Raw genomic sequence first — 72,089 nt, forward strand, 5'->3', positions numbered from 1 at the left:
GGAGAGGTTTTTCACCGAGGACTTCGGTTTCCTCTTCGATAACACATCGCGTGTTGTCTTTGTGTTTGCATCTTCCTTCCTCTCTATCTTTGCCTTTACATTATCTGCTGTGGTTTTATTTTGTTATGGTTTAGATAGTTTATAACCAATTTCATATTATAGCATGTGTTAAGTTTCCGCACACTAGTTGTTTGACATATTGCTTGAGTTGGTTAAGTTGTATTTTGGGGGTCTAAACGTTCAAAGGTGTTTTGTACACGTTTTTGAACTTTCAAAATCGATCTGGCTCTGTTTCTCCAAGCAAAGATGGACACAATCCAAAGCTCTAGGATGAACAACCATCACCTAAACCCATCCCATCCCTTGGTAGTCTGTATCTTTACTCGCAACAAATCACAAATCCGCCGAAAATGATGACGACGACGCTGATCTCAAAAGTGTTTCATCGAGAGGATAGAGCTTGTTAATTAATCTAGCATGAGTCTACGAGGAAATCAAAACATACAAATCAAGAAATAATGACACAGGGATAACATTTCTCTACTTCTTTACCTAAAAAATTCTTAATTTAATTCAAACCCAAAAAAGAGAGAAGAAAAAAAAATGGGTAACCACAGGGAAAACATTTCTTGTCAAAGATGAAAATGAAATTCTATTTGTCTGTCTCTGTTACTGTCTCGAGTTACCCTCTCCTAATGCACGGGAAGTTGGTCACGAGTCACGACCAATTGGTCTTTCTCTTTAATGCTTGACCAAGCCTCCTTCACCCAAATAACTACACACACACCAAAAAAAAAAAAAAAAAAGTCATCACATTTTTTCTATCAAACCACTAGTTTTTGTGAAAAAGGTGACATTTTTCAGGTTTATCAAAAGTAAAGTTGAGAGATACAATTTATGGGTCTGTTTGGATACTGTTTATTGTTGAAAACTGAAAACTTATTACTGAAAATATTGTAGTAAAATAATTTTTAAATGATGAATAATTTGTGTTTTTCCGTATAGCTAGATCCCATGAACAGTGCACTGGACTCAACTGCTGAATGCAAACACTAGACGTGATGAGTTTGGAACGCAATTCAAACTCTGAGTTTGGAACGCAATTCAAACTCACACTATTACAGGTTGCTTATTGTGGAGTAGGAAAATTTTAGCTCATTACTAATGTTGCTATTGTTCACTACTGACCTCTAGGCCTAATACCACTTTGGTCTATAAATACGGAGTAGTGGGTGAAACCATAGTTTCAAATCCCCTTTAATGCATGCATGAATTAATTACCAAGCCCATAAAAAGAAGCAAGAAGATATTATTTTATGTAAAGACAAGGAATTTCTTAGACCTATATTTGGGACCACCTTTAAGGGATTACTTTCTATAATAATCTGGTGTATGTGGGACAGACTACATATACCCACAGGAATATCAAATGCTAGTAGATGTCTAGACACCCTTATTAGTTCCAAAAAAAAAAGTCTTTTGTAGTTATGAAATGTTATGAAGATCAACAACACAAACTACCTTAGAAATTTCTCCAAATTTCTTTTATACAGAACCTTATGGAGAATAAGCACTCAATTATGAATATAAAGGATATAAACCCTAATAAGGATTTTCATGAATAATTAAAGAATAGATGGATTTTCATGAATAATTAAGGAATGGATTAAGACTTAAGAGCCCTAGTTTACAACTATGATGGGCAAGCTAATCTAACCTAGCCTATATACACAGACATAGGATGTCTTTAAAATATATTCTATGATTGAGTATATGTTGATTTTGTCAATAACAAGGTATTGTGAAAACTTTTTGATACAGTTGATTAATTAATGATTATGGTTGTTCAATAGACATTCTTGGTGAAATCACAAACAAAATAATTTTTAATATTTTCATGCTTGTCGTCGTTCGTGCATTAAGCAACATTTTAAAAATAAAACTACCTCCTACTTGTATTACGACAATTTTTTCCCAAATTCTTCTTTGTCAACTTTAATTTTTGAATTTAAAATTTTCATATTTTTGTTTATTGTGGTTTCATGTTCAATAAAAACTAAAAAGAATCTCAAAGTCAATGCAAGAGCTAAACTTGCTTATGAAATTTTTTGAAGTGTAAGTCATAGGAGTAAAAAGCCTAATGACTTCAAAGTTTATGGTGAGCAACTCAGCATCCCCTCCACTTATAGACGTTTTCAATCACACGGTTGTTGGGCTTAGTGGTGATGTTGCTATGTCCATAGATGCAAGTGCATTGGATACGCATTTACGTAAAACTAAGCTTGCAGATATTAATTCAATAATTGTACTTAAGCTTATAAAATATGAAGATTTTAAATTATATGTTTATAAACATATAAATAAATAAATACATACATAATTATTTACAAACAAACACACACACAGCAAAAAAAAAAAAAAAAAAAAAAAAAAAAAAATACAAACACAGACAGCCACTATAAGCCGAGTAGAAGACTGTTTAAACTGTTGAGTATAATAATTGAGTTGAATAACGCTCAATTTTAGGCAAATTGGGGATCCTGTTAATTAACCTTATTTTAAGTAAATTAAATGTTATCAATTTTAATAAAATAATGCCACATGGTAACGATGAACCCTTAGTTTCTCCAAAATCTTCATTCTCAAAAAAAAAAAAAAAAAAGTTTCTCCAAAATCTTTGACAAGTTGATGTAACCAAACAAGCTAACAAATTGATTGATATCAAAAATTAGATAGGATTTGGACCCAAACAATGCCACGTTAAGTTAGTAATCAAGGTTTAACTAGCCAAACCAATTGAAAGCCTAATTGATTTTCTGCCACTTGCGAGTGTGTGAAAAGAAGAAAAGTTGACATTAATCAGATAGCCCAAAACACTATTCTTTAGTGAAAAAACATGAATTATTTTACAATTTTTTTGCCAAAACTGTAACGTGGTAGAGTATAAGTAGTAGAGAAAAAAATGGTAAGTCTATATATAAATGATAGAAAAACTCCTATAATTTGCCACGTTAGAATTGTGGGAAAAAAAAAATGTAAAATAGTTTTTAGTCTTAAAACCACTCTTGCAAACAACCTATTCTTACCTACCTATCCCCTCTTTTTTTTAGAAACAAACATACAAATAAGAGAGAGGAAAAAAGATTCTAATATAAAGGTATATCTTAACTCTACTTAAAAGCCTTACAAACCTGCCCCTTGTCCTGTTATCACCGCTATGCTATTATAAATACATTTTCCACATAAAAGAAGAAAAATTGTGTGAAAAGAAGAGGGGCCAGTCAAAAAAAAGAAAAAGAAAAAGGAGAAAATGAGGGGGAAAAAGGTGTACCTACTTTTTTTATTGTATATTATTCGATACTTTTTAACACTGAACGACCAATCTTCCAATGAAATTGCATTCTCTAAAAGGTGAATCAGACTACAGGTCAAGCAGTATTGTAGTTAGTGACAAAAGGAGAGACAAGCTAAGGCCCCTAAATGAAAGAAGGATCCACCCTATATATTATTATAATATACTCTATGTATCAATGTTAATTAAAGTGTAGAAATTTTATTTAAGGTCCCTTCACCTGGAAATAAATAAATAAAGGACATTCACTTGGCAATAAATAAATAAAGGATAAATTTTAGGTACAGTATCTTAGATGTTGTTCTTTAGGTTTTTCTCTTAAGATTTAACTATGTGGATCTTAAGAGGGAAATCTAAGAAACAACTCCTAAATATTGTACCTAAATCTTACCCATAAATAAATAATGTTCTTTATTGACAAATAGAATGCACTCTCTATATATTTCACATTGACAAATTTTTATGAAGCCCTAGAATTTTAATCAATAAAAATTATTTTAAAAACAATCCTTCTTTAAACGTGTAAGGTTGAATTTATTCAACCATCTAATTGGCTTTATTCCGTGCCAAATTTGCTTGTAATTCAGCATTTAGTAACCCTGTATTTAGGTGGGTTTGTTGTAAGGGTAGTGAGTGAGATAGAGTGAAGTTTGCTCAAGAGTGTGCAAGAAAACAGAGACTCGCGGCTGGGACTCGCGGGTAACTCGCGGCTGCAAGCCGCCAGAAGCAGCACACGTGCCAAGCATGCTGGAAGATGAACAGTCATGCTAGCTGGAGCACTACAGGACAAAACAGGACAACTGGCCATACGGTTAACTCGCGACTGGATCTCGCGACTTAGTCAAGCCGCGAGGTCAAGCCGCGAGCCACCCCTGTTTTGTAAAACCTGACGTTTCACATTCCTCTCCCACTCCAGTATAAATACCCCTTTTACCCACGATTGAAAGAGAGCTTCCAGAGAGAATTTTGAGAGAGAAACCCTAAAGAAAAACAAGATTGTTTCACCCACAATCTATACCTTAGAGTCTCTTCAAATTCCTCTACTCTCTTCCTCTCCATTGTCAAATCCTTGAGAGGCATTATACCAAACCTGGTTCTCACCATCATCATCACTGTGAGACAGTTGTTTGGATTTCTGGGAAGCAGTTAGGAAGGAACCAATCTTCATTGGTTGATGCTACGGTCTAGTAGCGGAATCCGGGAAGCTAGAAAAGAAAAAGGTTCGGCGCAACCTCGTTGGAGCAAGAAGCTTGGAGGGCTTAGGTGCACTGGGTAGATTAGGCTTGGAGGGTCTATTGTTGTCCTTGTATCCCAACTGTATTTTCTAGTGGATTGTTTACCGCTTGGAGGGCGGCGGAGAGGTTTTACGCCGAGGGCTTCGGTTTCCTCTTCGATAACACATCGCGTGTTGTCTTTATGTTTGCATCTTCCTTCCTCTCTATCTTTGCCTTTTTATTATCTGCTGTGGTTTTATTTTGTTATGGCTTAGATAGTCTTTAACCAATTTCGTATTATAGCATGTGTTAAGTTTCCGCATACTAGTTGTTTGACATATTGCTTGTATTGGTTAAGTTGTAATTTGGGGGTCTAAACGTTCAAAGGTGTTTTGTACACGTTTTTGAACTTTCAAAACGTTCTGCATTCTATTATCGCACTTTATTCTATTTGCAATACTTTTAGAGTGCAAATCTCCCAAACACAAAAAAGTTGAATAGAGTCAATAAACTCTTTCTTTCTCTCTTTATTATAGTTCTCTAGACAAAGTCATTACTAAAATTCAACATTATAACTTTAAAAAAATTATTAAAAAAATTAAATAAATATTATTATAAGCAAAAATCGCATTTAAAGTTGTCACTTTAAGCCTCAAAACTACATTAATCCGTTTCTAGTAGGAAATTATTGTGTACTCCCGGAATACCATAAATGCGTACTCCCTCCTCTCACATAAATGGTGGGTCACACTAATTAAATTCATGGTGGAACTTACCATTCATGTGAGAGGGGAGACTACGCATTTATGATACTCTGGGAGTACCTAATAATTTTTCATATTTCACTTCCCTAATGCAAGACAAGTTCTTGTTTTATTCATAAACGTGAAATGATGCTTTTATTCAAAACTGTCCTCCCCCAATACACGGCCAGTTTGTCCTAATTCAATCCTGATGGATGACCAATTGTCCTTCCCCCCAAATAATGTATAGTCAGTCCTTTTCACAAAGACATGGCCAGTTAATCCTTCCCCTAAAGGCCAATCAATCAAGAAAATAATTGAAAGGGCACCAAACATCAAACCTATATATTAGTGACAAGTAGAGAGAGACACGAATTAAAGCAATGGGAATAACTCTTCTCTAACTAATTAATTATACGTTAGAAAATAAAAACAAAAGGATATTTAACATGATTAGTGTCTTTTCGACAATCACATTATTTATCCATATTTGGTCAGGATGAAAAATAGGAAAAGAAAATAGAGAGGAAAATTTGATTTTCTATTATTCAGTCGGAGTGAAAAATAAGAGAAAAGAAAATGAGGTACTAGAGTTTCCCACCATTTCTTTTTTATCCAAATTAGAAAAAAATAGGTGGAGAAATAGTATTTAGAAAAAACAAATTGCAAAATCTTCCCTCATCTTTTTCATCCTTCCACATTTATATATTAAGAGTATAGTTTCTCAAAAAAAAAAAAAATATATATATATATATATATATATATATATTAAGAGTATAATAGTATATTACTTTCCCCTTTTTACTTCTTCATCCCCCATATCAAGTACACAAGGTGGAAAGTACAAATCTTTCCTGTTCTCTCAATATTTTCAATCCTCTAACCCTCTCAATGAAAGTCTTAAAGTGTTAAATTTGGTTTTGCAAACCTTTTATATTTTGAAATAAAATATTTCCATATAAAACTATTTAGATGTTATATATATATATATATAAAGGCTCATTAAACTTTCCAAAACCTACAAATCCAAAACTAAAACAAAACAAGAGCTCTTTCTTTTACTTTCCACTTCCCTTTAACTTATTTTGTATATATGGTAAAATATTATTTTCATCCCTAAAATTTGAATGAATTTTGATTTTATTCCCTAAACTTCATGCAAACTTTAGGAACGTATATAATATTTTAATCTAAAAGAATTTATCTTTAATCAAGCACAAAGCCACAAACCCTCCTTTACCCTCGGTTTTCTTGTCTTCTTTTCCCTTAGCCCTCAAGTTGAGTGCCCAACCCCATATTTTTAAAAAATTAAAATACTTATCTTTCCTCTCTCTTCCTAATCAAAAAATGATCTCATAAGACGACTCTTACATCCCGTGAGATCTGCACATCTGTTAAACTTGATTAATATATTATTTCATTTTATGTCTTCAACTCCCTTTTCAAGAAGAAATTATGTCTTCAATTCAATTGACCTTGTTGGGACAAAAAACAAAAGTTGTGGATACCAAAGACAGAGTTCAAGACATGAGTACTATCTAATGTTCTAAAATCATTGTCTACAAATGTTAGTTAAGAGAGTCATGATTTACAAACTCTAAAAGATCCAAACACATTTTTTGAACTAATTAGTAATTACTAATACCGATGGCCCTAGCAGTTACTTACATTAGCCTCTCTTTATCAGCTAAATTTTGGAAAATTTTTATTCAAACACTAGGTCAGGATTCACTAGGTCACTTAAAGTGTATAAATTTTATTTAAGGTCCCCTTCACTTGGCAATAAATAAATAAATAAATAATGTTCTCTATTGACAAATGGAATGCACTCTCTATATATTTAACATTGCCAAATTTTTATGAAGCCTTAAAATTTTAATCAATAAAAATTATTTTAAAAAACGATCCTTCTTCAAATGTTGGGCGCACTCTATTAGTATGAACGAATTTTATTCTACATGTGGCACTTTTAGAGTGCAAAATTTGCAATCTCCCACACACAAAAAAGGTGAATATAGTCAATAAACTCTCTCTCTCTCTCTCTCCAAAGTCATTACTGAAATCCAACATTATTACTTAAAAAAATTATACAAAAAATTAAATAAATATTAATTTATAAATATTTAAATCCGGTCCTAATGACTACCCCATTCCTGTTGACATGTTCCAAATAATTTGCAATCAATTTCTTAGTATGGTCACTCTCAAAAAAAAAAAAAAAAAAAAAAATCTTAGTATGGTCTACAGGGAAAAGTAAGCAATAGTTAATATTGTTTCTACTCACTTCAATTTATTAGTACGGTCTTTATGGAAAAGTAAGCAATACCTTGGGTTTTGCCAGCTTCATCTGGTAAATGAGGTTTTTGAGTTAATATATATCCGTGAATATTTTTAGATCACAGAACGATTTAATTGTCACTTGATCATTTTAGTTGCTTAATGGTCATATGATAAAAGCAGTAAAGCACACCTAGATAATAACCAAACACGTAAGAAGACTCCTCTAAATATATTTAATCAAAATTTTAGCCAACCAAATATTCCAATCCCTTCTATAAATACCTCTCAATCCATTTGAAACCATTCATCCACTACTCCAACCATAGTGTAAAAGTTCATCCTTCATCCACCGACATAATGACATCCCTTTCAAACAAACCTCTCTTGAACCAATTCATTTTATCTCTAGCCTTCTTCCTCCTTGTTGTCATCATCCTTGATTTCATTTGTTCATCCACTGCTTCTGTTTCCTCTGTAACTTCTCCTTTCGTTCACACTAACAATAAGGTTAAGGTAGCGGAAGAAAGACAGGAAGCAAAGGCTCTTCTGAAATGGAAAACCAACCTTCACAGTAAAAGCCAGTCTTTCTTGTCCTCTTGGGCTGGAAGCAATCCTTGCAATTGGGTTGGAATAAATTGCAACAAGTCTGGAAGCGTCACCCATCTAAACCTTTCAAGTCACAGTTTGAGGGGTACGCTTCACAATCTAAGCTTTCATTCCCTCCCCAATCTACTCAGTGTTGACCTTTCTTACAACTCACTATTTGGAACCATCCCCTCAAATATTGTTCACCTCTCTAAACTCTCGGTTCTAAACCTTTCTTATAATCAATTCGCTGGGAGAATTCCTTCTGAAATAGGCCAATTGACAAGTCTTCACATATTTTACCTCGCTGCAAATCGTATGAGTGGCCTTATCCCTCAAGAATTAGGAGGATTAACTTCTTTGAATGAACTTGATTTATCGTCAAATAATCTCACAGGTGTCATTCCTGCTTCTCTTGGAAACTTAAGCAACCTAACCACTCTATATTTTAATGACAACCAACTTTCTAGTCCCATCCCTCAAGAATTAGGAATGCTATGTTCTCTAACAGTCCTTGAGTTATCAACAAACAATCTCACAGGTACCATCCCAACTTCTCTTGAAAACTTAAGCAACCTAACCACTCTTTATCTTTATGAGAACCAACTTTCTGGTTCCATCCCTCAAGAATTAGGAATGTTAAGTTCTCTTATTGACCTTGAGCTATCAATAAACAGTCTCATCGGTACCATTCCTGCTTCTCTTGGAAACTTAAGCAACCTAACCACTCTATATCTTCATGAGAACCAACTTTCTGGTTCCATCCCTCAAGAATTAGGAATGTTAAGTTCTCTTAATGACCTTAGGTTGTCATTCAACAATCTCACAGGTACTATCCCTGCTTCTCTTGGAAACTTAAGCAACCTAACCACTCTATATCTTGGTAAGAACCAACTTTCTGGTTTCATCCCTCATGAATTAGGAATGTTAAGTTCTCTTACTAACCTTGAGCTATCAATAAACATTCTCACAGGTACCATCCCTACTTCTCTTGGAAACTTAAGCAACCTAACCACTCTATATCTTCATGAGAACCAACTTTCTGGTTCCATCCCTCAAGAATTAGGAATGTTAAGTTCTCTTAATGACCTTAGGTTGTCATTCAACAATCTCACAGGTACTATCCCTGCTTCTCTTGGAAACTTAAGCAACCTAACCACTCTATATCTTGGTAAGAACCAACTTTCTGGTTTCATCCCTCATGAATTAGGAATGTTAAGTTCTCTTACTAACCTTGAGCTATCAATAAACATTCTCACAGGTATCATCCCTACTTCTCTTGGAAACTTAAGCAACCTAACCACTCTATATCTTCATGAGAACCAACTTTCTGGTTCCATCCCTCAAGAATTAGGAATGTTAAGTTCTCTTAATGACCTTAGGTTGTCATTCAACAATCTCACAGGTACTATCCCTGCTTCTCTTGGAAACTTAAGCAACCTAACCACTCTATATCTTGGTAAGAACCAACTTTCTGGTTTCATCCCTCATGAATTGGGAATGATGAGTGCTCTGACAGAACTTGAGTTATCAACAAACAATCTCATAGGTACTATCCCTGCTTCTCTTGGAAACTTAACCAAACTCATGTTTTTATTATTGTTCTCGAATAAGTTGAGTGGTTCCATTCCTTTTGAAATAAACAATCAAACTCACTTAAAACGATTTGATTTATCAGACAACCATTTCACCGGTCATTTGCCTGAAAATCTGTGCCTTGGTGGATTTCTTGAGAGATTCATCGCAAGCGATAATCATTTTATTGGTTCAATACCAAAATCATTGAGAAATTGCACTAGCCTTATCAGAGTCCGACTTCAGGGAAATCAACTTAGTGGAAATATAGGAGACAATTTCGGAGTATACCCACACTTAGTATACATGGAGTTGAGTTATAATAAATTTTACGGTGAACTTTCAATTAATTGGGGGCAATGTCAAAACTTGACAAGCTTGAAAATCTCTAACAATGATATTTCAGGTAGAATATCTCCTAACCTTGGAGATGCAAGTCAATTACATTTACTTGACCTTTCCTCAAATAAGCTATATGGGGAGATTCCAAAGGAATTAGGTAAGCTAACATTTTTGATAGAGCTTAATCTAGGCAATAACAAATTTTTTGGACATGTTCCTTATAATTTTGGGATGCTATCAAATTTGGAGGGGCTCAATCTTTCTAGAAATAGTCTAAGTGGCCTAATTCCCGAACTTGGGAACTGTAAAAAATTGTGGATGTTGGATTTGAGCAATAATCACTTAAGCAAATATATCCCACTTCAAATTGGAAACATGCACTTTCTCCAATATCTTGATCTTAGCCTAAATTTTTTAATCGGAGAGATACCACAACAACTTGGAGATTTGAAAACATTAGAATTTTTAAATCTTTCTCACAATGCACTCTCGGGCTCTATTCCATCCAATTTTGATCAAATGTTAAGCTTACGATACATTGATTTGTCCTACAATCAGCTAGAGGGTCCTATTCCAAATATTAAAGCATTTCGTGAGGCAACGGTAGAAGCATTTAGAAATAACAAGGGCTTGTGTGGCAATGCCACAGGTTTGAAGGCTTGCCCCTCTACAATTAGCCATAATTCACATGTCAAAAAGAGGAATAAAGTTATGAAACTAATTTTAGTGTTTTTGGGCGTTTTCTTTCTAATATTTATCATTGTTGGAATTACAATCTGTTTTCGCTCAAGGAAGATGAAGATAGAAATTAAGCCAAAAGAAGAAGAACATCAAAATATGTTTGTAGTATGGAGCTTTGATGGGAAAATGGTTTATGAAAAAATTATTGAAGCAACAGAGGATTTTGATGACAAACATATTATTGGTGTAGGTGGCCATGGAATTGTTTATAAAGCTGAATTGTCTACAGGTCAAGTTGTTGCTGTAAAGAAACTTCACCCACTCTCAGAAGATAGTGTGGTCAATCTAAAAGCTTTCACTAGTGAGATACATAGTCTAACAGAAATACGACACCGCAACATTATAAAGCTTCATGGTTTTTGCTCACATCCACGACACTTGCTTTTAGTTTATCAGTTCTTGGAAGGTGGGAGCTTGGAAAAGATACTAAACAATGATGAATTAGCACTGGAGTTTGATTGGATTAAAAGGGTAAATGTTGTTAAAGGTGTGGCAAGTGCTCTATCTTATATTCATCATGATTGCTCCAATCCAATAATTCATCGTGATATATCAAGCAAGAATGTTCTACTAGATTCAGAATATGAATCTCATGTCTCTGACTTTGGCACAGCTAGGATTATGAGTTCTGACACATCTTATTGGACTTCATTTGCTGGTACCTTTGGATACACTGCTCCAGGTATGTTATTTAAGTAATGTTGGCAACATTAAAATTTTCACAATCGCTAATATGACAAGTTATGATTAAAGTCTCATAAAGTAACATCACTTGGACTTTCTTCTTTTTTTCTTGTGTTAGATAAATTGATAATCAGTGGTGGGGGAATTTGAACGCTAGGCGTTTTAGTTGGAAATATTAGAAGATGTCAATTTAACTACAAGGCTTTTAGCTTTTACATTGACTTTCTAACACCACTTTTTTTTAGTACCAATTACAGTATTTTAAATCACTAATTATGTAAAATATTGTGTCTCTAGTTGTGTTCATAGTTGTCAGTATTGTATGATATTCGATATGTGTTATACGATGTGTATCATATTGTGTACAAAAAATTTCGTACTGTAAATGTTCATTAATTGTCATAGTATTTTAAATCACTAATTATGTAAAATATTGTGTCTCTAGTCATATTCATAGTTGTCAGTATCATATGATATGTGAGATGTATTGTACGATGTGTATCGTATCATGTACAGAAAATTCCGTATTGTAAATGCTCATGAATAGTCTGATACATAGGTGTGTATTATATAAATCGAATAATATCAGTGAATTTTACGTATGATGCGCAAATATTGTTAGACTTTTTTTAACACAATGATTGGGAATACAAGTTCTTAGAGTTTTTATAAACAAAAAATTATTGGGAAATTTAATTGAGTCTAATAATATAACATGTCCATGAGTTTTTTTCCCCCTCTTATCTTTCTCCTACAAAATTGGACTATACACGTGACAATTCACTTTCATATTTGAAAATTTCTTTTCTATGCTATGAATAATGTATCAAATAAAAATATAATTATTATTATTTTTTTAATTATTGTTATAAGTCTAAAAAGTTAGAATGCTAAGAAAAAATATAAAGAAAAATTTATTAGAATGAAAAGAAAATATAGTAAATGTTGATGATAATGAAGAAAATGTCAATGAAAAAATAATTTTGCAAAATGATGAACATAATAATAACATTGACTTAGATGAAGTTGATTAGGCAAGATGATGAAAATAAATTATTATTTTGGCTAATATATCATGTATTATCACTTCTGAATTTAATCAATTTGAATGTGTATGTTATAAAGTTAATTTGATTTATTTAGTTAGCTTTGTTAAATATCATTACATAAGTAACCATTAAATTGCTTATTAATTGAATATATTCCAAGTTAATAATGAATATGTCTTTTATGTATGTATATTTATAATTTTTTTTACAAATGTATATCTATAATTTTTTTATAATTATATTGGATCTTCGTGTATCTTAAGATTCACGATATAGAAAAATCAAAATTTGATTTATGATACAATTCATATTTTAATAACTATCTTCATATTAATGTTATTTCAATTGGCATTGTTTGCCTTCAAAGAGGCCTATTTGAAATTCGTCGCAATACATAATGTAATGTATAGTTGTCACAATTTGAGCTAATAGGTTGGATTAATAATTATGTTTCAGAGGTTCAATTAGTAGTTAGAGTATTCTACTTATTTATTGACGAAAAATATATATATATATATATATATATTTTTTTTTTTGTAGCATCTTGATTGGCATTAAGGAATTTGGTAGTTGCAATCTATGATATTTTATCCAGTCACTTCATTCTTTTTTATTTGTGATCATAATCACAATTACAATAAAAATAAATAAATAAAAGTTATGTTTAAATTTAGTTAAGATTTAAATCTATTTGACTAAGTCTTTTTCCCCTTTTTTTTGGAATCCTTTTAGATGAAGTTTTTTTTTTTTTTTTGAGGGACTTTTTAGATGAAGTTAATTGTGCATAAATACCCCCAAATAATTTATGGTTAAAGAATCACATTTTACTTCGTGAAGCTTTGTTTTCTAATTGTACAATTCTTTTAAACTGGATAATTATTTCTTATACAGCCTAGGTTCAAATCAAAGTTTTTAAGATGACATAGAGACCCACCCCTGCTCTCTCTAAAAAATAAAAAAGTATTACCCTTTCTAATTTTGCCTCCCCCACCTAATTCCAAAATTCTAATATTTTCAAGAGTTTAGTACTTTCAGCTTAACTTGTAGAGTTGTTCCTATATCAATATATATGTTAGCATATATTACGAATTTGTATAAACTTAAGAAGTAGTACATGTACCACAACCAAAAGATTGTGTGGTAATTAAATTGAATTACTTAGTGAAAGTAGAATATAACTCTGTTAAAGATCACAAGCTAAACAAGAAGATACAAATCAAGGAAAAACTTTTCACAGAAACTTCAAGAAAGCTCAAGAAACAGAGAGAGAATTTATGAGTGAAAAAAAAAATTAAAAAAAAATCTCATTACTGAATTTCTATGATTACAAGAACTAACTAATTTACATTGCGTTACTCTACATTTATACTACTGAATACAGCTCTAACTAGAAAGCAAAAAGAGCGGGAAAATGTAACTAACTCTTAACAACTTTCCTAAAAACACTCCTCCAATAATAATTAGCCACCTGTCACCCAATACCTAACTAACGGCTAGCTTCCTCACGTGTCTTTCACATGCCTTGCTTTACCTTCTAAAACTACAAGTAGTTTCTTCAATAAAACAGAAATGCTTCTGTCGTTTTGATCAGCAAGCTTCCTTTGCACTTTAGCTTTCTTTACCTCATTCTTGCTTCCTTTCTTACTTCACTCCTTTTCTTCTGAACAGATTTCTTAACAAACTCTGATATTTTACTTTCAGAGCATGCATATACGATGGAAGTAAGTGAAAAGAGTGACGTTTATAGCTTTGGAGTAGTTGCATTGGAAGTAATTATTGGAAGGCATCCGGGTGATTTGATCTCATCATTTCTATCATCATCATTCTCATTATCATCCCATGATGTGCTACTAGAAGATGTATTGGATCAACGTCTTGCACATCCTACAAATACAGTTGCAGAGAAGGTGGTTTTAGTAGCAAAGATAGCATTAACATGCTTACACACCAGTCCACAATCTCGTCCCACCATGCAACAAGTTTATCAGAAGCTATTAAATTGGAAATCTCCTTTCACAAAGCCTTTGCACATGATCACATTAAGAGAGCTCATTGATCTCGGGAATTTGAATGAAGCTTCATAAGTGTTTACATATCTCATGTATTGTATTTTGCTCATATACATTCCATCCTCATGCAAAGTTTTAAATACTTATAAGGCCAATACTTCAAAAACCACAATTTACATGACTATTCATCTTCTGCAGCTTCATTGTTCATCTTCGACCCATCCAAGCCTCTATCTTATTGTCGGAGCCTCCATGGCTGTTTACCAAAGCTCCTCAATCCAAATGGAAGCTGAGCTCTTTCTCTTTTTTGTGGTTCTAAAGCTCTCTAGGTGTGGGAAACATGTTTGGTCAAGGTCAATCAGATCACTGGCTTCGAACTTATCATGGTATGTTCTTTGGGTTTCTTCTATTTTATTACAGTTCTTATTGATTATGTTTATATGAGATTGCTATTTGAGATGTTACTATCCAAAACAGGACAGGAATAAAAACAGGACTTCTTCTCTCCTTGTTACCATCGAAAACATGCCAAAAGTAATTTGTTTAGGCCTATGGCAATGTAAAATGGGATTCCGAACATCTAGACAATTATGCATTGAAAGTTTCTTCCAATGGGAATGAAATGAAAGAAACTCAAAAGATAAGGCGAAGGAAACAGGCAAAACTAAACTACAATGGGGAGCCTTAATTTAAATAGGCAGCAATGGAGGGAAGAGGTCACTAGTGGAGGCATGGGACGCATTGCGCAAGAATTACCTACTTTGATTGATTGAGATCCTTTTACAGCCCAGGTAGTTTTTTCTATATATATTTTAAGCTCAAGAATTGTAACAAGTTTTACAATAGATGTTTGGGGTGCAGGTGAACCAAGGCTAAGAAGAATGGAATAAAAAACACTAGGAGCATGCAATTTGTATCCAAGTTCCTGAAAAATGATTTGCTTATTTAAAAACAAAAATTTGTATGAAACACATGGCTAGACTTCGACAAGCTATCAAGAAAAACTTAAAATGTCCTGGCTTTTTTTCTATGAATGGGTGGTATGAAATTGTCAAAAATTTTCTTCTATCCAAAAAGTCTTAGAATTTGGATGATAGAATTTTAGGTGTAGAACTCTCACGTAAATTCCCGACAACTAGCAACATTTTTTTTAACCTACAAAAGGATTTTAAAAGAAAAAGAAATAAATCCCATCTTTAAATGTAAATCTTTTACTTCTGTCAAGTCCTGCCATGAGATTGTAGCTAGAAATTTATTCCAGGTTTGGTTGTTGTATTAGTGTTTTTGACCTTGTGGAGTTTTTCTTCAATTGGATTTTTTATTGGTTTTTGATAAATGGTTTCTTACTTACGGCCTCAAGAAACATTCATGGTGAATTGTCTGTTTCTTTTGGTGGAGGCGATCACAGCTATTTTAAAGACAACATTGAAGCTAGGATTAGATTTAAATTATGAAGTCCTGGGAAAAGAGGTGGATACTAAATAAACCATAATTCCAAAATTAATAAGTACCTAAGGATATTAAGAAGCTAAAACTATTGTGTTTGAGCGTAATTAGATGCATTTTGCTTGTATTGGCATATTTGGAGTTACTTTGGGATTATGTGCATTTTGTTCGTTTGTTTGGCCTCTAATTTGGTTTTAAGACCATCTTTGAATGCATTTGGAGCCTATTGGCATATTTGGAAATAACTTGAACTTGGTTTTGTTGGTTGGGCTTGGTTTTGATTTGGCATTTGAAACATTTGAGGCTTGAGAGAAGTCTCTATAAGGTGGACAAGAATTTGATTAAAATTGGTGATCTAATAATTTCTCCATTGTGAAGATGGTTGTAGAGTTTGGAAAAATTTGTAATTTTTTTTTTGAATTAAGGAGAAATTATTTAATTAACTTGTCTAAAAGATTGTATGGCAAAGATTTGTTAGATTTTGCATCATATTCATATTTTGAATATTTGGGGTTTGCAATTTGAGATAACCAATAGGGGCTTTGATGAAGATGACAGAGGATTTTTTTTCTTTTCAGGTTTGTATTGAATTCAAGTTAAGTTGTGGTTTTGTCAAATTTTGGCTTGACCATTCATGTGTGGCTTTAGTTTCACACCTACATTAAATGCATATATTTGTGTGTACTGCAGCCCATCCGTCGTTGTTCACTTTGGTTTCCTCTTGATTAAATATATATTTGATGCTCTCTTATTTGGGTTGTGTGGCCAGTCTAACAATTTGGGTGTTGCAGAAATTGTAAAGGAATGGAGTGGCAAAATGTGAGTGTGAGAGATCTCTTTGAAGAGGGCTGTGTGAAGGAGGCTGTGCAGCAATTTTAGAGAAGCAAAAACTTCTCCTTGTTTTAGGTGTAGTCTCAAGCTTTTTATTCAGCCCTATGCTTTGTATTGAGAGAGAGTGCTTCTGTTAGGTTCTAAATATTTAGGATAAATGTTTAGATTCTAAATTTGTGTATTTTGGCAAACCAAGAATAAAAACATGTCTAGTTTAGGTGTTAGACATTGCTCAAGATTGTTCAAGTCAAGATTCAAGAACAATTAAGCTGCAGAAAGAAGAGTTCAAATTCTATGAAGCTCGACTGATCGAAAGAAAGGTTCTACCAATCAAAAGTCGTTTTCTACAGATTTTAAATCAGGCCCAAAGCCCATGAAACATGTAGCGTTTCAGTTCAACACTACAAGGTATAAAAGGAAAACCCTAACTACATTTTAGAAGTTCTTGGAAGTCTTTTGAGTTACTCCTGTGAGATCTGAGAGGTTTCTGTAACTTTATAACTCAATAAGCATCTATCGGAACAAAATTTACAATGAAGAACTGGTGGAAAGAAGTTGTTGCATAAAGATCAACTACTGACGGTGATCTAAAATCTTTGAGTGGGATCTCAATGTCACAAACGGGGGTGCTTGTGTACTGTAGATTCAAGATAGAAGAGTCTGTGGATTTAGAGCTAGACGTGGTCGTGTGAGTAAGTTCTACATGAGGTCGCTTTAGATTTTAGGGAGAAAATCTATTGTAAACTTCCATTCTATTGTAGTAAATTTGTTTACCTTGAGGATAGTTAGGTTAAATCCTCCCCAGGTTTTTTACCTTGAAACTGTTGGTTTCATTGGTTTTCCTGGATCATCATATTGCCATCTTCTTTTCTTTTCCGCACTTAGTAATATGATTGCATGAGAGCGGGTTCAATCTCATTTATAGGGGTCTAAATGAATCTGATTTATAGGGGTCTAAACAAACAAACAAGTGGTATCAGAGCGAGTTCACTTTGATTGGATTAACATCTTGAGTGAGATCCTTTATCCCTGCTATCGTGGATAATTTTAAATGTCTTACAGCTTTTGGCTGTGATAATTTGAATAAAAAGGACTTACGACAACTCAAGTTTTTGTATAAAGTTTTGAAAAGAATTTATACTACAATTTTACCTTTTATTTAATATATATATATATATATATATATTTTAATTTGGTACCTTTGAATTATGGTTTTGCTTTTAAATAATAATAATAATAATAACTTTGAAGTTTTTTTTTTAAATTTTTTTTAATAAATTTATAGCCGTAGAAGTATTAATGTTGTAAAGGCTTAGTAAAAAATTGAAAAAAGTTCCCAAAAAACGTCCATAAATTCCACACGATATAACTATTGACACTGGTTATGATTTATACAAATAACAATTTTATAATGTTTTAATGTACATAAAGATATGCATAAGAACTGTCATTTGAGTTCATATTTGGCACCAAAAGTCTAATATCTTAACTAGTTTGCACTTCCTAATTGAGCATCATAGATAATTATCATAATAAAAGGATTTGGAAATTATAAAAAAATTAGCTTATAACCCGCACAATGTGCGGGATACTTTTATTTATTACAAAAGACAAACCATAGGTGAAATTTTAAAAATTTCATAATTAGATACTACAATTTTTTTTTTTCAAATTGCAAGAAAGAAACCTAAATTCAAGGAGTCTTACATAGAGACAATGAAATGTAATTTTGAAATTTCTTGCTCATTCAACAAAATTTGAAATAGACCCCAAAAAAAAAAAAAAATGTTTTCCTTCATCACACATGCACTCAAGAAAATGAAAGAAAGTGATTTTTTTTTCTTTCTTTTGACTCCAAGAGTTAATTATTTTGTTTCTAAAAAAAAAAGAGTTAATTATTTAAAGCATGTTCAAAAGTTCCAAAAAGATAAATTTAGGGTGGTCCAAGAGAGATAATAGTTGTCTTTGTTTTTGCTAGAAGCAAGTACCAGTGTCTTCAACTAACAATAATTAATAATTAAAATATCATGAAATTCAAATCCTTTAGTAATAACCTATGAATTACATCAACTACAGTAGTAAATAGTCTCACAGAATTCACTTAGCCCAAAAAAAAAAAAAGAAAATTACATTCTCACTATAAGAGTGATTCCAAAAATGTAGTGCCACTAATTTATACCAAATTATCAATTTCATTTTTTATTCTTATTTTTATTTTTTTATGACAATACCTACTACACGAAAGGAAAATGCAGATAATGCTTATAATGTAAAAATATGAAAATGTAAGAAACCATGGGTGAAGCCTACCAATTGTATTAAAGCAACAAAATATTGAATAGAAACCAAGTGAAGGCGAGTTTAACTGTGAGAAATCTCAAGCATGTATAAAAATCAAACTGAATATTACAATTTTTTTGTAGATAACTGAGAGATCTCAACCTTGTATAAAACTGAATATGTTATTCATTTAACTACCGATATAGATTATCTATTTAAGGTAGCAAGATCATACGCTTTACCAACAACCTCCTCATCATAATATTCACTTGTATACAAAATGTAAATAAATGAATACACAATTTATATGAGATAACACATCTATTACCAAGTTTATCCCCCATAAGTCTATGGAGGTCCATTTGGATTCTAAAGTCATCTTACTTTTTGAACTTTCACAAATAAGAATGATCTCTTAAAATTTCATCAATAGTATCCAAAAAATATTAGATATCAAGGTCTCATTTTGGCCACAAACAATATAATATTCATATAGTGTTACCAAGTAAAAAGAATAGGTATTTCCTTCGTAGACACCCTTACTTCAATCCAACTATTTTGAGAGTTCAGCTTGTATTTTCTAGGGTTTTTGCTTTATGTTTTGTTTATTGAATTTTTGCTGTGTGATGCAATCAAAGCAAACATGCAATAGTTGTATTTTGCTTTCAGTTGTGATGTATATTAATAGTTTTTTTTTAAAAAAAATAAATCAATTTTAGTAGGAAGAATTGAAGCCTTTTAGAGGCAGGGCTATAGAGTTGAGTAAAAAACTATACCAATAAGGATGTAAATTTTGAATGATTTTTGCAATATTTTTGAATGTCACTCTTCTCCCTATGTCTCTAATAGGTGAAATTCACTTGCTGCATCATTACAGTATGTTTACTTTATTCCTTTAATTACAAATATATCCAATTATGACCTTTTTAAAAATCATGAAAATAGAATTTGTATCACTTCTAAAATATGATTTTAGAGAATTAACATGGGGACATGAATATACATGTTTGTATGATCTACAGGACAAATGATGGGAGACTCATTACAAAATCATTTCCTATTGCCATACATGCAAGAAGAGGCACTCATAAAAATAAAATAAAATAAAAGCCTAGTGGAGCTCAAAATCAAGGAACAAAAAATACCCATATCATTTTTGTAATTGGATACACATGCTTTAAAGTAAATATTTGATAAAAGGGAAATACATGTACAAACACATAACAACCCTGTAAGCATAAATACAAGGGAACAAAGACCTGTTCTGCAGAAAAAAAAAAAATGCAACAAAATCAATACAGCCCATGGACATACAATACAGGAACAGAAACAGCAACAGATATTACAATTACCCCTCTGTAAGCACAGATTATGCAGAAAATCCTGAACCTGTTCTGTAGAAAACAAAATATGCAGCAACAGAAATACAGCCTATGGACATACATCAAAGAAACAACAACAGATATTACACTCAGCCCCACTGTAAGCACAGATTATGCAGAAAATCCTGAACTTGTTCTGCAGAAAGCAGAAAATGCAGCAGCAAAAATACAGCCCATGGACATACATCACAGAAATAGCAACAGATATTACACTCAACCCGCCTGTAAGCACAGATTATGCAGAAAATCCTGAACTTGTTCTGCAGAAAACAAAATATGTAGCAGCAGAAATACAGCCCATGGACATACATCACAGAAATAACAATAGATACATCGTTTTTCTTTGGGTCCGAATAGATGCATCGATTTTCTTTGAGTGTGGCGTTTCAAGTTTGTTTTTTATGCATGTTTGTTTTTTAAGGGTGTTTTTTTCCTACATGGCAGAACAGCCAAATCTAAATCAATCCAACCAAGAAATTAAAACCTAAATCATATTCAATAAAAAAAAAATAAAAAAATAAAAAAGCAATAACTTTACCGATTATGGGGTACTGGGTATGCGGCCTCTCTCTTTGTGCCTTCCAAACTATATCTCTGTGTGCATGTGGTTCTGATAAAAAAACCTAAAATAAGATTGAAAAAGAAAAAAAAATATCAGCATAATATTCAATTCTATACTTATTTGATCCCAATGAAAATTTCATGGAGAACTCAAAAACCCGAAACAAAAACGAATGAAAGCCAAAATCAAATCTATACCTATACAACAACAAAAAACTCAATAAAAAGTAACATTGCATCCCCAAATCTGGAAAAAATAAAAATAAAAATACCGGTGCTGGTTCCAACAATCTGATGGTGGCAGATTTTCTTTCTCTATGTGCTTGCGGTTCTATATCTGTGTGGTAAGTTTTTTTGTTTTTTGTTTTTATTTTTTATTTTTTTTTTTATCTCTGTATCACAAGTGTTTTTTTTTTTTTTTTTTGGGAGTATTGCAAGCCTTTGCCGTGTATTTCAAGCGGTTTGTTTTCTTTTTATTGAAAAAAATATAAAAACCCAATCCCTAATTTAACTTGAATACCCCAAACTAAAGCATTCTTACCTAGATTCCTTCATCAAAATCAAATTTAATCCAAACACCTAAATTGATATCAATCCGACCAAAATAACCAAATCTAAATAAAAATTAATCCATAAATTTTAACAATGAAATAAGAAACAATAGGTTATGTGCAGCGTATATGTAAATATAAATCTAAACCAATCCAACCAAGAAATTCAAACCTAAACTATATTCAATTCCCAGATTTGAGAACAAAAAGAAAAAAGAGGGTTTGGCTTACCTCCAGTACTTTTTTAATTGAAGGTGTCATTTTATTTTAAATACATAATAACAAATGGTAGTGGGTTTTAATCTTCACATTTTATTTAGTTAGTGGGTGATGTGTTAGTTCTCATTAAAACAAAAGGACACCTCCAGTTAAAAAAGTACTAGAGGTAAGCCAAACCCAAAAATAAAACAAAAACAAAAACAATAACTTTACCAGTTATGGGTACACGGCCTGTCTCTCTGATGGTGGCAGATTTTTCTCTCTCCCCAGTCCCCACTCTGTGTCTTCTCTATTTACCATTCTGCCAAGGTTTTGGGTCTGCAAAATCTTTTTTTGGAAATTTTTGATTTCGTCGCCTCATTCTTTCTTTGCTTCTTTCTCCGTGTGCTCATTGCCTCTCTCTATTTCATCGTTTCTCTCTATTTCTATCTTGGTGTACATCTAAGTTTGACCGGTTAATTTTTTTATTTATAATGAGAGGTTTTCAAACGGTGTACCAATTACCAAACAATGTAATTTATCGCTTTTTAACTTAGCCGTGGCTTTACTCAAAAAAAAAAAAAAAAAAAAAAAAAAAAAAAAAAAACCTTAAACTTGGCTAAAAGTTAGATTGACATTTTCCTACATGGCAATACCACCTTAATTGCAGGAAAAGGCTTCTGCTATTACATATAGTATATGAAATGTTCCTATATATCAACAATTCCACAAATATATAATCATCTGAAAATTTTTGGTACATGCAACTTTTTCAACTAATGTTATGCTTCCTTCATGAGAGGTTCCATTGATGGAACAATAGCAGAGGTTGCACTATGTAATCATTCCTCAACTGCTTCATTTTGTAGTCTTTTTTAGACCTTCGTTGAAACTTGAAAGTGGAAGATGTTATGTTTCCATTTTCCATTAGTATTGCTTTCAAATTCTTGTTTTGACAAAATATTGTTTCCCTAAAATGAAAAATATTGCTTTAAAAAACAAAAAAAAATATCAGAAAGATTTTTTTCTTAGTCATGGACAAAGATTTTGTGGCCAAAAAAAAAAAAAAAAAAACAAAATCTTATGTAAAACCAAGTGGCCTGTTTGAAGCATTTGGGGACCAAATCTTATATCCCTCATTTGTAGACCATGGGCAAACTAATGGGCAGGGTGTGACTAAATCATATACGGATCAAGCCCACTCCATGACTGCTTGATTAAAGACTCAACCGCCTAAAGGGCCCAAATCCAATTGACTCACGTTTCTGCTATGATCCAACAGGTTGAACTCTATTCTGCCTATCAGATTATCTCAGCAACACAGACTGCATTCTTTCCTTCCATTTCCCGATTCACGCGTAATGCTTTAATAGCTCTTGAAATCCTACATTATCATAGGACCGAATAGCACTGCTAATGTTGTTTGCAATTGCTAGGACACTCAGCTTCCAAAAATGGGCTAGATATCAAGCTGATTTACTCACTTTTTTTTATTCATATTATTCTGCAGAAACTGGTGGGTGCAAATATAGAGGGGAAAATGGGCTTTTGCCCTTATTTTTTAAAATATCTAGCACAATGTCTTTTTTTTGAAACTATTAAGCATTGTGTCCCTATTTTGAAATTCGATTTTCTAAAAATCAAGTTTTAATGTAACTTGATTTTCTAAAAATTGAGTTCCAATAAAACTCGATTTTCTAAAAATCGAGTTTCAATAAAACTCGATTTTTAGAAAATTGAGTTCTAGGTAAGTTCAATCACTTAAATTTTTTTGAAAATTTAAGTGGAACTCGACATTGCTAATGTCAACTTACACTTAAAAATATATACAAAACTCGATTTTGAGAGTATCAAGTTTCAAAAACAGGGTATTTTGCTAAATAGTTTTAAAATAGAGATATTTTACTGCTTAGTTTTAAAATTAGGGGCAAATGCCCATTTTCCCCCAAATATAGAGGGCTTTTTTGTTATGGTCGGGTGCATTTGGCAGAGAAAATCCAGTTACATTTTAATTGGATTATCAATTTTGGGCCATGTGTCCCATTTAATTTTTAATTTTGTAACAAGTGAATTATTGATTGTAAAAATCGAAGAAGTCCAAATTCAATTAGATTCTAAATTGAATTTCAATTGGAGTCCAATTTTTCGCCCAAATCCATCTAAGTTTTTAATTTTTGTGGTAAGTAAATTATTAAGTGCAAAAACCAAAAATTGTCAAAACAATCCGTTTTAGGAAAGTTTTGATAATACTTTTATGGGAAATAAAAAAAACTGTCAAAACATTAATTAATATTTTTTTTTTTTTTTACTTTTCCCATAAAAACTTTTTTAAATGAATTATTAACCAATGCCCTAAGGTCATTCGTTAGTATTTCCCATTACACACACACACACACACATATATAATGATAAAACATTATATACTTTAGAAATGTATGGTTTAAAAAAAGTGTATAATTTTGATTGTTTTTAATTGTACCATGTATAATTTGAATCTCTTTTTTAAAAAATGTATAATTTGAACTATATAATTGTGATTATTTTTAGTTGTACCCGTACATGTGCATGGAGCTACATACTAGTTTTATATATGGAGTTAAATATATAATAGGTTTTTCATGGTTTAATTATAGTGGACTCCTTGTTTTCTACATTAAATTAACTCATTTGGCATAAAAATTAAAAAACTTAGATTAGATAGGATACGTGGTGCAAAATTAAACTTTAATTGAAATCCATTTTTTACACATAATTAATTCACTTGGCACAAAAATTTAAAAACTTAGATTAGATGGGACACGTGACGCAAAGTTAGACTCTAATTCGAATTCCAATTTGAAATCTAATTAGATTTTCTCTTAGTTTTGCCTATTAATATATACTAGTATGTAACTCGTACTAACGCACGAGAATGATAAATTATAGTAGTGCTATTGATGTTAACTTAAGTTATTAAATATATAGGATATTAGTTCGACTAGGACATTTAAATGTACTAAAATGGTTTTTCCTTGCAATTTTCATGATATTGGCTATGCTAAATTTCTCATTACAGTGCTATTACATATATAATTTTAAAAATCACTATTAGATAGTACACATATAATATCAATTCACAATCACTGTTCGCAAAATTCTACTAAATACAACACAAAATAAAAGAATAAATAGAATGTGTGGTGATTTTTATTAAGTATATGTGATTGGCATTTTTTTTTTCTTTTTTTTTTTAAAAAAAAATTTATAATTCATTAATATTAGGTTCTTAGTATTTTGCATTCATTAACTCACTTGGCACAAAGATTAAAAAATATAAGTGGAAATATGACACAAACTTAAGTGGATAATTATGGTATGGTCCTTACATAAATTTAGACACATGACGCAAAATTAGATTCTAATTTTAAAATCTAATTGAACTTTCTCTAAGTTTTGCCTATATATATGGGTTGGATTCAAGTTACACCCAGTGTAACTCTAAGTAATGTTACACCATCCAATAACTTGTTATAGAAATCATATTTTGAAAATCTCACCATTGAATTATATGTTTTATATGTTTTTAACATTCTTGCTAATTTTCATGTTAATTGGATATTATTTACAATTTGATCCATAAACTCATATTTTATGCATCATTTTAAACTACAAAAATTTTAATTTAAAAAATTTAATGATGACATGGCTATTAATCTTTGATCACCATGAAAATTGGCAAGGATGGAAAATTAATTCTAAAGGGGTAAATTAAAATTAAAATTAATCTAGTTCATTTTGTGGATCCAAGCACATTGATGGAGGAATTTAATAAAAAATTTGGAGCGGTCTTTATTCTGAAAACGGAAATTAAATTAAAAAATAAACTTGAGACTTAGCTTTTTTCCATTGACAAGCAATGAGCAAATGTAGAGGCAGCATACATGTCACAACCCAAATCCATGGAAAATGAATTTAGATGCATGACTGACCTGCTAAACTTATATAAATCCCTAAACATAATTAATCCAAAATAAATCAATACTCCAAAGAAACAGTACTCTTAAAAACCTCTTACAAAAATCTAAACTCCACAAAAGGGAAATTAATCTCCACCATAACAACAAAACATGAATCACAAAATAAAGGTAACTAAATTCTATAAGTCTTCAATTCATATTGAAGTCGCCTATAACTTCCAAGCTCTACCTTGCACCTTACAAAGCGACCCAACGGTTCTATATTCCCAACTATACTTTAATCTGAAAAATAGTAATTGATGGGGTGAGCCACACATCTATTAAGTAATTATACAGAATACACAACGGAAAGGAGTCAAGCAAAGCACGAGTATTTTACTTTTTCACAAACTCATTCAATGATATCAAAAATAATTATTCCACAAAGCATATAATGAATCACTTAATACATATGTAATCACATCTTAAAATCATTTGAAATCACATACATAAAATTGATCAGAGCACAGTGTCACACATACACATCACATATTCTCACATATAATCTTGTGAGCGGATACCAACATTTAACCCCTGCTGGTGAGGGATCAACATATATTCTTACATACAATCCTGTGAGCGGATTTACACATATATCTGATATATCTGATCAATTCTAAAAACACTTATTTTGAGTCACACATCACAAAGCAAAGTTTATACAAAATATAATAATTTACTTGATATTAACAATTTCTTTTCAAATACAGAGGCATATCAAAGATCACAATATCGAATAGAACATAAATCGAAGGATGGTTGACTCTCTTAGAGAACGAATAGAGACTGAGGAGTTTATGTAAATATATTACAATTCTTGAGTAAATCTGAAAATTAAATTTGCTAAAAGAAACATTTTAAATACCATTTGGAGAATAGGAATATGACCTTGAAATCACTTGGTTTTAACAAATTTAAAGAACAAGAACCTTTTTAGAAAACTTACATTGAAACTCAATTATTTACAGAAAATAATTTAGTTTAGAAATCATCTTTTAAATGAGATTTGGACCTTCAAAACTTATTTAAAATTCGAAGTATCTCTTTATTTAATAGTCAAAATTTCTCTTTCAATGATACAAAAATACTTTTGACAAACTTTAGAAAATACAAGTTTGAAATACAAAACTTTTGAAAACTTTTAACTTCTAAGAACCTAATGGACAAAACTTGTGCATATTATGCATAATTACTTACAACACTTGAATCACTCTGAAAGTCCAGCTGAAACACCCTCCAAATAGTTTCAAAATACTCTTAGATAGGACCTAGAATCAATCATGAAAATTACTTAATATCCTCGACAAAATATAAATTTTATTGACCTAAACAAATTGACTCACTAAAATTAAACGTGCTGAACTAAATGATAACACTATTGCAAAACATCTCTACCCAAGAATATGTTTCCTTGAATTATCAAAACTTAGAGCCAGCAGCCAATACTTTAGGATTTAATATATGTCCTAAACAAAAGTAAAACCCGAAACATGAATTTAGGCTCTATAACTGAAGCTTTGTTCTAAAATACACATTATGGGCAAACCTAGGATTTAATATATAACCCCAATGAAGACCGTGGGCCAAAACTAATATGACCTGTTCAAGGACTTAATATCTTTGGCCCTAATGTAATAAATATCTAAGCATTATTTTGAGATTAAAAAATAGAATTTGGGTAAAAGAATAAGTCTGCCATTAATCTTTGCAAGAATTGAAAACGTGTTGATCTCTAATGGTTCCTTGTAGTCAAAGTCCTAGGCAAAGACTACCAAGGCCATTACTTTATCCATCTCTAATGATTCATTGTAGTCAAAGTCTAGAAAAAGGCTACCAAGGCCATCACTTTATCCATCAGAGAAACTTGAACTTTGACAAAAATGTGAGCAAGCTAGTGTGAACACTATAAAACCTTATTTCATGGTTTAATAGCATAATCCCAACGGCAAGGAAAACGGTGGCAGCAATTGTTGACTTATAAATTAATTAATTAATTAATTATATATATATATATATATATATATATATCCTAATGAAAACGTAGAAGTCATGCCTTAGTTCAGGGGTACATAAGTAGAATTTTAGGACCAAAATCAAACTTTTGTACAATCTAACATCACAACTGATTTCAAGATAACCTTATAAACTTTTAATTCTTTGTTTTTAATGGTGAGAAATCATACCTTGAAAAATCGGGGAAATTACACTTTACCACCCTAAACTATACATTAGATTACACTTTGCACCCTAAACTATTCGAATGCACACTTTGCACCCTCAACTATGACATTTGTTACACTTTGTACCTTGGCGTTAGTTTTACTGTTAAGTTAGACAGAAATTAATAGCACATAACTTACACATGATTATTGCTTAAGTGACACCTTGTTTAAAGACTAAAACACCCTTTTCACAAACAATTAAAAACAAAAGCAATTTTTTTTTTCAGTTCTTTCTCTCTTCGGCATGAGTAATTTTAATAACAAGTCCAGGGAAAACATCATCTGGTTCATGAATAAAGGGTTGTGCTCAACTATATTCTTTATAAGGGCGCTGCACTATTTAAGAAAAATACACACGTTTTTGAGCTATGAGTTTTATGAACGTTATTAAAAGAATAAAGCAAGAAAACACAAAATGAAACAATGAATAGTTTAAAAAAAAAAAAGAAAAAAAAAATGAAACAATGAATCAAAAGAAGAGCTCTTTTAGGCTGGGAGACCCACCACACTACTTTTGAAGTTGTCAAGACTTATTAAGAGCAATAATCTTTCAACCACACTATAAGGGAGACCCACCCACCACACTACAATCAGTGATAAGTGCGGCGACCCTTATATAGTTGAGCACAACCCTCGTATTCATGACCCAGATGATGTTTTCCCTAAATGTCTTGTTAAAATTACTCACGCCGGAGAGAGAAAGAGCTGAAAAAAAAAAAGTTTTATTTTGATGGGATGAAAAAAAAAAACTTTTGTTTTTAATTTTTGTGAAAATGGTATTTTAGTCTTTAAACAGAGTGTCACTTAAGCAAAAATCATGTGCAAATCATGTGCAAGTCATGTGCTATTAATTTCTGTCTAACTTAACAGTAAAACTAACATTGGGGTGCAAAATGTAACAAAGGTCATAGTTTAGGGTGCAAAGTGTGCATTCGAATAGTTTAGGGTGCAAAGTGTAATCTAGTGTATAGTTTAGGGTGGTAAAGTGTAATTTCCCCTGAAAAATCTGATCGCCTCTTTAATTGTATGTGCTCTAACTCCAAGGAAAACCTCTTAGCCTCTTTGATAAAACCCTTTCTATGAAAACCCTAACGTCTCTTCCTCTACCCTATAGTTTTAATTAGAGATGTGGGCTTAGTGGGGTAGCGGGCTGCAGTTACAAATAAAAAGAATACCTATGGCCCATCAATTAAATTTAAAAGAAATTTAGTAATAACCTTAAATAAAAGTATGTGGGGGTATTACAGTACATCATTGAGGTCTATAGCTTTTTTCATTGGGCTAAATTCATAAATCTGGCCTATCACATTCAATAATAAATTTCTAAAGAAATTTGGGGAGAGACATTCCACACCGTTTTAGTAATTTTGGTATTAGTCTCAAACATTGATGTCCTCAACCATAGGAAAAAAGATTTCTTAGTTCTGACCTTTTCAAATATGAAAATGAAATTCTGCAACAGTGTCATCATCTTCAATTTAGTCATCATTTCTAATGCATGGCAAGTTGGAAAGTTGCCAAATGTATAGATGAGTGTTGTGAAAGTATTCTCATGGCACTATCTCATGAGTTACCATCTCAGTCCAAGTCAGTCTTTCATTCATATTTGTATGTGAAATGAAGCTTTCCCCTAATGCAGGGGAAGTTGGTCACAGTCAAGTAGTCCTTCTCTCTAATGCATGACCAAGTCTCCTTCACCCAAATACATGGCTAGAAGAATAGTCTTTTTTCCTGATGCAGTCAATTCTTTCCTCAAATACATGGCCAGTTAGTCAAGAAACAATTGAAAGGAAGCAAACAGCATCACCTATTAGTTTTCAAGAGCCTTTTCACTAGTGAATCATACAAGAGAAAATAAAAACATCCAACAATCAAGTGTTCGAAAAGCTTTGAACACCGATATTAGCTCAATAATAAAAAAGTATTCAATAGAAATAGTGCCTTTGCGACTATCACTTGTAAAGTTTTAAATTTGGTTCGAGAGTCTATTTTATAAATTGAAATAGAGTATTTTCATACCAAAAATGGTTTGGCTAGCTAAGTAGTAAAGTTTCACAATTGATAGTTTTTTTTTTTTTTTTTTCCAAAAAATAAGCAGTGAATATAACATAATAGTAAAAAAATATTGACTTAAACTTTTAGGTCAAGTGGTGTACTTATAATAGTCATCATAAATTTTTTTAAATGGACAGTTACAACAGGGAGGAGATTTCAACCATGGATGTCTTGAAAACACCAAAAAGTGCCACCCATCTTATTTGAACTAATTAGTATTTGTCAATATTGAAAATACTGGTGCCAGTAATAATTGACCTGCTATGTCAATAAAATATCAAGCTTGTTCATATATATAAGAATATGCCAACACTGCATACCCTTGGTGTAATAGTTACTCCACAAGTATAAGTGCTTATAGGGTGTTGGGGGGGGGGGGGGTAAGGGTCGGGGTCGGGGTTCAAGTCTCTAGAAGGGAGCTTCACACACATATATATTTAAATTAGACTTGAGTAGAATTTCTATCTTGCATAAAAATAATAATAAAAAAAATAATATGTTAATATAGTTTATAGGAGTTCTTTTTAGGACACAAAAAAAACTTACAACCATTTCAAATTAGTCTACCACCTCACATATGGTTCATTAAAATAATTTTAATTGCAGATTGTGGTTGTGAGTTTTTAGACCCCTTAAAACACAATTGGATTAACCTAGTTAATTAGCCAAGTGATTACTTAGTCCAAATTTCAAATCTAGGTTAACACAATCATATAATCATATCAATGTAAAGTGTGGAATATAAAGAACACAAAGATATGATGACTCAGGAAACCACACTGGTAAAAACCTGGGGAGGATTTAACTTAGCTATCCTCATGGTAAACCTGAATCCACTATGAAAGAATCGAAGTTTTACAATAGCGACTTAGACCACTAATATCCTATTACTACCCACCAGTAGAAAAGTTATTGACACGACCACGTGCAAGCTCCGAGACCACGGACTCCTTCTTTCTTGGATTCTCCAACAAATACAAGCACACCCGCTTGTGTATCTTTAAGCTTTTATTGCAGCAACTGAATGATCATCAAGCTTTCAATGAAATCTCCTTCTTGATAATCCTAAGCATGTGTGAAGGCAATCACCTCTAGATCTCACAAGAGATGCACACACACAGCAAAATAGAGCAACATCAAAAACATGGCTAGGGTTTCCCTTTTATACTTAGGGCAAAAAATAAAACCCTACACGTCATATGGGCTTAGGGCTGAGTTGGAAATTCTGCAGAAAAAACATTCTGCCCGACTTTCGATCGGTCGAGTCTAATTCTCGATCGATTGAGCCAGACCGAATTGAACAATGAATTTTGTCGCAGCTCGATTCCAACTTTACATAAAACACATAATTTGAGCAAGTCTAAAACAAGACTAAAAAACTGTTTTGATCATGGTTTGCCAACAATACAAATTAGAGTTCCAATACATTAGTTCCTAAGTACTTAGAACCTAACAGTGGTGAATAGGGGTAAGCTAATTTGAAATGTTGTGAAACTGTAGTAATTTTTTATTGGCTCCCTAACTTTATTAAGCCCATAATTCTTGAGGTGTTTGAATGAAAATGTTTCCAAAATGTAGCAGATAAAGAGAGAGACACGTGAAAATGACTACCCCATTCTTCTTAACATATCCCATAAATTTTGCTTTCAATTTCTTTCCATGTTAAACATGGAAAAGTAAGCAATAGTAGGGCCAGTTAAGTCAAATCTTGTTTCTACTCACTTCAGTTTCCTCGAAAGTGAAATGATTCTTCCCTCTAATGCACGGCTAGTTAAAAAAATGATGATATGGATTGGAGTGTCAAGTAATGACTAATTTATAAGGACCGATCAAATATTTCCTCCAACCCATTTAATAAGCAAAGTTCATCCCAAGCCCAACCATCTGCCAATTGAAATAAGCATTCCTTCACCACAAAAAGTCACAGCTATGAAAGAATGAAAGGTAATTGCAATATGAGCATCACTTCCTTTGACATCCCTACCTTTGACAATGGCACAACATACCATCCCTGCCTTTGCAAAGGCAGCTATGAGCATCACTGCCTTTGCCATCCCTTTCCTTGTCACTTCATGTACATGGTCATAGTTTGAATTGGTCCTCAAAATGCCAATCGATTATTCTTCATGATTGTAACAGCTAAGTAGTATCTCTTTGTCCATTCATTCAGTCAAGTTGGTTTATTCGGGCTGATATTTTAGATATTTTATCAACAAGAAATCCAATTGGCCTGCTTTATCAGGTAAATCACGTTTGTGGCCGTATCTATATTTGTGGATATGCTTTTAATTACAGGATTTTTTAAAATAAAATAAATTAACTTAATTATTGTCAAGAATCTTGTAATAAAATTAGTGCCTCTTTATGTTTCAAACGGCAACCTTAATTAGAGTTCAAATTTCCCCTCATCCCTTGTAACTATCTAATTAAAAAAAAAAAAGAAAAAAACAAAAAAAAAAAAGAAAGAAAAAAACCTTAATGTTACATATCTCCAGAACACATAGATTGTCATAAACCACCGTGTATTGGGGGTCAAGTGAGTATTCACCAAAACAATTGATATCTTGGAAGCTTGAAAAAAGCATAGACAATAATCTCTTTGATGAAACAAAAATTAAACTGTTAATTTCTAGTAGTAAACCTCGAATCCACAAGGGATTCCTTAAATTTACGAGGGATTCCTTGAATCTATAATGTTGGGTTCTAAGACTTTAGGTTTAAATGTATTAGAACTTCAATTTGTATTGTTGGCAAACCATGATCAAAACGTTTTAGTCTTGTTTAGACTTGCTTAAAGTATGTGGTTGTATGTAAAGTTGGAATCAAGTAGCTGCAAGATTTATTATGTAAATTTGCCTGGCTCGATCGATCAAAAATTAGACTCGATCGATCGAAGTTCATGCAGATTATCTTTCTGCAGAATTTTCCAACTCAGCCCAAGCCCGTTTGACATGTAGGGTTTTATGTTTTGTCTTAAGTATAAAAGAGAAAACCCTAGCCACATTTTTAGATTACTCCTTATGCTGTGTGTGTGAATCTTTTGTGAGATCAAGAGGTGTTTGCCTTCACACATACTTAGGGTTTCCAAGATTCAAGATTATATCATGAACTTGGTGATTAATTCAGTTGCAAATTTAAGAGCTTAAAGATACACAAGTAGGAGTGCCTATACTTGCTGGGAATCCAAGAAAGAAGTAGTCCGTGGACTCGGAGCTATCACGCGGTCGTGGTAGTAAGTTTCCTACTCGAGGTAGCAATAGGATGTTAGTGGTCTAAGTCGCTATTGTGTAAACTTCAATTCTTTCATAGTGGATTCAGTTTTACCTTGTGGATAGCTAGGTTAAATCCTCCCTAGGTTTTTTACTAGTTTGATTTTCTTGGGTCATCATATCTTTGTGTTCTTTATTTTCCACACTTTACATTAATATGATATATTTGTGTTAACCAAGATTTGTTAATTTACCTAAGTTAATCACTTGGCTAAATAACTAGGTTAATCTGGTTGTGTTTTAAGGGGTTTAAAAACAAACAAGTAACATCAGAGCGGATTGCTCTCTTGTTGGAGATCCTTTGATCTCTGAGCTTATCCTTGATCCCTGTTGTCATAGAACACGAACACTCTCTTGTTATTCCACCTCACTTTGATGGGAATAACTATGCTTATTAGAAAGTAAGGATGAAAGCATTCCTGAAATCTATTGATGAGAGAGTTTGGAACTCCGTTGAATACGGATGGGAGAAGCCCACTACTCCTTTGAGTGAGTGGCAAACTTCTCAGAAAGAAGCAGCCGCTTTTAATAGCAAAGCTATGAATGCTATTTTTAATGTTGTTTCTATGGAGGAATTTAAGAGAATCTCTAATGTTGAGATTGCTCATACTGCTTGGAATATCCTTTAGACTGTGCATAAGGGTACAAAGGCAGTTAAAATCAATAAGTTACAGCAATTAACAACTAGATTTAAAAGCACTAGGATGTCTGAAGATGAATCATTTGATGAATTCTGTGCTAAGCTTAATGATATTGTTAATTATGCTTATAATCTGGGTGAAATCTATGATCAACTTAAAATTGTTAGGAAGAATCTTAGATCTTTGACTAAAGATTTTAGACCCAAAGTGACTACCATTACTGAAAGCAAGGATGTGGACTCCATCCCTGTTGATGAACTTATAGGATCTTTTCAGTCCTATGAGTTGGACCTACCTAAGACTAGCAAATCCAAATCAATGGCTCTTAAGTCTATTGATGATGTTGATTTGAGTGGATTTGATGATGAGCTCTTTGCTACAGAGATTGCTTATCTTGCCAAGAATTTTAGAAACTTTCTTAGGAATAATAACAGAAAGGCAAGAGGTAAGAACACTGCTGAACCTAGAAATTTTAGGAGAAATGATCCCACTAAGGTTAATAACACTGAAAAACCTAAAGAGAAAGTATGTCAACTTTCTAATAATTCTATGGGTCAACAATGTTTTGGGTGTCAAAGGTATGGTCATATGAAATTAGAATGTCCAACATTCTTGAGGTCTAAGGGTAAGGCTATGGCTGTAACCCTTAGTGATGATGAAGTTTCTGACAATGAGTTTGGTAGTGATGAGGATGGAAACTTCATTGCTTTCACTGCTACTGCTGTAGTTGATGAAAGTGTTGTTGTTGAGGAGAACCCTTCTGATAGGAAACTCTCTGAGGATGCAGATTTACAAGAAGCTTACAATAAACTTTGCAAAGTTGCTGCAAATGATGCTATGAGTGTTGATTTTGGCTCAAAGAAAATTGCATCTCTTGAACTTGAAAAGAAAATTTTGCTTGTGTAACTGTTTGATGCTAATGAATTGTTGAATAATGTGAAGACTAAGAACATGTTTTTACTTGATAAAGTTAAGAACTTGGAACTTGAATTATCTACTGCTAGAGAACAAACTAATAGGTCTGCAAGCTCCAAACTTGATCACATGCTAAGTGTTCAAAAGTCCTCTTCTAACAAAACTGGGTTAGGTTTTGTAGAAAACATTAGTGTGTCTGCACCCCATTCCACTAACTTTGTTCCTTCTTCTTCTTCTGAACCCCCTGTTAGTGAGTTTGTGAGTGAGGTGGTCAAACCCATAGAAGTTTCACCTCCTAGGAAGATTAGGGTTGTTCTGAAAGAGTCTGAACCTAATAAGTCTACCCTTTCTAAGGCCTACCTGGGTTTGTCATTTTTGTGGAAAGTCTGGGCACATTCATCCAAACTGTTTCAAGTTGCAAGCTGCTAAGCGAGCAAATAAGCCAAAAGTACCTGTGCCTTAAGCACAAGATCCTATGGTACTCATTGGTGAGTTGGTAAAGGCTTTAAACCTTTATTCCAATCCTGAAGTTGCTCAAAATTCCACAAATATATAATCATTTGAAAATATTTGGTACATGCAACTTAATGAAATAATAAAGCTAGAAAAATAGAGTGATAATAAAAAATTAATTTAAAAAAAAAAAATCATAATCCACTTAAACCATTTCATGCCCTGGAGAAGTTTTATGGGGTAGAACCCATTTTTAGCACCAAGCATTCTGGCATATATTAGTCAAGTAACTTTTTCAACTAATGCTTCTTTCATAAGAGGTTCCATTAATGGAACAACAGCAAAGGTTGCACTATGTAGTCATTCCTCAACTGGATCATTTTGCAGTCTTTTTTAGACCTAGGTAGATGTGATGTTTCCATTAGCATTTGCTTTCGAATTCTTATTTTGAACAAAATATCGTATCCCTAAAATGAAAAATATTGCTTTAGAAAAACAAATGAAAAATATCAGAAAGATTTTTTCTTTGTCATGGAGAAAGAGTTTGGAGCTCAGTGACATAAAAAAAGAAAATATTCGACATCATTTGAGGACTTATGAAAAAACAAGGGGCCTGTTTGAAGCAATTGGGGACCAAATCTTATACGGATCGTGGGCAAACTAATAGGCCGGGTATGACTAAATCATATACGGATCAAGCCCACTCCATGACTGCTTAATTAAAGACTCAACCGCCTAAAGGGCCCAAATCCAATTGACTCTGGTTTCTGCTATGATCGAACAGGTTGAACTCTATTCTGCTATCAGATTATCTGAGCAACACAGACCGCATTCTTTCCTTCCATTTCCAGATACACTCATCACGTGTAATGCTTTAATCGCTCTTAAAATCCTACGTTATCACAGGACCCATTATCACTGCTAATGTTGTTTGTAATTGCTAGATTTCTTGAGGAAGTTCATATCATAAAAATCCTCATCAATCCTACTTTGCTTTGCGAAATCAAGTTTCCTATACAGAAAAGCAAATTAATTATTTAAAAAAAAAATCCATTTTCACTATAAAACTTACTACATTATATAGATTAAAAAAGACCCATTAGTTAATAAAACAAAATTAAACCTCTAATTTCCATGTCAAAAAGGACATTTTTAACCCAAAAAAAGGGACCTTTGGAGCAGGTGAACCAAGAGACAATATCATTGCCGAGTTCGTGTACAACCATGTGTTATTCTGTAGTGCCATTTGGAGTCCCCACTAGGGAGAGAGGACTAGGAATATCATTTCTCTTAATATTGATAGACCCTCCGCCGACAAAGCTCTTCGAGGATCACCACCTAAATCCAATGGAAACTCTCTCAGCCAAAAACCCTAAACCTCAACTTTCATTTTGGTTAGAATCATTTAGACTTGGCAAATGGTTGGTTGGTCGGGTCGGGTTAGGTCAATTGGGTTGCAAGTAAAAATGAATCGAGTTGAAAATGGTCAATTTAAATGGGTTGAAAACAGGTTCGAGCCAATTGGGTTGCTGGAGGGTTAGTCAGGCCAACCGGTATTTTCAAATAAAAAATAATAATTAAATAACCAAATTTTTATAGAGAATGAATTAAATCAATAAAGGAAAGGAATTGTACCTAATACCATTATTATTATTTTTTTTTTGGGTTAAGTACTTACAATTATTACTATATTATTTGTGTTATTATTATACATGCAAAGGGAAAAAAACAAACAAAACAAAAAATATAAAGTTTTCCATATCCTTCCAACTCTAATAGTTTTGAGCATTATTAAAATTCTTTATAGTTATGATAACAAAATCTTTCATGTTAATAGCTCATAGTCAGAATGCTTTTAATTACAAATTTACAACTTGAAAGAAAGATAGATTCTAAGGAGCACCAAAAAGAATATATTTTAAATTTACACACTTCAGATTCAGAATTCAGAAATGATATGATTTTTTTCAACCTTTTCTTTTACATTAGCATTTTTGTGTTAGTTAGACTTAGTGTTAGTAACTTAGTCTTATTATTTAACTTAGCATTAGACATATGGTAATATAGACATGTAGTTGTAGATGCTTTTTCCTTTTGTATTTGTTTTCCTTTTAATTAATTTTTTTTTTAAAAAAAATGGGGGTATACCATTGCCACTAGCGGCTACTAAATGGCTAGGTAGTGCAAGTGGAGTGCTTTGTGCTTTTATGTCTATGTACCTAGCACTTTGGCATGTAGTCTAAATATTTTGTAAAAAAAAAAAAAAAAAATGGTTAAAAAACAACAGGTTGAGTCACAGGTTAGCCGGGTCGAGTAAGGTTGGCTAGCAAAAAAAAGGAAAGTAATGGGTTGGGTTTGTATAGGGTTAGAAAATTTCACCCCGTTTTGCCATGTCTAAATTTGGTATTCATCATTCAATAACACAAATAAGAAACAAAAAAAAAAAAAAATGTTGAATAAAATAAAATTCACGCATATAGTTGGAAAAAGTTTCTCAGAAACTCTTCAAACTTTGCTAATATTTTTTTTATTAAATATGAATTTTGAAAATATAACCGTTAGATTGCATATTCTCATTATATCCTAAATACTTGAAATTTTTGAAGAAGATTAAAAATCAATAGTTATGTCATTAATCAAATATTTAAATTTCAAGTTTTATGATATAAAATTGTGCGTAAAAAATAAGTTTATTGATCAAATAATAAATAAAATATGATTTGAATGAAATTTTACTAACGTATTAAGAATATAAGGTATATGAAATCCAACGGTTAAGTTTTCAAAATTCACATCCCATAAAAAATATTTAGAAGAAGTTAAAAGGTCAAAATAGTTTGGAGAAAAAATTTGTCTCATATGGTTATTAGTAGTTAAAAAGGTGATGCGAATTTAGATAAAAATCAATAAAGAGTAAAAACTTATCAATCATCTGTTGTGAAAAAAAAAATTAGAGGATTAGATCAACAATTAGTGGATCAGATAAAGAATTATAAGATTTTTTTACTAAATAGATCATAATATTAAGTATTAACTAATTACAAATACATTTTTTACAAAATAGCTCAAGTTTATCAAAAGTGAGCAAAGGTTCCAACATAGACACTTAGACAGTGGTTCACTCAAAATATAGAAGTCTATTAATTGTACAGTACCAATTTTAGCTAAACTATTGGCACATCTATTTGCTTCTTTGAATATGAATATATGAGTCATGTTAGAGTTAAGGAAGGCCCTTAGCAGGTTCCTACAGTCAGATAAGAAGGGTTCCAACATAGGTTAATAGTTGATGGACTCGTAAACATATGAACAAGAACTTCAGCATCCATTTTTGCATTAACGTTATTAAATACCAACTACAGAGATAAAATAAAGTCATTTTTAAGGCCCAGAGTTCTGCCTTAATACTAGAAGTGGTCCCTAAATTTCTAATGAAGCCCAATATCCAATCACTTGCACTATTACGAAGAACACCACCTCCACAAGCCTTTTTGCAGCTTCCAATGACTAATCCATCTATATTGATCTTCACCCATCTTGGCATAATGGCATGGGTTTGTTCCATTTCACTTGTGCCTGGATTCTTGGGAGGTTTGGTAGAACTATTTGTTGCAATTGCATAAAACTCTGCTCCTTTCTTATACAATGGGAGTGGATGTTTTTCTCAATCAGCCCTTATGTTACCTTCAAATTTATTCTTGTGAAGCCAAATAAGTTAGATGGCTTGTGGGAACGAAATCATTCAGAGAATATGCGGATGCTTGAAAGTAGTTTGGGATTCACTGTTCCTTTTCAACCGCTTAGACGGAGGAAGCCCCCCCAAAAGAAAAAGAAAAATCATGTTTAGTTCCATTGATATCCAATGCTACCCAAACTCTTTTGGCCATTATAAAGTCGAACCATAAGATCTTACCTTAAAAAAAAATTGATGTAAGAAAAATGTGATGTACGTTTAATAATAATTTGTATTGAGCAATTTTTAAAAACATTTGTTCTTCAAATTTAAATCATCATATCTAGACGCAACCATCGCTTCTTTTAAAAATAATGGTTTACTAGTCAATATTCGTATAATGCATTGAAAAGTTTAGCAAAATATGATTTTTCTTTCCATTTTCTTTTAATATTTAAATATAGAATTTGATAATAATATTTATTCATAAATATTTATACGATTATGTTTGTATATATTTATTATTTAATCATCTGCTTTATTATTTAAATTAAGGACAAAACTTAGATACAGTACCTTATGTACTATTCCTTGGATACTCATCTTAAATTTTAGAAATAACTCAACTAATTAATGGGAGTTTAACATTGTCTCTTTATTTTTTTTTCTTCTTTTTTTTTCACCATCTCTTTCAATGAGAAAACCTGATAGCTTCTCAGACTTGAAACTTCTCACGCATAATCTCAGAGGTTAGAACTCAAAAGAATTTGATGGCTATTATGCTTCTGAAACCCAAACTCTCGGAGTTCTAATAAAAATCAAGCAAAGAATGGCAAAGGGATTGGCTTGTGAGCATCACATCGACAACAAACTCTAATTTTTCATGCTCTATCTCAGAACCCAATGGCTTCTTTAAATCAACAATCCTTTAACAATATTTGGCAAGTGTTAACGAAATTATTTAATTAGACAAGTGTTTGCAACTTAAAAGGGGTACTTAATGAACAATACATAAGGTATTATATCTAAGTTTCCCTTAAATTAAACATGACATTACAATATTTTAATGGAGGTTATAAAACATAGGGTGTAAATATTTAAGCTTTCAAAAACTTATATGTCAAATTAACATAATACAACAAAAGAGTCAAAACTTTTGACTTTATGTGTGTATTTGGCAAAAATTATTTTTGCTAACTTATTTTACTATTCAGTTTATTTTTGTTACTATTCATGGGCCCCACTGCACTTTTTGGTACTATTCATGGGTCCTAATGTACTATTTCAGCTAACTTTTACCTTTATTTACAGTACTTTCAGCAAAAAGTTTTCAGTTTTAACAAAATAAACGAATCCCAAACAGACCCTATATATAATTTTAAATTATAGATTTTAAATTATACATTGATCACAAATTATTAATAAATATTAAGTTCAAAAAAGAAAGAAAGAAAAAAAGCATTCACATTTAGTAATGTACAATTTATCTATTTTGGCTCTTTAAAAAAAATTCTACTTAACTAACTATTATTATAATACACTCTACATCTCAAATTCCGTTCTTTTACCACTCTAAACATTCTTTCTTTTTTATATGTTTATATTCACCATTCAACTGGAGTAAGCTTAATACGGCATATTGGTTTGGTAGAACTATTTGTTGCAATTGCATAAAACTCTGCTCCTTTTTTTATACAATGGGAGTGGATGTTGTTCTCAATTAGCCCGTATGTTACGCGACCATAATATTTTGTTGCCTTCAAATTTATTCTTGTGAAGCCAAAGCTAGATGGCTTGTGGGAACGAAATCTTCTAGGGAATATGCTGATACTTGAAAGTAGCGGCGGATTTATAGATGGAGGAAGCCCAAAAAACATTCTGTTTAGGTCCATTGATATCCAGTGCTTCCCAAACTCTTTCGGCCTTACAGAAAAAATAATGTAAGAAAATATGGTGTATGTTTATTAATAATTTGTATTGAGCAATTTGTAATAACATTTTTTCTTCAAATTTAAATCATATTCAAGTGCAACTGTTGCTTCTTTTTTTTTTCTTTAAAAAAAAAAAGTTATTAGTGAATACTGTGTAATGTATTGAAAATTTCAACAAAATAAAATTTTTATTTCTATTTTACTTTTAATATTTAAATATAAAATTTGATAATTTTGATAGTTATTTATAGATATTTATATGATTGTGATTGTATATATTTATTATTTTATTATTTAAATTAAATATGACAATATTTTAATGGAAATTATAAATATATAAGTTTTTATAGAAATTGGTATAGAATTTGAAGTTTTAAACTCAATTAAAAAAGGACAGAATTTGGCATGAAACATGTTTGGAGTCCTAGGCTCCAACTATCAATAGGATATAGTTTCAAGTTTCTTATCTTTTACTGTAACTATCAAATTATTATAATAAAAAATAATGCCAAGAGCCTTATTCTTGAAGTAGAATTGTGCTTTGGTTCGCAACTTTGCATACATCCCCTATTTTGTGGAAAACAATCAAAACATGATCAATTTCAATTATTTTATTTTATTCCGAATCTAATAATCTATCTAATATTAGTGGAATTTTGTGCAGGGGCAATAGTAATAAGGCTATGAATGGATTGAATATTCAGCTCCATTCAACACGCTCCACTAACTCTTTCTCACACTTAACTAACTCCTCAATTGTCTATGGAGAATTTGTAGTCATATCTTATTACTTTAACTAACTCCTCAATTATTTATGGAGAATTTTGCAGTCTTATCTTATTTCTATGGTTCAACAATTATAATCAATCTTCCAATTAATGTTGACGTTAGTCCTGAATTTTCAATTTTAGACTATGTTTATTTCAATGTAAAGTGTTTCTTGAATGTATTTTCAATATTTACAGGTATATGAAAAAATAATGATGAATTTTCTGTTTGTTATATTATGTTTTGTGAAATTTACAGTAGATCTTGTTACTGTGGATTTGTTGGTACTATGGATTTGAGTTATTTGTGTTAAATTTTGCGAGATTATTCTCTGTAAAATGTTGGAATGGTAAATTTTTTTTTCTTGGACTATTTTTATTTCAGCATGAAAATATGATTTTTTTTTTTAAATATTCCATAAAAACCAAACATTAGAAAATGTTTTTCTGGACATTTTCAAGATCACAATTTAACCACCCCAAAAAAATTGTTTCCTTGAAAATGTTTATTATAAAAAAATTTTCACTTTGAAATAAATGCAATCTCAATAACAAATCGTGATGCTCGAACAAGTCAGTCCTTCCCATCTCCCACTAATGCAGCATGACTCATTCAAGCTTTTCAGACCCGGACCGTTCATTGAACCGTAAAAGGGAGAGGTTCAAGGTTTTTGAGGTCAAACCGAGGTCGAACCGGGGTCGAACCGTGATGACGTTATAATTAATTTAATAATTAATTAAAGCCTAAATATAGATATTAAATTTATAAAACTAGCAAAATTGACAATATATCTATATATGTGAGGGAAATTTAATGATTTTCAAGCATATATTTAATAATTAAATAAGAAAGTTAATAAAATAAAATAATAACCATGAAAACATTAAAATTTATGATTAATTTTTGAAGTAAATTTGAATATCTTTGAAGGATTTTAATTATAATTTTTTTTTTAATTCTTTGTAAGAGATGGATAATTTAATTAAGTAGAATAAAATTGTAAAAAAAAAAAAATTTGGTAGGGGTTGGACCGCACGGTTCTCATCGGTTCGTGCAATTCAACCCCGGTTTTAGCGGTTCACGGAATTAACAAAAAATCCGGTTCTTTAGACTTAAAAAACCGGTTTTCATCTCGATTCTCGGTTTCCACGGTCCGACCTCCCGGTCCGGTACGGTTCTGAAAACTATGGACTCATTTAGTCCTTCCCAAAACACACGGCTAGTTAATCTTTCCACCCTAATGGTCAGTTAGTCAACAAAACAATTGAAAGCACATCAACATAAGTAAGAAAGTAAAAAAGTAGAACAATTAAGTCAATCTGATTTCTATATTTTATACCAACACTTTCATTTTTTTTTAAACCTAACATGATACTTCCTTCTAATGTACGACATGTTGATTCCCAAGCATGACTAGTTAGTTAACAGAGCAATTGAACAATTGCAAAGATCATCATAACCTATTAGAGACAAGTAAGAATTATGAAATATAGAAACCTTCATTTCAGCAACGGAAAAAAAAATATATATTATAATCTAGACAACCACTAAATGGGTTGAAAAAGAATCCTTGAATATGATGGATATAGCTAGTTACACACTCAATTTTACTACCTGCTGAGTTGTGTAACTATGAGTGGTGGAAATTTTTTTCCTTGCTCAACCCACCACTTTACGTAAACTTCTCACAATATCATGATTCAGCAAGTTGTGAAATTAAGTGTGGGAATGGTTGTATTTGTAGGCAAACTCAATCTCTCTTACAACTTAATTTGTAGAAAAATTCCTCCACTCAACATATTACAATGGTGAAAATTTAAGGATAAAGCAAAATCTCTCAACATTTTTACAATAGCCTTTTAGTTGTGGTGGTTTTTGGTATAATCTTATTTTAATTTTATTTCATTTTATTTTGACTTATAGTGGGTTTATACCTTAGCTTGTTGTGAACATGTGCAATTTTCTTATGTTCATAGTTTTTTTCTCTCTTTATTTTGTGGTGATGACAAGATTTGTGAACTCTGGATTGTGTAAAGGTAAAAATATTTGTAAGATTTAACTTTTATTTTTTACTATTTTGTTATTTATTCTTGTATTTGTAATAAAATGAAAATAAGTACATTATTATTAAGTGAAAATACAATTCAACTTGAACGAGATTGACCTAACTTATACCCTGATTAACCCAAACCGTTTTGCAATTGATTTAGGATGGCATGTTTTCAACCTGAACTCAGTTGAGTCAAACTCAAAACGCAATCAACCCAGCCTGTTTTCCAAGTCCACCACAGTACCACTACGCACAAGTCATTAGAAAACAATGCAAAATTCTGGATGACTGCCCCATTTTCAGTACGGTCATTATGGAAAAGTAAGCAACAATAGGCTAGAGTAAGGATACTGACTGTGTAAGTAATGGGCTAAAAAAATTCCTATATATGTCAAAGAAAAGAAATAGTGGATCAGATGTAGAATTAGAGGATTGAAGCAAGAGTTGTAAGAATTTTTTTAGAGAAATGATATGTCCATAATATTTTTACAACATAATATGTCCATAATATGTCTAAAAGACTAAAAACTACTAAGTACTAACCCATCTTATTTGGACTAATTAGTAATTATCAATATTGAAAATAAAGGATCTTGTAATAATTTTGACTTGCTACTTCAATAAAATATCAAGTATGTTCACAGCCATAAGAACATGCTTGTGTACGACACAATAAAATCTATAATTATTTTAAGTCAGTATACCACCTCAAATATGGGTCATTAAAAAAATTTTGAATTGCAGATTGTGGTGAACAGGTGGTAGGATAATTTGAAATGTTGTGAAACTATTGTAATTTTTTGTTAGCTCCCAAACTTCTATAATCCTTTTACTACCAAAAAAAAAAAAAAAAAACTTCATAGACATAAAAGATTGAGCTGAATTTTTATAAAAAATAAAAATAAAAGAAGAGACCATTCTTTTGAGAAAATCTTTTTGTTTTTTTGAGAAAAATGTAAGTCCAAAAACTTAAAACTGAGCTGAAATGACTGCCAATTATGTTAAAGTAACAATATATTTTTTATTAAATGATTTTTTTTTAGAGAATGCTAAAGTAAAAATATAATTGTTATCAGAATAATCAATTTAATTTTTGCAACATTAAGAAGGTTAGGTTCACAACCATCCTACATACATATAAAATAAAGAACAAAATTTAGCTACAAAATTGGTTATAGTCTAAAACTACAACTTTACTTAATATTATTAACATTACTACATATTTCGAAAATGTAACCGTTAGATGGCATGTGCTTTATGCTCTTAATACACATGTCAAATTTTGTGCCAATCGAAGAAGAAGAGAGACCATTCTTTTGAGAAAATCTTTTTTTTTTTTTTTTAATGTAAAAAACATAAATCCAGAAACTTAAAACTGAGCTGAAATGACTGCCAACTATGTTAAAGTAACAATTTTTTTTTTATTAAATGATTTTTTTTAGAGAATGCTAAAGTGAAAATATAATTGTTATCAGAATAATCAATTTAATGTTTGCAACATTAAGAGGGTTAGGTTCACAACCATCCTACATACGCATAAAATAAAAGACAAAATTTAGCTACAAAATTAGTTGTAGTCTAAGGCTACAAATTTACTCAATATTATTAACATTACTACATATTTTGAAAATCTAATTGTTGGATTACATATTCTTTACACTCTTAATACACGTTAAATTTTGTATTAATTGGATATTATTTACTATATAATAATCTATAAGTTTATATTCTACGCATAATTTTAAACTACAAAAACTCGCAATTTAAACAATTTATTAATGACATAACTATTGATCTTTAATTTTTAAGAAATTTGGCAAGCATGGAAAATAAGAAAAAAAATTATAATCCAATGGTGGATTAGTCAAAATTCACCTCCAATAAAAAGATACTAAGTAAGGTTAAAGCCTTAAAACATAACTAATTTTATAGCTAAACTTGATCCTAAAATAAACAAGAATGAACATACAATTGCAAAATAATTCTAAATAAAATCGGTAATTGACACCTCCCTCATATGTAAGGGTCATCAAATAGCCCATGACCCATGGGCTGGCCCAGCAGCCCGCTAGCCCACCAGGCTAATGGGCAGCCCAGCCCCGTAATATTGAAGCCCATGGGCAGCCCAGTAGCCCAATGGGATAGGCTATGGGTTGGTTTCTTTACCCATGGGCGCCCGGTGGGCCGGCCCGTTAGCCCAGCCCAGTAGCCCGACCCGTTAGCCTGACTCATTGCCCAAAATTTATAACAAAATAATTTGGGGGTTGGGTGGGTGAGGGATTGAACTTTAGACATTATAAAGACTTTAAGACCACACACCTAACCACAAATACTTGGAATGATTGTGATACAATATGCATAATAAATATATATTTTGGTATTAGTCTAGTAGCTTTGATTTTTAAAACAAAGTTACTAAGATGACCGTTGCCCTACCTCTGTGCCTCTGGAAAGAAAGTCATTCTTTCCTTTGATAAATTCCAATTCTTTCCTTACAAGTTACAATTATGGAAGAAATTCCTTAAAAAAAAAAAAAAAAAAAAAGCTTACCGTTGGTTGGAAGAAATTCTTTCCTTAATGAGTTGATATTTGATTCTTCATATATTTCCTTTAAGAATTGATATTTTATTCTTCAAATATTTCCTTTAAAAGTTGATATTTAATTCAATGTACTTATTTATTCTTATCAATAAAAGTTAATTAATCTTATTTTAGTACCTTTTTAAGAGGTATGTCTTAGTATTTTTTTTAATAGAATCTTTTTAGTAGATTTAATTGTTCAATTTGATAGTTTGTAATAATATATAATTATAATTTTTTTGGTTAAATTTTTATAACCCCATTGAAGACCTGTTAAAAATGCCCATGGGTAGCCCATTAAACCCACCTCACTGGCCCAGCCCGCTAAAGCCCAAATGGGCATTGCCCATGGGTAGGGCCATGGGCTAGGGTTTTTCCATCCAGCCCGGCCCGACTCAGCCCATTGACTAGTCAACAGCCCGTTAAGCCCAGCCCATTAGACCCATGGGCCAAGTAAAAACGGGTCGGGCTGGCCCAGACCGGCCCATTGACGAGGCCTACTCATATGAAAATTATAGCGTGACAATTTCATCACTCAAAAGGGAAAAAAAAAATATGCAAATCTTGCGGCGGATTTGCATTTTCCTAATATATGAAATCCCTCCAGAACCAAATTTAAAACTATACATTTGATTGTTGAAAAGGCACAAAGTGGCCATTAGGGGAAGGACCAACCGGCCGGGTATTTCGGTAGAGGAGACTTGACTTGGTCATTCATTAGAGAGGACTAAATTGGCCGTGGTCAAAGTCAAAGAAATTGAAAGCAAGAATTATGCGGTATTTCATCATGGCTTGGAGTGTCAAGTAATAATGACTAATTGTCCTGTGGATATGGGATTCTTTGGCCCAAGGTACACTTGGACAAACAAGCGGGATGTTAGTAATCTCATCTTGGAAAGGATTGATCGGTTCTTCATGAATCTGGAGTGGTGTGTCCTTTACCCTGAGGCGAAAGTTACCCATCTTCCCCAGTGTCACTTTGACCATTGTCCGGTTCTTATGGAGACCATTCCGGTTAGATCCGTTCGGCTCAGCCGTCCATTCAGATTCCAAGAGTTCTGGCTCTCAGATATGTCTTTCCCTAATGTTGTTTCTAGTGCTTGGGGTGGTAACTGGAATTTAGCTGAGTCTATTGAGGTTTTCTCTAAAGAAGCTACCTGTTGGAATAGGAATCATTTTGGGAATATCCACCAAAAGAAGAGAAGAATTATGGCGAGAATCTATGGTGTCCAAAAAGCTATCTCCAATTGGCTAAGCTCCTCTCTTATTAATCTCGAGGATAAGTTGCATCAGGAGCTTGAGGTGGTTCTAGATCAAGAAAGGGACCTCTGGATGCTTAAGTCTAGAATTAATTGGATGATTCAAGGGGACTACAATACCTCTTTTTATCATGTTTCTGCCCTTGCTAGAAGGAAAAGGAATCACATTGCCTCGATTAAAGATGAGAGGGGTGTGTGGTTAACGATGGAGAGAGAAGTAATGGAGCATTTTAGAAATGGTTTTATCTCCCTCTATACCACTTCTTTAGAGGAGGCCTCTTGGGTGCCAAGGCAGAATGTGCGTGGCCATGTGCATCTGTCCGAGGAAATCAAGGACTTGATTGGTGGTATGGTTACCTTGGAGGAAATCAGAGATGCTTTATGGTCTATGAAACCTTATAAGGCGCCAGGCTAGGATGGTCTTCATGCCGGGTTTTTTCAACGGTTCTGGCTTGTGGTTGGGGGGTCTATAGTGGAGGAAGTAAAGAAAGTTTTCAGTGATAGAAAGGTTCCTGATTATCTTAATAGGACCCATATTGTGCTCATTCCTAAAGTCCAAGGCCCTAAAACCATTGGTAATTACCGTCCTATCAGCCTGTGTAACACTATCTATAAGATCATCACTAAGGTTATTGTTGCTCGGATTAGACCTCATTTGGAGTATCTTGTCTCGCCTTATCAAACGGCTTTTGTTCCGGGTAAGGGAGGGGCGGACAATGTTATAATTGTGCAAGAATTGATCCATTCTATAAGTAGAGCTAAAGGTCGCAAGGGGTATATGGCTATTAAGATTGATCTGGAAAAAGCTTACGATAAGATTGAGTGGAGTTTTATTAGGGAAATGCTGATTTTTTTCAATTTCCCTACCTCTCTTATTGATATTATTATAAGCTGTGTTTCCTCGGTCTCAATTTCCCTTCTTTTTAATGGTGGCTGTTTAGATGCTTTTTGCCCATCTAGAGGTATTAGACAAGGAGATCCCCTCTCTCCTTATCTTTTCATCCTTTGTATGGAATTTTTGGGCCATTTGATTGAGGAGAAGTGTGAGGCTAAGCTCTAGAATCCAGTGAGAGCTTCTAGGAGCGGCCCCTTTTTTTCGCACTTATTTTTTGTGGATGACTTGGTGTTGTTTGCTAGTGCAGATCAGGACAACTGTAATACCATTAAGGAAGTGTTGAATGAATTTTGCCAAAATCTAGGCAAAGGGTGAGTGAAGCCAAATCTTGTGTGTTTTTCTCTCCAAATGTGGATCCGGATCAAAGAGAGCTTCTCTCTGATAGTCTTGGGTTTAATTCGACTTCTAATCTTGGTAAGTACCTGGGTTTTCCATTGAAGCACTTAGGTGACCGCAAGCATGACTTTGATTTTGTGCTAGATAGAGTTAAGAAGAAGTTGGCAGGGTGGAAAGCCAATTTACTCTCTATGGCTGGTCGGGTAGTTCTCATCCAGGCTTCTTCCTCAACGATCCCAAATTATGTGATGCAATATGCTTCCCTTCCTACAAAAATTCGGAATGGTATTGATAGGGTCAATAGAAGCTTTCTATGGGGGTCTTCAGATCATGCTAAAAAAATGCATTGGGTCAATTGGGGTGAAGTGACTAAGCCGAAAGAGGCAGGAGGGTTGGGTTTACAAACTGCTAAAGGTAGGAACACGGTGCTTTTGGCCAAGCTCAATTGGAGGTTTCATAAAGAGGGGAATGTGCCTTGGGCTAAGGTTTTGAGGTTCAAGTACTGCAATAGGCAACGAATTAGCTCAAGGAATGAAGCTAGACTTCCAAGCTCTCCAGTATGGAAAGGCTTAAAGAAAGGTGAAGAATTTTTCAAAAAAGGGGTTAAATGGATCCCAGGTCACGAAAGCAATCTAAACTTCTGGTTTGATACATGGACCAACCTTGGTCCCATCCGGTCTCTTATCCACGGCCCGATCCCGCAAGCTTTGGAGAATTTACAAATCAAAGATGTGTTTTCTCCTGCTGGCTGGGATTGGACTACTATTCCTTTTGAGCTTCCCCCTGAAGTTAAAGCTGACATTCAAGCTATCCCGGTTCCTCGTGTGGCAAGATGCAGTGATAAACTAGCCTGGAAGTCTTCTTTAAAATGCAATTTTGATATGAGAAGTGCCTATCTCCTTGCCATAAACTCTCCTGGTATCGGGTCCTTCTCTGGTTCTTGGATTTGGAAGCTTTCATCATTGCCTAGAATTCAATTGTTTATTTGGAAGTGTATGCAGCAGAGTATTGGTGTTAAGGAATGTTTAGCTAATAGAGGGATTTCACCTGATACTACTTGTCCATTGTGCCATTTAGAAGTCGAATCTATTTTGCATGCCCTCAGAGATTGTAGTCTGGTTAGACCCATTTGGCAACAATTAAGTTTATACTGTGTACAATCTTCCTTCTTCTCTCAAGGTATTAGAGATTGGCTAATCTCTAATGGTGGCCTTAAATCTTCTCAAAATGCTGTGGGTATTCCTTGGAATGTCTTATTCTCTTTTGCTCTTTGGTGGATTTGGAAGCAGCGGAACCAGGTTGTTTTCAATAGAAAGAGTGTTAATCCGAACCTGAGTAAGAGTATCTCTTCTTAGGCTTTGGAGTTCTTCCTAGTTCTTCCTCTGTGTCTCTAAGGCAAGTCGGAACCGGCCTATGATGATCAAGCAAGTGAAGTGGGAAAGACCAAAGAGGGGATGGTTGAAGTTGAACACAGACGGGTCTTGGAGTGCAGCGTTAGGCAAGGCAGCTGGGGGAGGCTTGATCAGAGATGATATGGGCAACTGGGTGATTGGGTTTTCAAGGCAGCTGGGCAATGTGAACAATTTTTCTGTAGAAATCTAGGCTTTACGAGATGGTTTGATGCTTATCCATCAAATGAAGCTTCCTGCCATTATTATTGAACTAGACGCCAAGGCTCTTGTGGATGCTCTTAAAAATCCCCGTTACGGTAACTCTGTTATTTCTCCTCTATTTGATGATTGTAAGGTACTGATTTCCCAAATCCCCCAAGTTCGTATCAATCATGTATTTCGCGAAGCTAATAAATGTGCGGATCGGTTAGCGAATTCTAGCCATTCTCAAGCTTCGGAGTTTATTATTTATTCTGTTCCTCCTGTGGAATTAGTCTCCCTTGTTGAGGCTGATATTCACGGTGACTCTTGTAACAGGCGCTGTCCTGGGTTGGTTTCCGGTTGTTAGTTGAATGTTAATTCCAGCTTACCAAAAAAAAAAAAAAAATTAATGACTAATTAATTACAAGGACCGAATATTTCCTCCAACCCATTTGAAAAGCATGCAAGTTCATCCACACCCAACTCTATACCAATTGACCATGATTTAGCGCTGCTTTGTTGCCAATATGATCATCGCTGCCTTTTCCTTGTCAGTACTTGTTGTTCACGGTCACAGTTCGAATTGGTCCTCAAAATGCCAATCGAATATTCAGCATGACTGGCTCACCAAGATTGTAATAGCTAAGCCTAATAAGTGGTTCAAAGTTGGAACTTGGAAACAGCAGCAACAAGAAATGAGAAGGGCTGTATCTCTTTACCCATTCATTCCGTTGGGTTGGGTTATTAGGGCTGATATTTTATTGACCTGAAATCCATCTGAATTAAACAGGGTGGCTTTGAGTTTTTAAAACCCAACTTCGATAGAATTATAAGAGTAAATTGGCCGGCTTCGTCAGCTTAATCAGATTTTTGGGCACCCCTATATTTGTGAATATGCTTTTAATCACATTACTTTTAAATAAAGTTAATTTGAAGGTTCTCTATAGTCTTGCAACTCAACTAGTCTCTCTCAAAAGTCTTGTAATCAATAGTCTTGCACACATATTGGGGTCAAGTGAGTATCCTCCAAAAGGATTTAACCAAAATTTTATCCCATTAAATATTCCATCCTCTTCTATAAAAATTGGAAAAAAAAAAAAGAAAAAGAAAAAGAAGAAAGTCTCCTTCACCCAAACCTGAGAATTGAACAATCTCATAAGACTTCTTTCTCACATTCCCTATAGACCAAGTTAGTCTTTCAATTGAGTGGATTGAGGTGCAATTCACATAAAGTATTTACTTATTTTTCTTTATCTCATAGTTATTTTATTATTTTATATGTAATAGGTGCACTTGAGAAGGTGGATAACTTGATATGATCCACATTATCTAGTTCTTTTTTCTTTTTCTTTTTTTCCCGTTATTTTGTGGTGATGACAAGATTTGTGAACTTTGGATTGTGTAAACCTAAAAATATATATAAAATTTTACTTTTATTTTTGAGTATTTTGTTTCTTTATCATCTTATTTGTAATAAATGAAAATAAAGACATTGTTATTATTATGTGAAAATACAATTCAACCAGTAATCAATTAACCCAACTCAAACCAATCAACTCAACCCGTTTACAAACTCTACCACTTCACACCTTTTTTTTTTTTTTTTTTTTGAGGGAGTACCACTTCACACATGAGTCACTAAAAATGAAAATAGAATACAAATTGTAATGGACCTGAGGTGGTAAGCTAAATTTTTAAAATACTATGAATTTTCAGTGTGTCCCTAACTTAATCCGCATAATTATTGTGTTGTTCCTTTGCAAAATCTTGTTGAGAGAGAGACAAGTAAGGACAGAATTGTAACCAAAAAAATTCCAATATACGTCAAAAAAAAATTTGTGACATTGAGTTGAGTATGTAAGTAATGGGTTAAAAAAATATTCCAAAATACATCAGAAAATAATTTTATAAAAAATTCGAATAAACTAATTATAAGGACTGAAATTTTCCTCCAATCCGCCGAAGGACACAGAGCAATGAAAGCTGCCAGATCTATCTATCTAGTATCTACGGACTTTGATAGGCAATGTTAGCACTGTTATCATGTTTAAGGTGTAATTCAGATTGAATATTCAGCATGAAGTCATTTGTCCACTCCTACAGTCCCACAGTCCCATCTATAAATTAATATCTCTATCCATTTCAACCCATTCATCCACTTCTTCTTCCAACCTTACTTTATCCTTTCCTTCCATCACCCTACATTATGACTTCCCTTTCAAACAAACCTCTCTTCAACCAATTCCTTTCATCTCTACTCTTCTTCCACCTTCTTCTCATCGTGCTCCATTTCGTTTCCTCATCCACTGCTCCTGTTTACTCCCTATCTTCACCTTTTGCTCACTCTAGCAGTAACGTTAAGATAGAAGAGGAAACAAAGGTAGCGATGGCTCTTCTAAATTGGAAAACCAGCCTTCACAACAAAAGCCAATCTCTCTTGTCCTCGTGGGTTGGAACCAATCCTTGCAATTGGGTCGAAATAAATTGCGACCACTCTGGAAGCGTCACTCATCTAAACCTTTCAAGTTATGGTTTGAGAGGTACGCTTCACAATCTCAACTTTCAATCCTTCCCCAATCTACTCAGTCTTAACCTTTCTTACAACTCACTATCTGGAATCATTAACCCAAATATTTCTCACCTCTCCAAACTCTCTCTTCTTGACCTTTCTGTTAATCAATTCACTGGGAGAGTTCCTTCTGAAATAGGCAAATTAACCAGCCTTCACATCATTGACCTTTCTGTCAACCGTATGACTGGCCTTATTCCTCAAGACGTAGGAGCATTAATTTCTCGGAGTAAGCTTGATTTCTCATTTAACAATCTCACGGGTGTCATCCCTGCTTTTCTTCGAAACTTAAGCAACCTAACCACTTTATATCTTCATATGACTCAACTTCCTGGTTCCATCCCTTAAGAATTAGGAATGCTAAGTTCCCTGATTGACCTTAAGTTAACAACAAACAATCTAATAGGTGTCATCCCTACTTCTCTTGGAAACTTGAGCAAATTAACCACTTTATATCTTTTTGAAAATCAACTTTCTGGTTCCATCTCTCAAGAATTAGGAATGCTAAGTTCTCTGACTGGCCTTGATTTATCAATAAACAATCTAATAGGTGTCATCCCTGCTTCTCTTAGAAATTTGAGCAAATTGACTACTTTAGATCTTTCTATAAACCAACTTTCTGGTTCCATCCCTCAAGAATTAGAAATGTTAAGTACTCTGACTGACCTTTTGTTATCAATAAACAATCTCACGGGTGTCATCCCTACTTCTCTTGGAAACTTAAGCAATCTAACCACTTTATATCTTCATACGAATCAACTTTCTGATTCCATCCCTCAAGAATTAGGAATGCTAAGTTCTTTGATTGACCTTGAGTTATCATCAAACAATCTCACGGGTGCCATCCCTACTTCTCTTGGAAACTTAAGCAATCTAACTACTTTATATCTTCATTCGAATCAACTTTCTGGTTCCATCCCTCAAGAATTAGGAATGCTAAGTTCTCTGACTGACCTTGAGTTATTAGTAAACAATCTCACAGGTGTCATCCCTACTTCTTTTGGAAACTTAAGCAACCTAACCATTTTATATCTTGATGAGAACCAATTTTCTAGTTCCATCCCACAAGAATTAGGAATGCTAAGTTCTTTGACTAACCTTGGGTTATCAGAAAACAATCTTACGGGTGTTATCCCTGCTTCATTTGGAAACCTAAGCAAACTAACCACTATATATCTTCATACGAATCGACTTTCTGGTTCCTTCCTTCAAGAATTTGGAATTGTAAGTTCTCTAAGTGATCTTAAGTTATCATTTTACAATTTTGTAGGTATAATTTTTGCTTCTATAGGAACCTTAACTAAGCTCACTTATTTCAGATTGTTTACTAATAAGTTAAGTGATCTCATTTCATTTGAACAGAACAATTTTACGCAATTGAAGGAGTTCCACATATTTGGAAACCAATTCACCGGTCACTTGCCCGAAAATGTGTGCAGTGGTGGATTGCTTGAGAATTTCACCGCATATGATAATTATTTTATTGGTTCAATACCAAAATCCTTGAGAAACTGCACAAGCCTCAATAGAGTCCGACTTAATGGAAATCAACTTATTGGAAATATAGGAGAAAGTTTTGGGATATACCCACGCTTAACATACATGGAGTTGAGTTATAATAAACTTTATGGTGAGCTTTCAGCTAATTGGGGGCAATGTCAAAACTTGGCAAGCCTGAAAATCTCTAACAATGACATTTCAGGTAGATTACCTCTTGAGCTTGGAGAAGCAAGTCAATTACAAGTGCTCATCCTCTCCTCAAATAAGATACATGGGAAAATCCCCAAGGAATTAGGTAAGTTGAAATTTTTGTTAGGCCTTTATCTAGACGGTAACAAATTTTCTGGACAAGTTCCTTACAATTTCGAGATGCTATCAAATTTGGAGCAACTTAATCTCGCCAATAATAATCTAAGTGGCCTTATTCCTAACCTAGGGAAATGTAAAAAACTTTTTCTCTTGAATTTGAGCAACAATCACTTAAGCAAATATATCCCACTTCAAATTGGTAATTTTCAATTTCTCTAAAATCTTGATCTTAGCAAAAACTTTCTAATGGGAGAGATACCACAGCAACTTAGAGATTTGAAAACGTTAGAAACTTTGAATCTTTCCCACAATGCGCTCTCTGGCTCTATTCCATCTAGTTTTGATGAATTGTTAAGCTTGACATCCATTGATTTGTCCTACAATCAATTGGAGGGTCCTATTCTGAATACTAAAGCATTTCGTGAGGTGCCAGAAGAAGCATTTAGTCATAATAAGGCTTGCCCCTCTACAATTAGCCACAATCCTCATGTCAAAAAGATGAATAAAGTTATGAAACTGATTTTAGTCTTTTTGGGCATTCTCTTTCTTATATTTATCTTTGTTGGAATCACATTATATGTTTGCTCAAGAAAGATGAAGACAAAAATTAAGCAAGAAGAAGAAGAACATCCAAATATGTTTGCAGTATGGAGCTATGATGGGAAAATGGTTTATGAAAAAATTATCGAAGCAACAGAGGATTTTGATGACAAACATATTATTGGTGTAGGCGGCCAGGGAATTGTTTATAAAGCTAAGTTGCCTAGAGATCAAGTTGTTGCTGTAAAGAAACTTCATCCACTCTCAGAAGATAGTGTGGCCAATCTAAAGGCTTTCACCAGTGAGATACGTAGTCTAACTGAAATACGACACCGCAACATTGTAAAGCTTCATGGTTTTTGCTCACATCCACGACACTTGCTTTTAGTTTATCAGTTCTTGGAAGGTGGGAGCTTGGAAAAGATACTAAACAATGATAAACTAGCATTGAAATTTGATTGGGATAAGAGGGTAAATGTTGTTAAAGGTGTGGCAAGTGCTCTATCATATATGCATCATGACTGCTCCAGTCCAATAATTCATCGTGATATATCAAGCAAGAATGTTCTACTAGATTCAGAATATGAATCTCATGTCTCTGACTTTGGCACAGATAGGATTATGAGTTCTGAAACATCTTATTGGACTTCGTTTGCTGGTACCTTTGGATACTCCACTCCAGGTATGTTATTTAAGTAATGTTGGCAACATTAAAATTTTCACAATTGCTGACATGGCTTTTACATGCACCTCCTAACCTTGCTTTTACTAATACCAATTATAGCATTTTAGATCAGTAATTATGAAAATACCTGATGGGAGATCAGTAATTATGTAAAATATTGTGTCTCTAGTTGTATTGATGTTATTTCAAGTGGCATTGTTTGCCTTCAAAAAGGCTTTATGGAAATTCGGTGCACTACACAATGTGATTTATAGTTGCCACAGTTTGAGCTAATAGGTTAGATTAATAATTATGTCTCAGAGTTTAATTAATAATCAATGTGTTCTACTTATTTATTGATGAAAAATATACTTTCAGTAGCATCTTGATTGGAATTAAAACAAACATCACACTATTTGAGGAATTTGGTGGTTGCAATCCATGATATTTTATATAGCCACCTCCTCCTTTTTTTTATTTGTGATCATAATCACAATTTCAATAATAAAAAACAAAGGTTATGTTTAAATTCAATTATTAAGATTTTAATCTTTTTTACTAAGTTTTTTTCCCTTCTTTTTTGGAATCGTTTTAGATGCAGTTAATTGAGCATAAATACTTCCAACTAATTCAAGGTTAAAGAATCACATTTTACTAAGTGAAGCTTTGTTTTCTAATTTTTCAATTCTTTCAAACTGGATAATTATTTCTTATATGGCCTAAGTTCAATGCAAAGTTTTTAAGATGATCATCCACCCCTGCTCCTCTAAGAAATGTATTAGCTATTTCTTATAGGGTATTGTTTATTTCACACACAACTATGTTTTTAGAGCTGAAAACATGAGACGTTTTTAGTTTTAAAAGCACTAGTTGTAAACATGTGGGAAAAGATAATTATTTTGTAATTGTGGTATAATGTATAGTTTGTTTTCTAAAATTAATTTTTTATTATTACTCAAATAACTGATAGGCATATTGAAATGCATAATCATGGTTGTGTTTTGATATAAATACAAATCCTCACTTCCAAAATAATTACTAAGTATTAACTCAAACAAAAATTAAACCAAAGTTATAAGAGGGAGAGAGACTACTTGTAACAGAAACTAAAAAATACAACACCAAAACGTATTCACCCAAAATAGAGTTATAAAATACACAATGATTCATCAACCTAAAGTTGAGTTGAAAGAAAGAATAAAAAATCAATAGAGAGAGAGAGAGAGAGTACTCATTTTTTTTAGAAGATAATGTAAGAGAGAATAACAAATTTATAGAAAATAAGATTAGAAAAAAAAAAGTAAAAATAAAAGATATAGTAATAAACACTAAATTATTTAAGTCATACTATGTAATAGAATAACATTATATTCTTATATACTATCTCTGCAGTGCAATAGGACAACACCTATGAAATCAATGAAAAGAAAAAAAAAAAATAACAATTTAAAAATACAAAACTAAATCATATCAACCCAAAGTAGAATTCTAAAGATCACAAAAATTTATCAACATAAAGTAGAAATAAAATAAAAAATCCATCAAAAATGAAAAAAAAAAATTAAGAGAGAGAGAGAGAGAGATAGAAATCACTTTTTTGTGTTCGAAAATTATTCATAGAATGAGAGAGAGAATTGCAAATTTATAGTAAGATGGTGGAAATAAGAATAGTAAAAAACAAAGGAAGATAAAGGGATAGAGGAAGAGTGACATTAAGGTGGATAATAGTGGAAAGATAAAAAGGTAAAAGGTAGGGGAAAGATTGGAGAAAGTGTAACAATTAGTTGAGAATTAATAAAAAGAAAAAGAAGTAAAAGAAGAGAGAGAGAGAGAGAGAGAGTTTTGAAAATATGTGGATAATGTGGCTGCTAATTTGACTCAACAGAAGCATAGAAACATAAAATATTACACTTCAGTTTTTAGATATATATATATATATATATAGAGAGAGAGAGAGAGAGAGAGAGAGAGAGAGAGAGAGAGAGAGAGAGATAGATATAAATGTGTGTATGCAACACAGTATGTGCAAGAGCTTTAACTCTTTCTTATATCGGCCTTCAAAATTTTAGTAGTATGTAATTCCCTTATAAGTTGCCTCCCCCACCTAATTCTAAAATCCTAATACTTACAAGAGTTTAGTACTTTCAACTTAACTTGTAGAGTTTTTCCTATATGAATATATAGGTTAGCATGTATTACAAATTTGTATAATTACTTGGTGAAAGTAGAGAATAACTCTGATATTTTACTTTTCAGAGAATGCATACACAATGGAAGTGAGTGAAAAGTGTGACGTTTACAGCTTTGGAGTAGTCGTGCTGGAAGTAATTATGGGAAGGCATCCGGGTGATTTGATCTCATCATTTCTATCATCATCATTTTCATCATCGTCCCATGATGTGCTACTAGAAGATATATTGGATCAACGTCTTGCACATCCTACAAATAGAGTTGCAGAGAAGGTGGTTTTAGTGGCAAAGATAGCAATAGCATGCTTACAAGCCAGTCCACAATCTCGTCCGACCATGCAACAAGTTTATCAGAAGCTATTAAATTGGAAATCCCCTTTTACAAAGCCTTTGCGCATGATCACATTAAGAGAGCTCATTGATCTCGGGAATTTGAATGAAGCTTCATAAGTGTCTACATATCTCATGTATGATATTTTGCTTATATACATTCCATCCTCATGTAAAGTTCTAAATACTTATGACGCCAATAGTTCAAAAACCATAATTCGCATGACTATTCATATTCGGCAGCTTCATTGTTCATCTTCGACCCATCCAAGCCTCCATCTTACTGTCGGAGCTTCCATGCCTCTTGACCTAAGCTCTTCAACCTAATTGGAAGCCGAGCTCTCTCTTTTTTGTGGTCCTAAAGCTCTCAAGGTGTGGGAAACATGGTTGGTTAAGGTCAATCAGAACACTGGCTTCGAACTTATCATGGTATGTTCCTTGGGTTCCTTCTAATTTATTATAGTTCTTATTGATTATGTTTATTTGAGACTGCTATTTGAGATGTTGTATCAAGTTCTAGAGAATTAGTTCTTCTCAAGTGTCTCACTCTGCCAATGTCGTAGGTATCTTCACACTTGCTCTCATTGTTTCTGACCACATAACTCATCCACAAGACTGGAATAAAAACAGGACTTCCCCTCTCCTTGTTCTACTCTCCAAAACATGCCAAAAGTAATTCGTTTAGGCCTATGGCAATGTAAAATGGGATTCCGTACATCTAGACAATTATGCATTGAAACTTTCTTCCAATGGGAATGAAATGAAAAAAACTCAAAAGGAAAGGCCAAGGAAACAGGCAAAACTGAGCTACAATGGGGAGCCTTAATTTAAATAGGCAGCAATGGAGGGAAGAGGTTAACTAGTGGAAGCAAGGGAAGCATTGCGCATGAATTACCTACTTTGATTGATTGAGATCCTTTTACAGCCCAGGTAGTTTTTTCGATATATATTTTTAAGCTCAAGAATTGTTACAAGTTTTACAATAGATGTTTGGGGTGCAGGTGAACCAAGCCTAAGAAGATTGGAATTCAAAAACACTAGGAGCATGCAATTTGTATCCAAGTTCATGAAAAATGATTTGCTTATTTAAAAACAAAAATTTGTATGAAACACATGGCTAGACTTGGACAAGCTATCAAGACAAACTTAAATGCCCTGGCTTTTTTTTATGAATGAGTGGTATGAAATTGTCACAAATTTTGGAGCCTATCGGCATATTTGGAAATAACTTGAACTTGGGCCTTTTGGTTGGGCTTAGTTTTGATTTGGCATTTGAAACATCCGTCTTTGTTCACTTTGTTTTCCTCTTGTTTAAATATATATGGTTTGTGTGGCTAGTCTAACAATTTGGGTGTAGCAGAAATTGTCAAGGAATGGAAGATCTCTTTGAAGAGGGCTGTGTGAAGGAGGCTGTGCAGCAATTTTAGAGAAGTGAAAACTTCTCCTTGTTTTAGGTGCAGTCTCGAACTTTGTATTTAGCCATATTCTTTGTATTGAGAGAGAGAGAACTTCCACTTGTATGAGAGAACAATTTTGGGTGTATTGGGATTGGGTTTTGTAAGAATGCTTCCACACCATTTTGTATTCTCTATATTTATTAGTGAAATTTTTTCTTGTTGCAGCTTGTGGATGTAGGCCAAAGGCCGAACCACGTAAATCTTGGTGTACCCTTTTGTGTGTTTGTATCTATTTTTCCTTTTGGTTTTCTTCATTCCTACAATATTATTTACGCTCTGTTTGTTTCGGCGATAATTTTTTTAGAAAATGAGTCATTTTCCAAAAAATGTTTTCTATAAAACTATCTCATTTTCCTATGTTTGGTAGTAACCTTAAATGAATTGAAAAACAATCTTTTAATTTCCCTTATTTAGTTTACTGTGAGATAGAGTTGTTTTCCAAAAAAAAAAAATTAGTGGAAAAAAATTTCTAAAAATAAGCTATATTTTTTATGTTGATAAAAAATAGTTTTCCTTTGACTCATTTTTTTCTAATGTTATCAAAGACTAAAAAACATAGAAAACTATCTTTACACAATGTTTTCCATCGAAACAAACAAACTAGTTTGGATATTTTTCTAAAAACCATATTTTGTCATCAATCTTGTATGATAATGGTATAAAGAAAGGCCATTTCCTATAACAAATTAATAATAGAACTTCAGTTTTTACAATTAATTGATATCTGTGATTCATATTTTACAACATTAATGACTTACAACAACTAAAGTTTTTGTATAAATTTTTGCAAAGAATTTATATTACAATTTTACCTTTTATTAATAGTTTTCTTTTTTAATTTTGGTAATTGGGATAGCTATACCTTTGAATTATAGTTTTTCTTCAAATAATAATAATAATAACTTTGAAGTTTTTTCAATTTATGGCAGTAGAAGTATTAATGTTGTAAAGGCTTAGTCAAAAATTGAAAAAGGTTCCCAAGAAACATCCACAAATCCCACATGATTTTACTATTGATTGTCGTTGTGGTCTATACAAATAACAATTTTATAATGTTTTAATGTACACCAGAATATGCACAAGAATTGTCATTTGAGTGCATATATATTAGGCACCAAGAGAATTATATCTCATTAGTTTGCACTTCCTAGTTGAGCGTCATAGTTAATTTTCATAATAATAGGATTAGGGCATTGTAAAAAAAAAAAAATATTCCTATATATCAGCAATTCCCCAAATGTATAAACATCTAAAAATGTTTGGTACTAAAACTAGAAAAATAGTGGTAATATAATTTTAATTAAAAAAAAAAAAATCCTAATCCACCTAAACCATTTCATGCCTTCGAGAAGTTTTATGGGATAGAACCCATTTTTGGCACCAAGCATTCTAGCATATATCAGTAAACTTTTTCAACTGATGCTTCCTTCATAAGGAATTTCATTGATGGAACAACCGCAGAGGTTGCACTACGTAATCATTCTTCAATTGGATCATTTTGCACTGTCTTTTTTAAACCTTAGTTGAAACTTGAAAGTAGAAGATGTTACGTTACCATTAGTATTGCTTTCAAATTCTTATTTTGAACAAAATATTGTATCCCTAAAATGAAAAATATTGCTTTAAACAACAAATGAAAACTATCAGAAAGATTTTTTCTTAGTCATGGAGAAAGATTTTGTAGCTCAGTGACTTAAAAAAAAAAATTTCGACATCATTTGTCAACTCATGTAAAAACAAGGGACCTGTTTGAAGCATTTGGGGACCAAATCTTATATCCCTCATTTGTAGACCATAACTAATGGGCTGGGTGTGACTGAATCATATACGGATCAAGCCCACTCCATGACTGCTTAATTAAAAATTCAACAACCTAATGGGCCCAAATCTAATGTTATGGGCCTGCCCAGTCACGGTTCTTCTATGATCAGGTAATAGATAACCAAAGTCTTATGAACTATGATCCAACAGGTTGAACTCTTTTTTACTTCCAGATACACTCATCACGAATAATGCTTTAATCGCTCTTGAAATCCTACATTATCACAAGACCCATTATCACTGCTAATGTTGTTTGTAATTGCTACGACACTCAGCTTCCAAAAATGGGCTACATATCAAGCTGATTTACCAACTTTTTCGATTCATATTATTAATTCTGCAGAAACTGGTGGGTGCAAGTCTAGAAGCCTTCGTTGTTACGGCCGGGTGCTTTTGGCATCAATGATACACTCTCATTCATGGTAGCCAGTTGCTTGATGCTTGTGTTGTTGCTGGAAATTAATAGCATGAATTTGTTGGCAAAATTTTAGACAACAAGCTTCTATGGCAAGGTTGGAAGTGAGATGTAAATCTTTTCCTTGTGGGGGGTACAAAGTTAATTGGGCTGCTGCTGTCATAATGCAGGATTTTTGGAATGCGTAAGGCTGGGTATGTATACACTTGATGACAAAGGAAATGTCATCAGCTGCTATGCGCTCGATCTAGAGGAGCTTTCTTATTAGGTATGGCTGAAGCAACTGCATTTTGTGCTATTCGAGCTATTTCCTTTCCTCTTGAAACTGGGATCCAAGAGGCTTTTTTGGAAACTGATGTGCAACGATAGCTCTGCTGATGCCCAAAATAGATTTATCAAGTATAGTTATATACGGTGCATTTTGTGCTTATTTGATATGAAAGTAAATTAAAATTAAATTCATTTTGTGGATCCAATCACATTGATGGGGGGGATTTAATAAAAAAATTGGAGTACTCTTAATTCTGAAAACAGAAATTATTTTTATTTTTATTTTTATTTTTATTTTTATTTATAAGTAAACTTTATGGGTTGGGGAGAGAAATTCAATAATGGATTTCTAGAGAAATTCGGGGAGAGAGACATTCCATACCGTTTTAGTCATTTTGATATTTGCTTCAAACATTGATGTGTTGGGGGGGTGGGGGTGTCAGATTTTAAAAGATATTGTCATTGTGTGAATGCAATAGTGTCAAAGATGAAAATGAAATTCTGCAATAGTGCCTCAACCATAGGAAAAAAAATTATTAGTTCTGAACTTTTCAAAGATGAAAATGAAATTCTGCAATAGTGTCATCACATATATAGTGCACAATAAATACAAGTAATGCTGTTTTGGGCAGATGATACATATTTTTAAAAGTACGAAAATATCCCCATTGGCCCAATATAAATTTATGTAATAGGTAATTTTAATGGCCCTTTTGATCAGGCCCAGAAGTTGGCCTTTTTTTCTTTTTCCTTTTTGGTTGAGAATTTTGGGGCCCCTTTGGTTGTACTTAGATGGCCATTTGAATTTTGAAGCACTTTTTTTTTTTGAGGAGAATTTTGAAGCAGTATATTTTTGAAGAAACTAAAAAATAATATAAAGAACTAATCCCATTACATATGCTTTACGCGTGCAACAAGACTTTTTTTTTTTTTTTGGGTTTAGTGCACGTGGTCTTGAGCAAAATAGTGGATTGAGAAGTTTTTTTTTTTTTTTTGGATAAGTTTGTTTGAAAACATGAATTAGTATGAGAGTGTTCTATTTTGTAGGCATTTTACGTAGGGATGGTAATTCGTGTTTGTGTGTTAGGTTCATGTCATGTCGACTCATGAGTATCCAACTATATGGATCAATACTAACCCGACATGTTTATTAAACGAGTCAAGATTTCTCAACCGTAACAAAATTATTTATTAAATGGGTCAATCGTGTCGACTTATTTATCAGATGTGATCAAAATGAAAAAAAATATATATATTCTTAGTTCTGAACTTTTCAAATAAGAAAATGAAATTCTGCAATAGTGTCATCATCTCTAATGCACAGGAAGTTGGAAAGTTGCTAATTAGCCTTTCAGCATGATGCATGCTGCAAGGACATTGCCAAATGCATAGATGTGTGTTGTGAAATGTTAAAATTCTCATGTGTTTAACCTTACTTATTAAGGGGAAGTCTATGCTCACACATGAGAAGAATTTTTGAAATTATGGTTAATTAAACAAATTCACTATTTCCTAACAACTTATGCTTTTAGAACAATTGGTTATTTATCATTAACTACTCAGTTGGAACCCTTACGAAATTCACACACACACACACAACAAGAGCTCATAAAGTGACCTTTTAACTTCTTTTTTGGCACAACCTTTCACTTTTTTATTTTCTCTTCTCTTTATCCAACCCTAAACCTCCTCTTTTTTTTTTCTTTTTCTTTTTCTTTTTTTTCATAAAAGTGGTCTCATATATATATATATATATATATATATAAGAAGAGAGCCTCACACTTGTGATCACTACTCCTTACCAACTTTAACCTGCACTTAGATGGCATAGGACCATATGAGGATGATGGGGCTATTGCTACTTGAACTTCCTTCCTACCTAAGTCACGTGTGAAAGGACGAATGAGCTCAAACCAACAAACCATGCCCCTTGGGGTGTAAAAAAGAAAAAAAAAAAAAAAGGGGGGGGTTGGGGGGGGGAGGGAAAAGCATCCTTAGTTTCTTTTTTGCAAGCCTCAAAACTAGATAAAGGATAGTATACAGGATGTATAATCAACCTCTCACATAGGTGTGGACCCTACAAGCGCGAAACCTACCCCTATGTAAGATGGTGATTACATATACCCTCTCTTCAAGTTGAGAATCCAACCCACATTTTTAATATGTTTTTTCTTTCTTCCTTGATCTCTTCCTTAATGGAAAATTATGTCTCAAAGGAACACTTTCACAACATATGGCTCCTACATGTCTCTAAAGCTTGAATAATAGACTGTTTTGATTGATTGTTTTTTATAAATGTTTTAATTGATTTTTTATTTATTTATTTATTTTTTTAAGAATTTGATAGTTGGGGCTTTGACAAAATAAAAATTATGGATAACTGGAAACAAAGTTATCTATACTATTTATAAGAGGGTTTTCCTCCTTAAACTGGACAGTTTTTAAGTCAAAATTACCTTCATCCAATATTATCCAATTGCTTTTCTTGCAAATGTTTTAAAAATAGGGTGATCAATAACGTTAAAAACAAAAGTCCTAAAATTTAAGTTTTTTTCTTTTCACGTTCTTTTTTTTTTTTTTTTTTTTTTTTTTTTTTTTTGGTTCTAACATTTAATTCACGTTCATTTGTTCCCCAAAATTTAGCCCTTTTTCTATTCATTTTGTCCCCTTTCACGTTGATCCTTATATTTTCCCTAAAATTTAACATTTTTTCATCTGAATAAAACACCTCCAGTAAAAATAAAATAAAAAAACTCTTACCCATCTTATATATATATATATATATATTTTTTTTTAAATTTAAACAAACATGTTCTATTTGAATTCAAATTACTGCTCATTTAAAAAAGAAATACTTATCCATATCCCAATCTTTTCTCTATATTAGTTTTATTATTATTGCAGAGGCCCATTTTACAAATTTCAAATATAGGTTCAAAAAATAAACTACACTTCAAAAAAAAGAAAAGAGATTAGGGCATATAAGGAAATTCAGTAACTAAATTCAAAATATATATATATATATATATATATATTTTTTTTTTTTTATAAAAATTCTAATCCCATGTTCAACTCCCCTAAGCAGTTCTACAACCTTTTTAAAAAACAATTTTCATTTTAGTGCATAGCATTTACTCCTATAAATACCAATGCCAATATTCTAATATTCAAATTACTGAATATTAAAATTTGAAGGGTATTAATTCTCATGTTATTTATTGTATATTGTCGTTACATATCACTCATTTCAAATTTTATATAGACAACAATTAAAAAAATAAAAAAGGATATCACGTTTGAAACTAAGAAAATTGTGTGTATATGGTGACATTAACAAGTGTGAGAAAACAATTACCGCATCTGAAGATTGAGCAACATGAGTAGCTTTCACCTTATAAGAATTTGGACATTGTCAAAATAAAATGTTACCGTGTATCAGCAATTCCATGAATGAAAATGTTTGGTACATAAAACTTAAAGAAATAAGAAAGCTGGAAAAATGGAGTGATGGTAACAAAACATCCTAGTCCACCTAAAATAATTCATGGCATTGAGAAGTTTTCTTGGCAGAACGCCAGAACCCCTTTTTGCCACCAAGCATCCTGCCATATATATCTGGCAATTATCTTTTCAAGATGATGTCTACTTCAATTCTTAAGCGGTGTCATTGACGGAATAACAACAGAGGTTGCACTATGTAACCGTATCTCAACTTGATCATTTAGAACTATCTTTTTTAAATCTTGGTTGAAAGTAGAATACGCTCTGTTTCCATTAGCATTTGCTTTCAAATTCTTCTTTTGAGTAAATTATCATATCCCTAAAATGAAAAATAGGGCTTTCAAAAAAGGAGAAAAATATTAGAAATATTTTTTTGTTGGTCATTGAGAAGATTTCGAAGCTCAGTAACATGAAAAAAATAAAATTAAAAAAAATAAAAAAATAAAAAAGATTAGAGATGGCAGAAATACTTCCCTTCATTTGAAGTGACTTATGTGACTCATCTGCTGGGCTTTCATTGAAGAATTTGGGGACAAAATCGTTTTGCCCTTTGTTTGACCTAACGACAGTTGCATGAGCTCTCAAATAATGAGTTGAATTTGACCATTTATTTGAGCAATTAATGGGCCTGGTTTGACTGAAGCATATACGGATCAAGCCCATTCCACAGCTGCTTAATTAAAGGCTCCATCACCAAATGGGCTCATATCCAATGTTGTGGGCCTACCAAGTGACTGAAGCATATGCGGATCAAGCCCATTCAACTTTGGAACTACAACACAACAGTAGCTTCCTGATCCCATTGCAGAAGTGAGATGGAAATGTCATTGATGCTATGCGGTCTAGAGGAGCTTTCTTATTAGGTATTTTGTGCTATTTGAAATCTTTCCTTCGCTCTTGGAACTTGTATTTGAGAGGCTTTTCTTTTGGAAACTGATGTGCAACAAGTGTTGAGAGCTCTGTTGATGACCAAACCAGATTTGTCATGTATAGTTATATTCCGTACATTTTGTGCTTATAATAAGATCTTGGAGTAAATTTTGCCAAGTTTCATTTTGTGGATCCAAGCACATTAATTAGTGGAGGGATTCAATTAAAATTAAATAAAATTTGAAGGAGTAGCATTAATTCTGAAAACAATAATTAAATTAAAAACTAAAAATAAACTTGCGGATTTCGGAGATTGATGTGTCCATTGATTAGCGGTAAGTAGCCTCATCAGTCATCAACAAATGCGCAACATTGAGATCTATAGCTTCTTCCTTTGGGCTCAATTGATAAATGTGGCCTATTGCATTCTGTGAGACCATGACCTTGATTTGGAAGAATGCGGGGCTTGGCGAATTTTTTTTTTCCCCCAAAATAATGAAGATTTTTTTTTTTTTTTTTCCAAAATGATGACCTTACTGACACTATCGTACTTTCTAAATTAAGGGTTTCATACTTGGAGCCACTTCTTTTATTGAGTCAAAAACAAAAAAATAATTTAATTTTGAAATTACATTGATCATAGAATAAAAACTACAAAATTATAAATTTTCCTTCCTCATCACAATTTAGGGAAAACATACTACTCTGATTCTTAATTAAATTCTAAAAATGTAAGATTACATTGAAAAATGCTTAGTCTAGAATCAATGAAGGAAGCTCTCAAGCAAATGGCTTCTCTCAAAGCACCTGGACTCGAAGGCATGCCACCTTTGTTCTACTAGCACTTCTGGGGTGTAGTTGACAATGATGTAACGATTTCTGTCCTCTCCTAGCTTAATTCAGGTACACTCCCATACCCCCTAAACCACACCTTTGTTACACTCATCTCTAAGACAAAAAATCTTGAATATGTCACTCAATACCGTCCCATTAGTTTGTGCAATGTCCTATATAAATTTTCTCCAAAGTTTTTGCAAATAGACTTAAGAAAATTCTACCCACCATCATCACTGAGCACCAATCTGCCTTTGCAAAAAATAGATTGATTACTGATAATATACTTATTGCATTTGAGTCACTAAACAGTATGAAAAATATGAGTTTAGGAAAGACAGGGTACATGGCAATTAAGCTCAATATGAGCAAAGCATATGATTAGGTGGAATGGGGGTACCTTGAGAATGTCATGAGGAAAATGGACTTCAATGAGAGATGGATGGGACTAATTATGGTGTGTGTAAAAACAGTTACTTACTCCATCATGGTCAATGGTGAACCTCAAGGATTAATCCACCCCACTAGAGGAATTCACCAAGGAGACCTATTATCTCCTTTCCTTTTCTTCCTATACACGGAAGGTCTTCATGGTCTCATCCAACATGTAGCAAGTGTGGGGGAAATTAAAGGCTTCTCTCTTTGCCAGAGAGGTCCAGCACTAACCCATCTTTTGTTTGCAGATGACAGCCTCCTTTTTTGTAGGGCAACGGGAGATGAATGCAGGAAAACTATGGAGATCCTTGAGACATATGAAGGGGAATCGGGCCAAAAAGTGAACAAGAACAAAACAACCATATTCTTTAGTAAATCAACCGATGAAGCAACCAAACAAGAAATCAAGAATGCCTTGGGTCTACAAGAAATTGTACACTATGAGCAATACCTTGGGCTGCCATCCTTGGTGGGTAGGAGGAAGAAGGAAGGGTTCAATTTTATTAAAGAAAAAGTATGGTATAAGTTACAAGGATGGGAAGGAAAGCTCTTGTCTCAAGCTGGTTGTGAAGTACTCATAAAAGCTGTCATTCAAGCCATTCCTACATATGCTATGGGATGTTTCAAATTGCCATTTCGGTCTTTGCCATGAAATTGAAACCATGATCAAGAAATTCTAGGGGGGCAAAGAGGGGATAAAAGGAAGATACATTGGTTGAAGTGGGATGAATTAACAAAATAAAAATTGGAGGGAGGTATGGGATTTAGAGACATAGCCATGTTCAATGATTCCTTGTTGGCTAAACAAGCTTGGAGACTCTTGAAAAAACCTAAGTCATTATTTTACAAAGCCTTCAAAGCACGTTTCTTCCCAAATTGTACAATCATGGAGGCGAAACACACAAGTGGTGGTTCACATGCTTGGAATAGTATATTACATGGGAGGGATGTTTTACTCAGGGGTTGTCGATGGAGGATTAGGAATGGCAAGGCAGTGAGTATATGGAAACAGCATTGGTTACCAAGGAAAAATCCACAAGTTCTTTCACCTATGGTAGAGACATTAGTAGATGCGAAAGTGGCAATATTGATTGACGAAACTACAAGACAGTGGAATCATTAGATAATAGATAGCATCTTCACCCCTGTGGAAGCAAATTTGATCAAAGCGATCCCACTCTCACAGTGTGAAGCAGAGGATAGACTGTTTTGGCCATTCACAAACAACGACATTTACACCTCTAAGTCCGGGTATAGATTCCTGAAAGTAGAAGAGCAAACTGAGCTAGATGAAGAGAAAAGGGTGAAAGACAAATATCTGTGGAGGACACTTTGGTCTATGCAAGTTCCTAACAAAATTAAAAATCTAGTGTTGAGGGCATGCTGAAACTCACTGCCAACCAAAGAGAACCTAGTGCGTCGAACTATTATTGATAATCCAATCTGTGATCGATGTAAGCAAGTACCAGAATCATCACTCCATGCTTTGTGGTCATGTAGAGAATTAGATGTGATTTGGGATGATGACACGCAGTGCCAATGCCGAAGAAATTGCACCTTTGTGGAATTCAAGGAATTATTATCGTGGATCATCACTAATCAGTAGGAACTGGAGCTATTTTCAACTTCAGCTTGGCTAATCTAGACTTAGAGGAACCAGGTACGCTTGAACAAACCCAGCATCAGCTCTCATTTGCTTGCTACAATGGCAAAAAAGCATGTTACTGAGTTTGCACAAACTGTACCTCTGCCACCTTATCCTTGCCTTGCAGCCACTCTCACTCAGACCAGGTGGCATCCTCCAACACAAGGAATGGTGAAAATTAACTGTGATAGGGCTACATTCAGATATCCAAAAAAGTCAAGCATTGGTGTGGTGATCCGAGATGACAACAGCATGGTTTTGGCTTCAATGTCCAAGCAACTACCACAACTATACACGGCCTTGGAAGTCGAGACAATGGCAGCTTCCATAGCATTTTCCTTTGCATCATAGATGGGTTTTCATCGTGCTATCTTAGGGTTTGACTCCTTGATGTTGGCCACGACATTGATAAATAATAGCACCTATCTTTCCTCAGACGGTTTGCTAATAGAGGATATTAAATTTCAACTAATTTTTTTTATTCAATTACTCTACTCTCATGTAAAGAGAGAGGGTAATAAAGTTGCACATAAGTTAGCAAGACATGCCCTTTGTATTTCAGATTTTTCGTTGTGGATGGAAGATGTTCCACCATTGCATGACATGAGTAATGTGTTGGGTGTACTTGTGTGAGTGAATTCCCAAATTAGATAATGATAAGAAGAATAAGTGATTAATACAATATAGTTGAGATTATACTCATTGGGATTGGGCTTTTTGGGTTAAGTGATGTCTTTATATATTATATTAACTACTTAAGGAGATTTTCCAAGATGTTTATCTCTCCAACATAATGACCATTAATTTCAGATCATTGATTCTATTTTGAGAGAAAGCACGTCAAAGTTTATTAAGAAAATCCAGCAATGTCATCTAGGACTACAGAAAGTAACACAAGCAATCAAACATTTCATAGCGTAGTAAAGATGTCATCATATGAATTAAAATAAATGATTATTCATGTGATCATAGGATGATTCAAGCCTTACTCATAGGCACTTCATTAATTAAAAAAAAAATTAATTTCACTGTTAGTCTTCAACCATTGCCCCATGTTTTAAAATAGTCCCTATCATTTAAAATTCTTAATTTTAATCCTTAATATTTTATTCATGTATCAAAAAGATCATCATCGTTAACTAGTGGATGAAAAATTTGAGGTGCCAAATGGAAAGATAAAAGTAATGCAATGATGTTGATGCGTAGGCCAAGTGGCAATTTTATATATAAAAAAAAAAAAAAAAATGAAGAAGAAATTACCCTTTTAATATAGATCTCTATTACGCTTTATACTGCGACACTTACCTCACTCGTGATTAGTTTTGTAAAGTTGTGATTTTCAATTATGTTATGTTGGCTTTAATTTTTTGTCAAATTTGATTGTGATTCATCAATCATTTCCTTGTATTTTTTGTAGAATTAAATGTAATGGGTTTAGTGTGAGAATTTGGTGAAGAACTTTAAATATAGGACATCTCGTGACTTGTCTCATGACTGGCTCGCGAGTGGTGCAACTTGCAAAAAGTCACGTGAGGAGCATATGTTGGAAGTTCAAAGGTCTCAATGTCAGAGGCATCTCACAAGTGTCTCGCGACTTGGCCAACTCATGACTTGACTCACGAGATGCATTGCCAACTTGTTTTATGTGTGGCTTTCCTTATTTTTTTACCTACACTATATAAGTCTACATTACCCACGAAATTGTAATAAGAACAATGAGAGTTTTAAAGAGAACCCCAGAAATCCATTTGAGAGTTAGAGATTGCATACCTACAATCCTTTATACATTTCTCTTAGTTTTCCTCATACTCTTCCCTCTCCAATTCCATATCCTTTGAGAGATTCTTAGCCCAAACACAAACCACACCCATTCTGAGTGTTGTGAGTTGCTTTGGAGTTTTTGGGAAGCATTGGGTTATGCCATTCTATGGTGGATGTAATTAGTGATAATTGTGGGATCTGGAAAGCTAGTGAAGACAAGGCTAGGTGAAGCCCGTTGGTAGTTGAGACTTGGGGGATCTAAGTACATAGAGTAATCTAGGCTTGGAGGGTCTATATTGTAATCTTTGTACTCCAACTTATTTACTAGTTGATCGATTCAGTTTTGAGGGCCGCGGAGAGGTTTTTACATCGATCACTTCGATTTTCCTTTGTGATAACACATCATTGGTAGTTGAAGACCATGGGCTGAAAGTTATAATCCATGTAGCATTAGAGAAATTTTGGGTTTTTTAGGTAGTAAATTGGTTTGGCCTGTGGTCTAATATTTTATTGGCTAAAATG

The 72,089-nt window shown here is 33.0% G+C and overlaps 1 protein-coding gene and 1 long non-coding RNA gene across 10 annotated transcripts; one reads left to right on the forward strand and one right to left on the reverse strand.

The window, feature by feature from the left end:
- Positions 1–8,934: 8,934 nt before the first annotated feature.
- LOC126717296 (uncharacterized) lies at positions 8,935–9,588 on the reverse strand. The gene is made up of 3 exons (XR_007652511.1): positions 9,471–9,588; positions 9,183–9,326; positions 8,935–9,038 (listed from the first exon to the last, which is right to left on the reverse strand). It is a non-coding gene; the product is annotated as an uncharacterized LOC126717296 (long non-coding RNA).
- A 116-nt stretch (positions 9,589–9,704) lies between these two features.
- On the forward strand, positions 9,705–60,061 carry LOC126717294 (MDIS1-interacting receptor like kinase 2-like). 9 transcript variants are annotated; one of them, XR_007652506.1, is made up of 5 exons: positions 9,711–11,514; positions 58,296–58,695; positions 58,802–58,987; positions 59,122–59,488; positions 59,919–60,061. XR_007652506.1 is itself a non-coding variant. In XM_050418818.1 (3 exons), the coding sequence occupies exons 1-2, from the start codon at positions 9,762–9,764 to the stop codon at positions 14,647–14,649; spliced, it is 2,136 nt and encodes a 711-aa protein (XP_050274775.1). In that variant the 5' UTR covers positions 9,712–9,761; the 3' UTR covers positions 14,650–14,666; positions 58,802–58,891. The 9 variants fall into 9 exon arrangements, 2 of the variants coding, with proteins under 2 accessions (XP_050274776.1, XP_050274775.1); XR_007652510.1 differs by lacking the exon at positions 58,296–58,695 and having other exon boundaries at positions 9,706–11,514; XR_007652504.1 differs by having other exon boundaries at positions 58,296–58,987.
- The last annotated feature ends 12,028 nt before the right edge of the window (positions 60,062–72,089 follow it).

The sequence above is a fragment of the Quercus robur genome, chromosome 3, assembly GCF_932294415.1.
Source record: "Quercus robur chromosome 3, dhQueRobu3.1, whole genome shotgun sequence".
NCBI lineage: Eukaryota > Viridiplantae > Streptophyta > Magnoliopsida > Fagales > Fagaceae > Quercus > Quercus robur.

What these genes read in the sequence shown, in the direction of transcription:
- LOC126717294 (XM_050418818.1), top strand. Translation starts at nt 9,762, where the DNA reads ATGTTTTTATTATTGTTCTCGAATAAGTTGAGTGGTTCCATTCCTTTT. An exon ending in CTTTGGATACACTGCTCCAG is followed by an intron (nt 11,515 to 14,266) that starts GTATGTTATTTA and finishes TTTTACTTTCAG; the next exon opens with AGCATGCATATACGATGGAA.